The sequence below is a fragment of the Zonotrichia leucophrys genome, chromosome 20 (genome assembly GCF_028769735.1).
Source record: "Zonotrichia leucophrys gambelii isolate GWCS_2022_RI chromosome 20, RI_Zleu_2.0, whole genome shotgun sequence".
Lineage (NCBI taxonomy): Eukaryota > Metazoa > Chordata > Aves > Passeriformes > Passerellidae > Zonotrichia > Zonotrichia leucophrys.
The window spans coordinates 5,102,142-5,163,683 of record NC_088189.1 but is presented as its reverse complement, the minus strand read 5'-3'; the positions used below and the strand labels follow the sequence as shown (position 1 = coordinate 5,163,683).

The 61,542-nt window shown below is 46.5% G+C and overlaps 1 protein-coding gene across 3 annotated transcripts; it reads right to left on the bottom strand.

Moving 5' to 3' along the window:
- Window positions 1–16,334: 16,334 nt before the first annotated feature.
- On the bottom strand, window positions 16,335–43,160 carry SLCO4A1 (solute carrier organic anion transporter family member 4A1). 3 transcript variants are annotated; one of them, XM_064730159.1, is made up of 14 exons: window positions 43,108–43,142; window positions 32,186–32,241; window positions 32,017–32,060; window positions 31,063–31,510; window positions 28,971–29,061; window positions 27,979–28,100; window positions 27,491–27,602; window positions 23,088–23,242; window positions 22,232–22,427; window positions 21,513–21,678; window positions 20,748–20,920; window positions 20,279–20,343; window positions 19,646–19,794; window positions 16,335–18,862 (listed from the first exon to the last, which is right to left on the bottom strand). In XM_064730159.1, the coding sequence occupies exons 4-14, from the start codon at window positions 31,505–31,507 to the stop codon at window positions 18,713–18,715; spliced, it is 1,824 nt and encodes a 607-aa protein (XP_064586229.1). In that variant the 5' UTR covers window positions 31,508–31,510; window positions 32,017–32,060; window positions 32,186–32,241; window positions 43,108–43,142; the 3' UTR covers window positions 16,335–18,712. The 3 variants fall into 3 exon arrangements, with proteins under 3 accessions (XP_064586229.1, XP_064586228.1, XP_064586227.1); XM_064730158.1 differs by having other exon boundaries at window positions 31,063–32,060; XM_064730157.1 differs by lacking the exon at window positions 32,186–32,241 and having other exon boundaries at window positions 31,063–32,060; window positions 43,108–43,160.
- Between the last annotated feature and the right edge of the window lie 18,382 nt (window positions 43,161–61,542).

Sequence of the window (61,542 nt, the reverse complement as noted above, 5' to 3'; positions counted from 1 at the left end):
TCTTAGTTAAGGATTAAAATTTTCCAAAGTACTTTGCTATAATTGCATGCTTTTCCTTAAATTAAATGCTTGAATAATTCTAGAAATTAGCTTGAACTAGAAAATGCTTCACCTCTAACTATAATTTGCTAGGAAACAGGTAAAAAAAGGAAGAGCTCAAGCAAGAATAAGTAGCAGAAGTATAAAGAGGTTTGGGAGAGAGGAATTAAGTGTGAATATGAATCAGCAATAACTTACATTTATGTTGCTGTCACAGAACCCTGAAAATAAAATCCAAGTACAAACAGGGATAAATATTAAACCAGCATTTATGTTCACTTTCATTTCAACAGTGCAAATACTTCAACACATTAAAAAAGATTTAGATTTTCTCCAAAAGCTCAGAGGTTTTGTAAGCACTGTCAAATTTTATTTAAGTCGATGAAGTCTGAATACTCTGCATAAACGTGCAGCTTTGTAAGCCTTGTGCCCAGCCCAAAATGTAAGATATTTTTAAGCAGCAGACTAGAAATGGGATCCATACAGCCTCCTCATGATTGCTCTGGAAATCTGGCCACAAAAGGGAAGGTGCATGGGAGTGTGTAGGGGGCTATAGGCTATGCTGAAGCAGAGGTGGGAGAACACAGCTCTCCCCATAAGAAAAAACACATTTTCCTTGCAGGATGCTGCAGAAGAGGAGCCAGGGACCAGCCAGGACCAAGCACAGCCCTCCCTGCAATCTGACACATCTCTGTGTGGGACCATTTGACAGCTCAGGTGTGACCTGGGGCTGGAGGCTCAGCAGCTGCTAAAAGATTTGTGGTGTTGGGGCTGCCCAGCTGGACAGGGCTGGGGGCCCATGGGGGTCTCCTGAGCTGAGCACTCCAGCCCTCAGGAGCTGCTCAGCTCTGTCCTGCCCTCCCCATGGCTGAAAGAGAGGAAACCTCACGGGGGAGAAAGCCAGGGCAGAGCAGGCCTCACCTCCTCCCTGAGGCAGCGAGGGCTGCTTGGAGCCATGGGCTGCTTACAGTTTAAAAACGAGATAAATTTAACCAATACAGGATTTTGTAGAATAAAAGGAGTCCTAAGGAGGCTGGAAGGTGCTTGGGTAGCCTCATCACAGGGAAAAATCCACATCCACTGAGGCTTTGGCCCCTGATTCTGGAGCTGGGAAGAAATGACAGCATCAGGATTGATCAGGGTGATGATTGACCATGGATGTTGATGCTCTTTAATTCTCAGACTTGTTAACGTGGTTGCAAACTTGGAACTTTGTTTGACTCACGACTAACAGGAACATATGATTAGTACAGCATTTGGGCCCAAGAATCAGTAAAAAACAAAAGCAGCATATGAGGCAACATATGGTAAATATGTATTTAGAAGCACAGAAAGTAGACAAACTCATCTGGGTCAAGATTTAATCAGATAATGTTTGGTTTAGACTCAGCACTAATGCTGCTTTGGAAGCATATTACATTTGGAGTCAGTATTTAAAACTGTTACAGGCAGATGAAAATAAAAACTAAGGAAAAAAAAAAGAGTGGCAAATTCATGGCAAATTTAAATTTCTTTGGCAACCAGAAGATCAAGTCTAATTAATCCATACCCACCCACTTTTCTTATATTTCTGGTACAAAGGGCTAGCCTGGGTATGTAATGCAGTTAATAACTCATTTCCTTTTGGTCTATTAAATAAATAATCTTTATTTATTTATTCCCAAATTCCAGCTAGACCTACAAATACCATCTTAGACTCTGAAGAAGCTCCTGAAAGAAGAAAAAGGAAAGCTCTGATAATGCTGGAACTCCTTTTTGTTTTTAATAAAAGTCCTTTTGATTCAAGAAGTCCTGCAGGTTTTTAGGCAAAATATTTTCCCACAAAGCCAATGAGTCACAAAACACAGTCAGGGCTGCCATGGCTTGGGGTGGTCTTTTAAGAGCTCTGTGGCCCTGTGGATGTGATATCATCTAATGTTTTTCCAGTACCTTTATAATTTCCCAATTCCATCATTATGTGACCTTTGGCAAGCTCCATAATTTTATGTTGTTCCAGCATGCAAAATTCACTGTTCACATTCAGATCTCTCTTACTCAGGTGGAGACAGTGGAGTAACACCATTATCTGCAGGCTGGGAAAAAGATCAGGATCCATCCAGAGTCTTTTCCTCACCCAAACAGTTACAGCTTCAGACCATGAATAGCACCAGATATTGGGGAAACCAACATGAGCATGCATGAGACTGGTAGCACATGGAATTGCCTCTGAATCCTGATGGATGGAGTGGTCCAGCTCTGTTCTCCAGCACTCATTTCTGCACAGACCATTGCAATGCACAAAGGCCCTCGAGGATTCCCTGTGCCAAGCCAAATCCAGCCACCAGTAGAGCCTCTAGCACCTGCTTTCCATCACCTGCTGCTTGAGCACTGCACGCCTTGGCACTTTCCATTGTTCTTCCATTTGATTAAATATTCACAAAACCTCTCCCCCATTTGGTACAGGGTTCCCAATTTGCACTGACAGGTATGAATTTATTCATTAAGTGAAAACTCAGGTGGGGACACAATAAAGATCAGGGGAGAGAGCAGGCACTGCACAATAGTCAAAGTCCAGGATTTCTGAGCAGGCTTGCCTTTCTTTGAGAGTCAGGTTGAAGTCAGGATCAGGCATTTGATGTGGTCGCTGAATTTCCTGCATATTTATGACTCTACACATGAGAGAAGTTGTCAGCTTAGCAATGAGATGAGAACAGTTTGCTGCTCCCTCCCCATTTAACAAAGGCACCAGGTGGCTGGCAGAGACGCTGGATTACTTCATTAGCAGCAAGCAGAGCAGAAGGCTGGCTGTGAACAAGCAGTGCTGAAGGAAGCCAAGCAGATGAAGCTGCAGGATGGAACCCCTCCAAGTGCTGATAGGAGAAGGGAAGATGGGCCAAGCCAGTGAGAAAACCCTGTCACCTCTTCCAGGAGCTCACAGGGCGCTCCAACATCCCTTTCCTGCATCTGTGAAACCATCTCCTGTTGAGCTCTGCTTCAGCCTCTGTGCTGCCTTTCCCAACAAGGGATGCTGTCCACAGGGCAGTGATTGCAGCAGCCCCCCTGGGAGCCATAAACCACTCAAACATATGGCCCTGCTCCTCCACATCTGCTGGGATGGCTGCTGCCTCCCCTCCCACCCGAGGTACCCAGCAAAAACGGAGATGTGCACTTGTGGTCCATGTGTACCTATGGCTGTGGAGGGAACCATTCCACTCTCCTGGTTTTTGGGCCATCTCTCCTAATTCCATCAGATTATGGCATTAGTGAGGGTAGGAGAGGCAATAAGCTAATGCATCAGCCTTTCAGGCTCGGGGGGATTTGCTACCCTCCTTTTCCTTGTCTCACAGAGATGCAGCGTGGTTTGACAGGGATACTGGGAGCCAGCCCTGAGACTGTGGCTGGGAAGCAAGGAGCTTCTCCTGGATCCTGGAATTAATTAATCAATGTGTCCCTCCATTTTAAAAATATCAGACTTCTGGGGCACTTGAAAATTCTGTTACCAACAGGTATGAAAAAGCACAGGGCTTGCTGCCTGCCAAGGTCATCAGGGAAATGAGAAGGGAGTATCTCCAATTTTAGCTGAAGAGAGGACTCAGATGAAGGATCACAAAGCTCTCTGACAGGGCATGCTGCCCCTCAAGGTGCTGTAAATAGCCACAAGCCAATGATAGCAATTATTGGAATGTTTTCCCTTTCCTTCTTGGTAGGGATTCAACCTGGCGGTATGAGTAACATCGTGCATTGTCATTAACAGCATGGGAAACTCAAACACAGTTCTCAGGGCCTCACCTGTGCTGAACACAAGACAATCTTTCACAAAGCAATTGCAAGCTCCGTGAGATCCAGGGAAAACCCAGAAGCTGACTTTATTCTCTGATTTTTCCTATTTTCTTTCAAGTAAGGATTGCAGCAAGCAAGGTGAGGCTGCCAAGCCTTTCTTTGGGGGCAGCTTGGGTGTCTCCCTCCCTCTGTGCCCCAGCTTGGCAGTGATCTTGTGCTGATCCCCCTGCCCATTCATCTGTGTGCCTTCAGAGCTGGCACTGCAGACAGGGTAATCCTCTTTGGTGCCTCTAACTTTAATTAAAACATCACTTTTCAAACTCCAGTGAGAAGAGCCCAGTGGTCCTTTCTGCTCATCTCACAAACCAAATTAGCCATCAAGTCACAACTGGGAAATTTAGCATCCCTTCACACTGATGGTAATTAATCACTATTGCAGTTTAAAGGATTCTCTGGTTCACCCAGGACAGCAGCACTGAGGGAAAGGAAATACCTGAGGGGCTTTGAATGGGGAACTTAATACAAAGTCATTGTCAAGTGAATGAAGCCTAGAGAACACATTTACAGACTTGATATGCAAATAGAAAAAGATGGAAAAAAGAGGAAAGCCACATCTTCTTCATGGCAGTCAAGTTCTGCTGCTGGTTTGAACTGGCATGATCAAAAGGATGGAAGACTGGTAATATTTTGCATTATAATCCATGTAATTGTGTTTCTGGAGTGGGTCACTTTGAAAGTCATTCTCCATTTAAATGTTCAAGGACAGGATGAGCTGGCTTTGAGTGTGAACACAGTGTAGACAGTACATCCTCCACCAAAAACTCTCTGTAACCCTTCTCCTGCCCATGTGCCACCAACCACAAGGTCTCACCCACCAGGACATGTCCCAGCAGGTGAGCAAGGACCTTCCCAGCTGCCATGGACAGGGGTGACACCAACAGCCTCTGCTTGGTGAGAATAACACAGGAAGAGCAGGGCTGCTGAAAACATGGCAAAATGAGCAGCTAAAGCCACAGGGACCGTTTCATAATTCCTCTGGAAATGTGGAGCTGCTCGCCAGTTTTCCCTCACTGCTATTTCACAATGCTGGCTGATTAAATTTTGCTGTCTGGTATTGAGTCTAAATAACAATGAATAACTTATGAGGAGCTCTTGTAATGAGGCACACTCTGTTCCTGCAGTTCACTCAGTGTTGGGATTGTTGCTCACCAGACCCAGGGGAGCCAGCCAGGTCTCCTGCCCATTTTCCATTAATCTGGATAACAGTTGCTGGGTACCTGTGGCTGCTGCTCCAGTGCCACCCACAGCTGGCTCCCAGCTATGTCAGGCCATGGATTGGGACCCCAACCTTTGCTCCCACATCTCTGGGCATCATGGCCTGCTCAAGAGGTGAGTTGACTGGTGAAGTGTCCAGGGAGATTACAAAACCAAAACCCCATCATTCAGCCTGTCCCACCAGCTCTTTCTTCTTACCCAACTCTTGTTAGGATTTTATTTTCTGCTGAAGGCAAGTCTCCACCAGAATGAAATTCTGGATAAGATACTTTAAAATATTTTGAGTCCTGAAATGGGTTTTAGCTCTCCCAGGCCCCATTCCTAGCGGAGGGAATTTGCACCCAGAAGTGGTGCAAAATGTCCATTTGCTTTGCTTGGTTGAGGCAGCCGAAACTCCACCAGCCCTCACTCTGCTCTGCCCAGGGTAGGGGTGATATCACAGACACATTTTATGAAAAATCCTTTTGCCAGGATTTTTTCTCCTGAGAAGCTGAGAGGCCTCAGAAACAAAATGTAAACAACAATTATTTGCTGCTGTGGAATGCAACAGGTGCATCTTTGATTGGTCTCATGTGGATTGTTTTTACTTGATGACCAATGACAGCCACCTGTGTTGAGGCTGTGAGCAGTCACAAGATTTTATTATCATTCCATTCCTTTCTTTGCTAGCCTTCTGATGAAATCCTTTCTTCTATTCTTTTAGTATAGTTTTAGTACCTAATTTTGTTTTCATATAATATATATCATAAAATAATAAATCAGCCTTCTGAAACATGGAGTCAAGATCCTCAACTCTTCCTTCATCCTGGGACCCCTGCGACCACCACCACAGGGTGATGCTCAAACCAATTCACTTGGATACAAACCAGCAGAACGCTTTCCAAAGGCAGCTCTGAATTCCCCAGGCTGAAATGCACTTAAGCAGCAGCTTTAGCGCAGCTTTAGCTCTGATGATCCACGATCAGACGGGTGGTGCAGAGTGCCTGTCTCTCCTCCAGACTGGGAGGCAGCAATTTCTCAGCCCGAGTGCTGTGAGCGCATCCGAAATGCATGAGGAGCTGTTTAAGCACCAGTTGCCAGAGCCTGCCAAACAAGAAATAGATTTGCCTTCTCCATTGAAGTGAATTTTTATTTTTGTCAGTCCTGCCACTCTTACAACATGTCCCCCTGTGAAATGTGTTGAGCTGAGATAACCGGGCATAACGCATCCGCAGGGATTCGCAGTGGCAAGAAAACAATCTTGATATTCACGATGAAAAATGTCAAGCAGTTTTGTAGTATCAAATGATGATGGTTTTTACATTCTGTCTGTGGAGAGTAAGCTGAGGAAAAAGCCAGACTGAGCGAATTTATGTACTCGTGTGTATTTACTGTAACCACTGATCAGATCAAGAAAGCAATGAGGAATCTCAAATAAACCTCATTGTTTTGCCTACACACCCCAGGACTCCTTTTCTTTCTGTGGGTTTTTTTCCCCTTTGTAATTACAGTGATGCTATTACTCAAATTAGCAGCTGAGAGCACAGCACACAGAAAACCTTTCCAGGGCCAGGTGTGATGGCAGTGACACAAATGCCATTGAGACCTGGGAAGATGCTGTCCCAGGCAGGAGGAGAAAACACACAGGATTTGGGGAGTCCCCTCTGCTCCCTGCAGCTACAGGATCCCCAAAGATATTCTTTGTTTATTTAGCCTTTGTGCACCACAACCTAACTGCAGCTTAGAGTTCAGAGCCCCTCTGAAGAGCCCATGTGTGGGGAAGGCAGGGGGAGGAAGGTTTGCCCTCCACAGGGGATTAATTAGGAGAAAAGCAGCTGGTGGACATGGGATAAATAAGAACTTAAGGGTATAAATGAATAAGCATGAGATAAGAACATTTCTCTCTCAGCTCCTGGTTCCACCATGTGTTTTTGCTATCTGCCATCTTCTCCAGCAGGGATAGTGCTAAAAATCCTGAGTTAGTGAAATGAAGCCTATTCTCCTAACATGTGCTGCTGGCTGGGAGGTATGATGTGTGTTAACTCTGTTTTCCTTGAGTGATTTTCTAAAATGTCAAGTGAAACTTAGTTCTGGGAAGATTTGTGCAGAAATTTCAGTTTAGGAGTGGGCCACCGGTGGGGCTGAGCACCACGACCCTGCAGGGTTTGAAGTCATCTGGATTGCTCAGGTGCTGAGCAAGAAGATGTAAAATCTTATTGGGTTTTAATTTTAGGAGCTTTAGGTCTGAGTTAAGTGTTTGCACCAAAGTTTGCATAATCTTACCTGAATTCAAAATTGAATCTGTCAAGGTTTAGCAGCACTTGGGTCTGGTAAAGAGCTTTAAACTAATCTACCATTGTCATAATGTTTTATTGAGTCAAAAATTAACTTTTTTTGTCTTTTCCAAGATATTTTCCAGTCTGGGTCCATTTAATGTCATTACCCAGGTATGTAATACCTAACTGGGCAGCAGGACTGCAGAAGATGCAGCTCTGGACTCTGTGCATGGTCAGGAGGCTGCACAGGGTGAATTTCCCCACTGCTGCACAGCGTCACTCCTTGCCTGTGTGTGAGAGAAGGGAGAAAGCCCCAGGCAGTGAGGTGGGGAGTGCTGTGGAGCAGAGAGAGGGAAGGGAAGCCCCAAACGTCACAATTGTCAGCCCAAAGGTTACCAGGAACGATCTGTCCCTGGTGCTTCCTTACCCACCTGCCTCCAGTGACAGCCTTCAGTGGCTGCAGGTAGGAAAGGATGGATTTCCACCATTTCCACAGCTGCTGAGGAGTTTTAATTACACCTAGCACACCAAGAGAAGCCTAAATCAAAGCACTTGGCACGGGGGGAGGTTAAATGTTGCTCTTTTCAAGCTACATATTGTTTTTGGTTTTATCTCTATAAACAGAATATTATGGAAGCAAACGTGGCAACGCTCAGTTGGCGCTTCTTCCTTAATCCACCTCAGCATTTGCCTGCTCTCAGTTGGTTTCTGCAGTAATCACATTTCCTTTATCTTTAATTCATAACCTGATCTTTCATTTAAAGCATTTCTTTCTTCCTCCAGCCCTGTGTATGCATATTCCTGCGATACTCAACGTAACCTAATGCCAGAGGGAAAGTGAGGTGAATTTGTGCAGCGCAAAACTTCTGACGGAGGCTGACATTTGAGGAGGGATCCAGGTGCCTGAGCACACGTCATGTGCTGCTTTGGAACCCCCCAGGGCAGCTGAGGCATCCCCAGAAGGGCTGGGAGACGTGACAGGGATCCTTTGGGAGGCCCTGGTCCCCAAGGTTGGCTTAATAGAGCAGGCAGAAAATCACAATGTCACAGTAATTATTCCTGATGCTGAGACAATCCAGGCCCTGATGAACACCTCCTCTCTGGCTTATTTTATTCAGGGATTTTGAGGAAGATGTGGGTGAGAGATTTTAGCCTTTGCAGTGTGCCTGGGGAGGGTTGTCCCCCATTTTGGGCCACAAGGGGACCCTGGTCCCGCAGCCCTGGAGGGTATAAAATGCTCAGATCTGCCTTTAATCTACTGACAGGATTTGTATAAGAATTCTACAAAATCTGGTAACTAAAGCTCTCCAGAGGTAGAGGATTTGCTGTGATCCTGGGTGGAATAAGCTAAGATGTTATTTCTTTCAAAACCTAATCTGGCAGAGATGTGGGTAAAACCCCCCTAAATCCACAGAAGCCCTATTTTAGGCTGAAAACATGCAAAAATATATGTGTTTTAAAAGAACTGGACTCCAGGTATAGGATGGATGCTTTTTCCTGAGCTGCAGAGACATAAAAGGAGTTTATTTCAATAAATGTGGGATCACTTCCTTGCACTGTGGCTATGGAGGGGATGTGGATGGGAGAGACTCCCAGGGCAGCTGTTTGGAGGAGGAGAGTTAATAAATCACCTCCCAAAGCTGCTGCCCCCCTGTCCCATCTCTGCTGCACTAACAGGACTCCTCATTCACATTTCCCTGGCTCTGGCTTCCCTGAGCTGTGTCCCTTTGGACATGGGAAGCCAGAAAAATACAAGAATAAACCTTAATAACCTGCAGCTGCTCCCTGGCACAGGGCAGCATTTGCCATGGGATCTTCCCTGAACATCTTGAGCCTTGGGATGCTTTGTCCTGCTGAAAGGAGAAGTGTGGGCGATGCCAGGCGGGCAGAGAGAGGAAACGAGCAGCATGAAAGGAAAACAATCAACAAATGCCAGCCCAAATTAGCAGCAGCAGTCTGGGAAGTGGGTCCATTGAGCAGTTTATCTGTGAGTCAGATCACAACGGGCCCGGCTCATTCCCACTGCTTTCCCCCAGGAGCCCATGAACACAAAAATAATTCTGTAAATACAATTATTTGCTTCTTGGAAGTGCCTTTTTCTCCCCTGAAACAAACAGAAATAAAATTCCACAATGACTCCATAGGAAGAAAGCATGAAACTCAATTAGTTGCATTAATCTGCTTAGTTTTTTTTTTTTTTTTTTTAATGTGCATTCCTGAAGAATAAACCCATTTTTCCCAGCTGGAGAGGGGCTGTCCTTGAGCAGAAGCCACAGCACACACAGCCTGTGCTGCTCCTTTGTCACTGTCCTGGTGTGACCTGGATTCACAGGGGATTTGTCACCACTCTGGGGAATGAGACCAGACCCAGCAATGCAGAGGCCACTCCACATTTAGGGAGGCTTTGTAGCACTGGCCTCACCCTGGGCTTTTATCTGCCCTGGATGGGCTCAGATGGACCATGTGTAACTTACAGACTGATTTCTGTGCTGAGGAAAACTGGGGCAGGTAAATACAACTGAGAAAAAACCAGAAAAGCAGTTTTCCCTCTAGGAAACAGGGCAAAGCTGTCTGATAAAACAGCCTCTTGGTAAGTTCCCTAAGAAAGTCTGGAGCTCTTATTATTTTTATAACTTCTTTTATCGCTCTGGTAGAACAAGAAAAAGGGAAAATACAACCAGAATTTGCATGTAGTTACTTGCAAAAGGAATAATTTGATGGTCTAAATTTAATTCCTACACCCAGATCAGCTGCTGGAGCCTGGGAAATCCCTCTGGTCAGTGTGTGTCTGGCAAGAGACATAAATCATCTCACATTTATCCTTCCAGAAACTGAAAATTCCTGGTATAAGCAGAAACTAATATGCAGATATTTATGAAATGGAAGAGAAAAAAGAAAGGGAAAAAAAGAAAAGAAAGGAGACCTGCAAAATGAAAATGTTGAGGTCTGATTCATTCTGATGGAAAGGAGTTGCACAGTTCCAGGTTTTCAGCTCGCTGAAGCTCCTTAATAAAAATATTTTTTTTTTATTATGCAGAATGTAAAATCTGCATTTAATAAATGTGGGATCACCTCCTTTCACTGTGGCTATGGAGGGGATGTGGACAGGAGAGATCCATTCACATCCCTTCCATAGCCACAGTGCAAGGAGGGGATTGGGATAGGAAAAAAATGTTTTGGTATAGGAAAAAAATGTTATTGTTATGAGATTGAAAAAAATTAATAATCTTTCAGTTATTGTTATGAGATTGAAAAAAATTAATAATCTTTCAGTTATTGTTATGAGATTGAAAAAAATTAATAATCTTTCTGCCTTTCACTGCTAATGAGGCGCAAAAATATAACAAACCTCCATTGTGCAAAACCCTCCGCTGTTCCATACTCGGGGTTTTCCCCCATCTCCTCCCTTTCCCCCATCACTAACAGCCCTGTAAAAATGCAAAGCACTTCAGCAAGGCGGGGAGGAGATGCTGCCTTCGAGATAACACAACACATTCTCGACTTGGGGCAGGGAGGAATTCGCGGCTCCCAAGCTCCGGTAATGAGAGAAACCTTAATGTTAATCAATTAGGCACACCGAGTATTAATGATGTTCTTCAGCCTAATTAGATTAGCAGAACACGAGCAGGGCCGCTCGGGTTTTCCCCTGCAGCTCGCAGGAAGCAGCATCACCCATCTGGCTGCTCCGGAGGGAGGCGATTCCCTTGTGCCCACCCTGGGCACGAGCAGAGAGCAGACAGGATGGTTTCTAATTGTCCCCACAGTTTTTAAATGTTTGAGGTTGGAGACAGAGGTTTATCAGCTCTCAGTGTGCCCTGGGCTGCCCCCAGTGCCCACAGAGCTGGAGCTGTCCCAGTGGAGCTCAGGGAGCAGCTGATGCTCTCCGGCTTCACAGCATCCTCCAGTGAAGGAGCATTGTGGGGTAGGACGGTGGGGATGGACGGAGACGAGAGATCTTTTAAGTTAGGCCATGGAACTTGTGGTTTATTGCAAAGGGCCTGGGTGCAGGGGCCTTTTGGGATTTGGGGTTTATTGCAGAGGGCCTGGGTGCAGGGCCCTGCTGGGAGCTGCAGCCACAGCTCAGAGCAGGCCCGAGAGAAGAGAGGGAGAGAGAGGATGAGAGGGTAAGAGAGCAAAAGCATAAGAGAGTAGAAGGGGTCAGAGCTAAGAGACAAGAGCTAAGAGAGCGAAGTTCTCGTTACAATACAATAAATCATCTTCTGCGTTGAATATTCTGATTCTCACTAACCAATCTAGTACAATATACAAATCCTATAGCATTTCCATACAGCCTATAAGAATCACTACATTACCACACTGTGCTACATTTTCAACCCTAAAAACTCCTCTTTGGGCCCCTTCTGCCAAGCTGTAGGGTCTGCTCTGACCCTTGGGCCTGTCTGCAAGCAGAGGGTGTTGTTCCATCAAAAGGGGATTTCCTTCAGCCAGCCACACCATTGTTTTCCCATTGTTCAGTAACTAAAGGATCTCACATCTTGCTTTCATTTCAATCTCGTTTATAGTTTCTATATTCTAAAAATCTTTTGCCAGACAATCATATTTATAAGGCTTTCCTGTTTCATCTACCCCAGCACTCCAGGAATCTAAAACCCATTCCCAGGAGCCACCTGGGAGCCGCTGGGATCTCCAGGACAGCAAAATAACAGAACTATGGAAAAATGAGAGGGGCCTTATCTCCCAGAGAAGAGCATAGTGAGATGTAGAGCAAGACAAGAAGCAGATAAGGCACCAGGAACACTCACAAATCCACTGACCTACAAAGTGTGAGATGCCTGAAAAGCACTGATAAATTGGGCCTTCATCAGTTTTCCTCCTGGTTATCTGATTTATGCAGATGCAGGTAACACACTGCTGAGGGCCCAGCTCCCAGCACAGAGAAAATGAAAGACACTGCAGTGCCTTAATGAGGGAATATTCTTAGAGCAGATCCAACTGAAGTGCTAAAAGGATTGCACAAATGATCTTCCCAGATTGCTGGTGGGGAATTGGGAATTATCACATTTAAAAAGAGAAAATTGAAAAAGAAGAGATAAAAATAAGGTTTTAAGATATTATTAAAGAAAGATGAACCACACCTCAGAAGGCCCCTGACTGGGTTTCCTTAGCAGCTTGGGCTGTCTCTCAAGAGAAGCACAGGGAGCAGCAAATTTTTGAGAAGTCAAATGGACAAGCCTAGATGTTTAAAAATCAAAAATCCATCCTTTTTTTTTTGGAGCATCAAGCTTAACCCTACGGATTTTATTTTCCTTACAGAGTAAAACAAAAGTAAGTGTATACATCTCCCAAGAAAAATCCTCTGCCAATCCCTCCTTAGGAATGAAAGCATGCAAAGACAACAAGCACTTTACTTTTTCTATTAAAAATGCTTTCATTGCTGCTCTTTAGGTGGTAAACATACAGTTGGGATTGGCACAGGGTGGCTGTCCCATCCCTGGAAGTGTCCAAGGCCAGGTTGGATGGGGCTGGGAGCAATCTGGGACAGTGGAAGGTGGCCCTGCCCATGGCAGAGGGGTGGAATCAATGATCTTTGAGGTCCCTTCCAACCCAAACCATTCCATGATTCCATGGTTCCATGGTTCCATGATTCCATGAACTACAGAGCAGATTTTATCTGCAATGCCACAGAGGCTTGGGTAGCTCAGGATTTTCAGTCCTTCCCCCTGCTGAGGTGCAAGGCTTCATCTGTGACTTCATCAACTTCCAGAGCATTGCTCCACTTGGAACAGATTTTGTATTTTTAAAGCAGAAAGCCAGAATAGTAAGAGATCACATTTTTCACATTAGTTTGGAGCAGGGCACATTAGTATGTTGAACACTCATGTCTGGAGCTACAGTTTCTATAGTTACTCGTGCATCAGGGTTTCACTGAACTACTGCAATATTCATTCTACAGCAGCTCTGCTCCCCCCTTACTAGAAGGAGAGGTTTGTAAGAGAATTTGTGGTGAGTTCCTCTCTTTGTGTGCACTTTTAGGTTTCTCAGAGCACTCTCTTAACTGACAGAGTGTTACTTGGTAATGAAGCAGGCGAGATGTAACACCTCGGAAAATTCGAATTTAATGTGAGATTCATTCTTCTGTGCCTCTCTAGGAAACTGGATGGAGGGTTCCTGGCTGGAGAAGACATGCAGCACCTCATTAGAAGGAGCAGAATGGTCTCATTTTCCTCTTCTAAAATTGCTGCTTGCAGGTCAATATCAAAACTTGGGGGAAGACAAAATTCTGGCATTTATTCTGTTCTAAAGAAAATTATTTGGCAAGAGAAAATGCCAGCCCATTCTGCTTCCTCAAATTCCCTGGAACTGTGTGAAGGAAACCCAGCTCTGCTCCCTGGCAGAGCCACAGCCACCCCTCACACCTCCTGGCCACCCTCACATCTGCTGGTAAAACACACAGATTTCCCTTAACCAACCACTCCTCATTTTTCTCTTTGATATTAAAGCAAGTTAGATAAATTATTAATTATGAGCCTGACCCAGAGACCACTGGGCTCAGTATAAGGTTTACCATGGAGTTCCAGGCCAGAGCACCTGGAATTATTCCTGTGCCCCAAACCAAAATCCTTTTAACTTCAGGAGAATCCAGGCAGGCTTGTCTCAGAGTGAGGTGAAAGCATCAGGCTAATAGCAACCCCAATTATAACATCTGAAGAAAGAAAATCAAACTATAAAAACTTCCCTTTTTATATGAATGACAGCTCAGAGAAGGGAATGCTTGAAATATGAATTTACCAGCTTTTTGTAGAAATAATACAGCTGCTTTGTTTGAACCCTCACCTGTTGCACAGCTTTCTGCTTACAAATTGGGTATTTCCCATGGAGTAATGTATGACTAGATACATTATTCATAGATAGATACATACATACATACATACAGATTTTACTTTTGGACCTTATTTGGATCTCATGAAAGGTATTGTGGTTTTGCTGCTGCAAAGCTAGAGCGCAGTGCATGGGCTGGATTTCTGTCCTTTCCACAAAGAACACGCTGCCAGCAGCACAGGGATGTGCTGGCCGTGGCACCGAGCTCCATTGCCATCTAGTGGCACCTTCCCAGCCCACCTGGCCCTGCACAAACCCTGAGGGGCTGACCCTCGGAAAAACAGGGGTTCATCCTTTTGCTGAAATCACATCATGCCAATCATATTCTGTTTGGTTGGTGTTTATTTTGTTTTCCTGTGCTATATGAAGCTAAGTATGCAAAGTGAATTGTCGGTGTTTGCTCCCATTCCTGCCTCTGGCACGAAGGCAGAGAGCTGCAGGGATGGGGCAGGGCAGCCAAAGGATGCAGGAGCTGGGACAGGGTGGAATGAGCCACTCCTGCACATCCAGGCGTAGGAGACACTGAGGGTAGGAGGCTCTGCACAACCATCTGTGTGTCACTCACAGCTTTTATTTACTGGCATTTCAAAACCTCCAGGAAGCTTCCAAACAAACTCCTCAGCAGAGAGAAACGGCTCATTGACTGCCTGGGATGCTGCCACGATAAATGCCATGCAGTTCCTGCTGCCTGCCCTGCCCCGGGCTCTCATTTGTGTCACTTCCCCGCGGCTCTGCTCAGCACCGACCCCGTTTGTTTGCAGTCCCCAAGGGTGTGAATGGCACTGAGCCAACCACAGGTGACACTCAGCTGCTGATCTTCACTCACCAGAGCAGGGCAGCCACTCCATGGCTTCAACAGGGCTGGGCTGTGGATGAAGAAGGGAAATGATTCTTCTTCCCCCTCAGGTTTTGTGTTGCTGAAATGGCTCCCGAGATATTAAAAGTAGAAGTCGAGATTCCTCAGCTCTGCTTTTCAAGGTTGTTTATTTTTTATCTATGACATTCTTTCTCTGACCTGCTGAGATCTGTCCGGCAGGTCAGTTCGTGGCACACTGACCGCTCTTGGGGTGGTGTTAGCTTTTTATACTAAAAACTACATGTACTTTATTTACAATAATTTTCCAATACCTATCACCTATGTTAGACAGTCTAAACCAATCCAAAAGTGTCACCATCACAGCAGAAGATGGAGGACAAGAAGAAGGACAGGACACACCCAGATTCCTCCATCTTGCTTCTTGAAGCCCCATTCTAAATCCCCAAAATTCTACTGTTTCCCCCTGTGATAAATTAACTATCATTCTGCTCCAACTCTTGCATCTTGTAAATCCTCACACAAAGTTGGCAATTGTTTCCATGGGTTAAAATCAAAGGCACAGGTGTCTTTGACTCCGTGCCAAGGTCTCTGAGCCCCTCACCAGGGTCTCAAGTCATCCAGGGCAGCCAGAGGAATGTCCTGGGTTGCAACACTTCCCCAGCAGCCACAAACCTCTTTTTGCCTCCAAAAGCAGCAATCCTCTGTGGCAGGAGGAGAGGGTAATCCAGCAGGAGACACCAACTCACAGGGCCTCGATGCCACCTGTAGCCCCCTGTTTCTCTTCACAGAGAAAAGCAAGGCACAAATCTTCCCAAGAATATTTCTGGGTTTCACATTCTCTGAAGCTCAGAGAAAGGAAAAACAATTCTTGTCATTTGCTGTGCCTGTGTTTGTGCCAAAGTAGAATGCAGTATGGAGATTGTTTACCCAAAGTGATGGTGTTTTGTTTCCTTGGCCTATCAGGTGTGTGTGTGTTGGGACTCCTGGGGGACAGTCATGAGATTCTGGGCAATGTGTGCAGAGTTGAGTGCTTGGCAGATTCAGTTTAGATGTAATGTAATATAGTATAGAAGAATATAGTATAATAAGGTAATTAATCAGCCTTCTGGTAAGATGGAGTCAGATGCATCATTCTCTTTCCCATTGTCAGGGGTTCCCTGTGAATTCCACAGTCACCTGGTGCCTGAAGCTCCTGTAGCCATGAGGGGCCTTATTAATGCTACAAATGAAACACAAACCTGAGTTCCAACCTTCCTCCTCAGAGATGCCACAATGGCCTTGCAGCAAATGGCACCATGGATACACCCCTGCCAAGAACTGCAGCTGGGAAAGGGTGACAAGAGATGAAAAACACACACACAAGTACCTGTGAAAGAGTGATTATATTTCTATGCTTTTATAGCAATATAATACTTCATATCAGATTGGAAAACATACTTCCAAATATTTTAAATTACCTGTACACCTAAACAGCCTGGTTATGGAACAGGAATGCCATGTTGCTGCTTACTAAAATCCTTGAATTGCCAGTCCCACAACAACATAATAAATGCCCAGAATCCCAGGAGCTTTTGTTTAGCTCTGAAAACAACACACTCAGATAAAGCTCATTTTATAAACACTAAAATTGCATTGCAATATCCATGTATATGTATATATATATATATGTATATGTATATACACACATACATATATATATATATATATATGAAGAAAAAACTTCTAACTTTCATAAATACATCATACATAAAATCAGCTCCCAAAATACATTCATGCATTTGCCCATCTAAGATCCCTGCTTGTACCCAAGGTGTCTAAGCTGGGAAGGGCAAGGCCTGGAGACAGGCTCGTGCTTGCAGGTGGCTCCAAACCCAGGTGAAGGTGTTGGGGTTAAATCCTGCATCAGTGGGTCTAATCCTGCCTCCCTAGAAAAACAGGGCTCTCCTGCATGCCTCATCAAAGCTGCACCAGCTGCCCTTCCACAAGCACCAAAAGCCACCATCCATCTCGCCCTTATCACTTTTAGTTTTTCCAGCAGCTACTAGAGATAAAAACAGAATCATTGAATGGTTTGAGTTAAAGATCATTTTGTTTCAATTCCCTGCTGTGGGCAGAGGCATCTTCAGCTTGATGGTGAAGTTTTGCTCAAAACCCCAGCCAAGCTGGCACTGAGCAATTCCAGGGATGGGGCAGGGGGTGCACAGTGTGTCCCAGCACTCCTCAGGGGCTGGGAAACAAGGGTTTGGAAGCAGAGAGCTCACCCTGTGGCTTTGCTGGAAGGGGATCTGTGAATGGAAGAAGCTGCTCTCCTCCACTGACCTGAATATCAACTCCACTCCCAGCAGCACCATCCCTGCCTGCAACAGGAACACTCTGAGAGTCAGTCCTCTGCTAATGAAGGAAGCAAATGCCCATCCTGTGTCCCTCTGTGGAAGCATAAATACACAGAATATACAAAAACATCTACAGAGCAATTCTGAGTGGGAGCTGGCAGGAAGGAAGTGCAGTTGTGCAGCTCAGGGCTGCAGGTGCTGTCCTGTGACCACGGTGACACCAGACAGGATTCCAGGGGCTCCCTGTGCCCCCCTGGGCATGCACCTGCACCCTGTGGCTGTGCAGACACTGCACACCAAGCACCGGCCTGGCCTGATCTCCACTCAGAGGGCAGCCAGACTCACATGTACCCCAGTTCTGCCCCTCAGAAAGGTCCTGATCCATATTGCAAGAGCACATTCAAAGGTCGTTTTGGGAACGCTGCCCTCTCTCCCTGCAAGAGTTACAGACCAGCATCCCCCTTCCACAAGGCAGACCCACCCCTCAGGCTACTGGTCTAGAGACAAACTAAATTCACTCCAACCTTCCTGTTTACCCAAACCCACTGTCTTTACAGAACAACCCAAGATAAACATTGCATAGATCTGTATCTCACGCCTTCCCACGCCCAGCAAACAGCAAGAAGTTCAAGTTTTGCACAGTACATTACAAAAGGCATCACTTTTAAACAACACAAATAAAAAAACTGAAGTGTCACCACGGTGTAAACCCTGCCATGAGTGAGGCAGTGAGTGTACAGTGCTTGGCAGCTCTGGGAATGGCTGCCTGTAGTGTACTGATGGATTTGCTAATCAAATCTCCTCTCCCAGTAATAGGAACTTGCATAATGAGAGGAGCTGCTCCTGAACAGAGTGATTCTGTGTGCCGTGGGAAGGAGGAGGACACTGCCAGGGCTGTCTGCTTTGCATGCAACAGTTCAAGGGCCAGTGACCCCTTTGCAGTGCAGACTGCAGAACAGCAGTGCTCCTCCCCAGCTTGGAAGTCCCAACAGTTGTTTTGCTACAGTTGGCTTTACAATTGAGATATTCAATACAGTTGGCCCAGATCCTCTGGTGATTTAAACCCCACATGCTCCATTGGAGTTACCAGTGATTACTTCCACAAGTGGAGAACGTGGTCCTGGCTTGTCACAGACACAGAATAAAGCTACAGTAGCCCTTTCTTTAAATAAAATTAAATAACTGCACGTGGCACCAGCGCACAACTTTAAATGTGCTTCTGCTGTTAAGAAAATAGCAAAGCACACCAGTGGTCACTTAAATTATTTATCTTCAACTAAAAAAAGAATAAAAATTTAAAATATTACTGTTGATTTAAAAACCCCTTGGGAAACTGCATAATGTCTTCTCGTGGTATTTCTCAGTTTGAAAAAGTCTCTTGCATGTGGACAGCACTATATATCCTCTGCAGCTGGCAGTGAAGGCTTGTGCTCCTGGAGGTCTCTGCTGCCACGTTCAGATGCATCCAAGCTGCCTGGAGGTGACTCTGAAGGTGGGGGTTTGTAGAGTAAACAGGCCACTATAAAGAAGGTTGTCCCGAGCACCTGCAGCCATGGAGACACCTCATTACTCTCTGCTCTCCCCCAAAACCATCCCACATCTGCAATGAGCTTTGCTGACCAAGCTTTGGGGAGAAGATGTTGGCCAGCCTGGCAAGCAGAGCAGCACTGAGAGCCAGAGTGGGTAAAAATCTGAATTTAGCCAGCCCCATAGCAATGGGAATTTGGAAAAGTTCAGCCCCACACAGACACCTGGAGCACAGTGCTGCATGAGCCAACACTGCCTCAGCCTTTTGCTGGAAGGCTTTTGAAAACCCCTTTATCACAGCAGCTGCTAAACACTACTATCTAGGGCAAGTGCTTGTTTGGGAGCAGTTAAAATGATGGTTTTCTGCTAATAAATAAAGCCCACAGCTCTAAGCTCTCTTATTTTCTAGCAGTGACTGGGGAATGGTTATTTACAGCCTGCCCACAATGCCATCCCTCACTCTCACTAATACACTGCACTTGGATATTTTACTCCATTTCTAGCAAAAATCACTTTGTTTGCTGTTGGAAGGAGGTATTTCATATAGTGCAATAGAAGCTGTAATCCTAGAAAATAATGGGAATTTAACAGAATGATGGTGTCTGGAGCACCATTACCTGATGAGAAGCTACCAGGGCTTTTGCCTTCCCTGAGAAATTTCTTGTGTGAAAATTTAATTTTGTCTGGGAGTGGGCCAGATCAGGGCAACCCAATTTTGTACAATTCTTTCCTAGAGCAAAACCTTATGTCCTAAAAACCTGTCTGCTTCACCAGGGAGTGGAGATAAGCAGCAGCATCACCTTGTAGACCAGTCCAGCGATGAGGGTGTAGCGGCTCATGGCTGAGTTCTGGTAAACGTAGCAGGAGCCCTGCTCCCCACACTGGTCCTGCCACAGCAGGCAGGATTTATCAATCATGGAGCCAAAGGCAATGGGGCCAGGGATGCCTCCTGTGGGCAGAGAGAGAGGGCACCTTCAGTTTGGGCAGCACTTTGCAGAAAAGCACCAAGCTCTGATGATACCATGATTAAGAGAACTCATCCTGCAGCATCCAGAGCTACCAGGGATCAAAAATATGCTGGATTTCAAGATCTGAGAGTCCAGCAGGTCTTTTGGCTGTCCTGACCTACAAACTGCACAACAGCCAAAAGACACTCACAGGAGCTTCAACACCTCTGCTCCTTCTCCTTAAAATTAGAGCACATTGGCAGAATATTGAATCTGTCACCTGTGATGTGTTACAGAACCCTTCAATCAGTTTGCAAATCACATGCAAAGGGATTTAGGTTGTCCCGGATGAGAGCAAAAGGAAGAAAGCATCCTCCATTTCAGCAGTGTGTGTCCTACTCCCTTCTTTTCCAACCCAGTGTGTTTTATTCCTGGGTGACAGAACCACCAGACCTTTTTGGTGTTCAGATTCCCTCTGCTCCATACCTAAGGTTCGTACCACAATCCACTGGATCCCGAGTGCAAAGGACCTTTGTCTGTCAGAGACACACCTGGGGAGAAAAAGGGGTTTGTTTAAAAATGCTGCCAGGCTGCATCACCTCCCTGCTTCACAACTCCAGGTCCTTGAGTCCAGCACACCTGGGACCTCCAGCACACCTGGGACCTGCGGCTCACCTGGGACCTCCATCCCTCTGGAGATTTAGGGTCACCCCAGTGCGGTGTCCCTCCACCCCTGCTGTCAGTGTGTGTATCCCATGTCAGAGGACAAAGCTCCCAATGCTGAAATTTCCTTTCCTAGCTAGACTGGGACAGGAATTAGTCCTGATGTCTCCAGGCTGCCAACTCAGTGGTTCCCATCACACCTTTCCCATGCTTGATCCAGCAGGAAAAAGCAGAGAGGAGGATATTGAGGCTTCCTGCAGTGCTGGCAGAGGACAAGGCCATCCCTGCTTACCTCAGAGTGGCAGTCAGGGCAGGAATGCTGCTCAGGAAGGTGAAGAGGATGACCACAAATATGAAGCACAGGAGCAAGGGCTTTTTGGCACAGGAGGAGGTGCATTTCCCTGCCTCTGCTTTGCCAGAGCCAGGCAGGAGGGCTTTGTCAACACAGCTGCACTCTTGGTAGACCTGGGAAAGAAAGGCTGGTGGGGGCTCTGCTGAGGAGAGCAAGGTGACAGTCAAAGCTTTAAAAATAAGAAATTCAGGGAGGGCAGAAAGCAGCTGGTTAGACTCCCAGAATGAAGTGGAAATCAAGCTGCATTTTTGACACACCTCTGTTTCCAAACAGGAAAATCAAGCAAGGGAAATTAACTCTGCCAGGCAGCTGAGTATCACCTCTACCCTCCCTAAGCCTTTGCCTGACTCCATGAGCAACATGCTGGAAGGATGAGGAGGTGCATCATGTTCATTCAAGACCCTAAAGGAGCACTAGGACAGAAATCAGGGGCTTACCAAGCTCCCTGCCTGCCTGGGTGATTTTCCATGGATTTCAGCAGAGTTTGACCCAGAATGAGGCAAAGATGATTGGACACAATGAGAGAAGCAAAGCAGGGTGACCTCAGAGTACCTCCTGCCTTCATCTCACGTGGTACCTGAGAGCATCCACCCTGCCCTGCCTGATTTTGCACTGATTTGCAGCAAAGCTCAAACCCTTTTGAGCCAGCCAAATCACTCAGAGATGTGCCACCACCCTGCTCATGCACAGTGCTTCCAGACCTACCTTCTTGCCATTCCTGAGGTTTACAGACACACTTTTGCAGCCAGCGTGGCAGGGGGAGTAGTACATGATGCCATCAGTGCCGCAGACAGGGCTGTAGGTGCCCTGCAGGCAGCCACACTGGGCATTGCAGGCTGCTGTCAGATTGAGGTGTCCACCTGGCAAAGCACTGAGGGAAACACAGGAGCAGTCAGTGAGCAGCTCTTTACAGGAGGAAATGCAGAGAGGAAGGGACAGTGGGAGTTGTGATGGATCCCCAGGTTTGGAAAGGCTTTCATCCCACCAAATTTTAACCATGCCCTGGAGCTGTCTCTCCCACAGTCACCAAGGGAGTTTAAGTGACCAGCTCTTAGGGTGACACTTCCATTCAGAGAGGAGATTCCCACTTTTGGTCCAGTTTACCCCACTGGATAGAGATGGGGGCTGCTGCAAAGGCAGCTGAAGAGTGGAGTATCCCCCACTTTGGTGCTGCTGATCTTCCCTCCCTTACTAACTAGGGAGCCTCTTCCATAAACTCCATCTCACTGCAAAACTCGGAACATCTATTTTCTGTGTCTCACACAGAAAATCTATTTTCTGTCTCACACTCTGGTGTGAGACACCAACTTTCACCCCCAACACACCCACACATAACTGCCACCAGCACTGTGTGTTTGAGTTACCCTGTTCTGATCAGATCCCCTCAGGACAGACACACAGACAGACAGGGTGGTTGTTGTTACCTTCCATCGTACATCTGGGTTACTCCTGCCATGGGCATGTTAGGGCAGTGGATAAAAAAAATGAAGATGGCCAGCAAACTTGACACTGTGCAAAGCAAACACAGCTTGATGATTCCTGAGCAGCGCAGTTTGAGTTTATTCACGAGGAATCCTCCCAGGAATGTGCCTCCCCCTCCGGCTGGCACCACCAGATAACCTGAAAAGGAAGAGGAAAAAAACCGCACAAGTGAGTTTGGAAATGTCAGCAAGGAGTTTTCAGGTTTGAATACATTAATTGCAGTGTATTTTGCATATAAATGACTCCTTGCTTTCTGTGTGGCTTCTTGGTGGGAGTTCAGTGGATGTTGCTGTAGTGGGTGGTCCTGTGTAACAGCTCAGGTAATTTGGCATGAACCTGTTAAGGCAGCTTTTCCTACCCAGAGATCTTAAAACTGGCTCTTTGAGGAGTGCTGATGCTTGTTGGACACCATTCCTGGGTCTATGTTACAGCACTTAGGTGAGGATCGCCCAGTTTTTGGATGCTATCCCCCCCAGCTCTGACATCTCTCCTCAGAGGAAATGTTTAGCCAATGTTTCCTGGTGATGCACTAGGAGGAATTACAATTATTTTGCCTTCCTCTAGAGGGTAACAGATGGCTACAGAAGTGACACATTTCCTCCTGATGTCAGTAGATGCAGCTCTGGAAGTGCACTGGGTGTAGGTGTGCTGATAGGAAATGATCCCATCCAACAGCTGAAGGGGATAACCAGTCCATAATTAAACTGCAAAGCATCTGTCTCCATTCTAAACGAGCTAAAAGTGCTCTTCTATTTGTTGGCAAAATGGGAAAACACAGCAAAAACATGTTTTCCTTACCAAAAAAGGTGGCAGCTTCAGAGGCACTTAAACTGAACTGAGACTCCAGGAATTTGGGTCCGAAGGTGGACATCCCAGCAATCAGGGTTGCTTCAGTTGCTCCTGCTAAGCAGAGGAAGATGAAGGTGGGGTTCTTCAGAAGTAGCAGCACTGACCTGAGAAGGACAAATATATTGGAATTGAATCACAGATTTCAGGCACATTTTGATTTCAGGTCTTCCAAGTCAGAAGGATCACACACAGCATCCCATCATCCTGCAACTCTTTGAAAGGAAAAACACCAAAAGCAAGATAATTGAGGCCTGAAGGAGCTTTTCCAGTCAGGGACACAGAGTACATGTGTGTAGCTCACACTAAGGGCACCCACAACTTCTACATGGATGAATGATTTCAGCAGGAATTTTCCAACATTTGGGGTCAGGCTGAGTACTTTGTCTGTTTCAATGGGGCAATACTGAGAGGACATTACTCCTCACCAAATCTCCATCATTTCAAGGCTTTATTAGGGCCTGTTGGCAGATATCTTGGGACTCCTGACTCAACCAAGAGCAAAATTTGTGCTACATCCTCACATACACACGTTACTTGTTCACCCACACTCTCAGAACAATAACAACCTCTGATAACCAGAGATGTTTTGTAACTCAGGGGAAATACCAAGCAAGCCTTTCTATATGGAGGAAACACCTCCAAGACACCTGAAAAACAGAAAGCAATCCTTCTGCCACAATCTAAACCCAGTTTTACTCGAAGCTTAACTGTAAATTGAGTAACTCAATTTTACTTTGACCCACTGGGATTTAGGAGAGAGCCACAGATATGCCTGAGAAATTGCCATGTGTCATTTATATGCAGATCCAGCAGAAAGGCCCTCAGGCACAGGGAATGGTCTCAATTATCTCTCACTATCTCGGATATTGGACTAAGAGGACTGACATTGATTCTCAGGGGATGTTTTGTAACCAGTTTCAAATTCTGCCCCATGACTTCCTCCTAGCCAAGCCCAGGCCAGTGCCATGGGTTATCCCATTTCTGGGATGGGCACAAATCCTGCAAGAGCCATGCCATGGGATGCTCACAGAGCAGAAAGGCACAGTCACCACCTCCTGCTCTGGTGGAAATGTGAGATCAGAGAAAACCTGCCTTGGTACGAGCAAGGGAGAGACGTGCTGAGGCTCAGAGTCAGATTTATGCAACTTCACTCACATGGAGAATTTCATTAAATCAAAAGAACAAAGAAGCTGAAAGACAGAAATGCCACACATTCCTACACTTTGATTACAGGGGGCTTTACACTGCCTAGCTCTTGGGATTAGTTTAATGTACTATTTTATTTTCCAGATTTTTTTGACTGTGCTTTATTTAGAAGCATAAATTTTAATATTTTAGTGAGAAAATCCGTGTAGATCTTGTGGCTGAGGCAGAAAACAGACAGTGCTTTCACCTTTTTACAGAGAAGAGTTGCTCCCTGCACTAGTGTGACTTTCTGCCCACTGCCCAAAAGTTACAGGCTGGACTTGCAAGTAGGAAAATGCAAAGGAACTCCTTTCAGCACTAAGAATAGGATCTACTCAATTTAATCTGTCTGAAGACAGAAGATGTAGTTGTGAGGAGCTATGGCACATAAAACCTTACCAAAGACAGCACAAACTTTTTTATTACATCAGCAGGACTTTCAACACACCCAGGAATCACCTAATTCTTGAATAGCCTTGGCAGTGCTCAGCTCTTGCAGCCAAAGGGATTTAAAGAGGCCCAGCACTGCAGAAAAGAATCCCACCACCAAAAAAGCTGAGCCTCCAAGGCTTTACTGATATGGGCACACACAGGAACTCTTTCTCACATAATGGTTCCCTGAGCAGGTTGGCACCACCTGCATGATCAGAGCCTGCTCCTCTGAGAATGGTATGCTCAGAACACCCCAGATAAATGGATATTATCCAATTTTACAGCATCTGAATGGGGGCTTTTCCAGCAAGAAGTGACACCCACTGTCACCAGCACCAAGGGAACAGAGGGCACCACATGCACTCCACAGGAACACGAACCAACCTCCCTTTGTTCCATTTCATGGCTTTTCTAAGTCCCATCCTGCACCTAATCCAGGAGTGATCAGTGAAATATTGACCACAGCTCCTTGTGCTGAAGATCAGGGCTTGCCGGGCCAGGCAGTGATCCTCACAAACTCCACCCTGCAGCTTGCAGGGACAAAACCTCCTCTTGGTACAGTTCTGCATGCCCTCCCTTTGAGCCCCTCTGCTCTGACAGGAGGGGTTACTCCATGACAGCAATCATATGGAAGCAGAGAAAGGAAAATGCTGTTTTATCAGGCCTTTTCAACCCAAGAGTTAATACAGAAGTGTCTCCAGGGCAGAGGATTAGGCTGTATGGGCTCCATTCCTGTAAGCGCTCAGGCAGCACTGTGAATGCAGCAACGCATGAACCTCACTTAGAAAGGACCTGATGGCATGGAACAATATTACATTTAATCAGTATTTCTGCTTATCTTTGTGAGACTGTTACTGCCTGTACTGTGAGAAAATGTGTGGCACACAGTCCCTGACCAAGACAAAAGGAACAGGGAGTGTCCTTTGGCCTCACCCTCCAGCCTGGTCCACGTGTCCCCAGGAGCTGCCTGCACAGATGGGATCTCCTCCTTAATGCAAGTTTCCAGAGCAGAAAGCCTTGAAGGCACTTCCCTTTCATTAATCAAAACCAGGGACCACAAAAGTCTGTTGGGTTCCTGCTTTGAAAGCACACTGAGGTCTGGACTGGTCTGAATTGATTGATACAAATTCCCACCTTTGGGGATTTATTATTCAGAAACAAGGAGAGAAAGATGCTTCTGGAGGAGGATTGTCTCTGTTCCTGCTGTCAACCAGCAGAAACAGTGGGAGCTTTGCTCCAGACAAGCAAGAAAAGCATCAAGCACTGAATATCATCCTTCTCTGCTGCCCTGTTTGTGTTGGTTTTAGTCACAGACTTATCGTTATTTAAATGCAGGTTTTGAATTCAATTTCCGTGAGGAGAACAAGCCGTGACCTCGGAAAATGGCACCCAGTCAAGAATGCCATTTAATAACAGCACTGAAGTCTGTTCAGTGTAATATTCTTCATACAACTGCCTTAACCCCTGGTAAACTTCCTACAAAGTCTCCAAGCAGTTCAGATGGGTGTGAGTCGTTGTGTTGACACAACACAGCTCGACTGGTGCAGAATATTCCTGTTCTGAGCACCTGTTCTGCCTCCATCCTCCGCTGCCAGCACAACAAAGAGCACAGCTAATGCTCAGAAGTGATTGTTGGCAGCAGCCTGGGGTTTAGCAACATCTTTGCAGGGAGCAGCCATCACACATGGATAAAATCTCCTCCCTAAAAACGGTCCTGGGAGAAATAATGAAAAAAAAAAAAGGAAGATCTCAATGGTGACAGATGCCCCTTATTGACTGCAAACTCCAAAAGGAATCAATATTCAGGTATCTCTGCAACATCCAGAGTCTCCATGCCAGCTAACCCCCTGCAATAAACAAAGCAGCACCTCTCCCCCTGCCCTCCATTTCAATACAACTCAGCACAACAAAAAAAAAAATCATAAAATATTTCAAAAATCCATAACAAAAATATGTTGTTAAAAGATCACATTTTATTTTGGCTCCTGCTTTGTTCCCATCACAGAGCTGAGCAGCAGCTCAAGATTAAGCAAGTTGCTGTGTCACTGCCTTGCTGGAGAGATAAGAAATAGTAATATATAAAAGGTGGCTGGAAGATGTGAAGGCAAAAGAAAAAAAAGGAAACCAAGAATAAAAGAGAAAAGGAACTGAAAGTTACAGTGTGGTATATTTTGTTCCCTGGCTTTGGAAGGGAGCTGTGAGAATCACAGGGCCTGTTTCATCTCGTTTCTTATTAAAAATGACAAAACAGGGATCTAACCCAAGTAAAAATAGAGGAAAGGAATAAAGCCTCGAGGGGCTGGGGAGGAGGAGCTGTTGGAAACACGCAACTGGGCCAGGTGAGGCAGAAATAATGCTGCTGGGGAGAGGGAGGGAGCTGGCAATGCCTGGGCATCTCCCATCACCTAAAGCTGGGCATCAAGCCACTCTCAGTGAAACTCAGTGTGTGGCACAGCACTGCAGGTGGACACGAGCTTGTGAAAACCCAGATGGGACAGGCCACTTGTCCCCTGCTCCCCCATGGGACCCCCAGCACCAGCTCTAGCTCAGCCTCCTGCCAAGAGCTACCTTGACAGGATCAGGTACCCTGACACCTCCTCTGCAAGAAAGTGTCATTGCCTGAGGAAGGGCAACACCTTGGAGCTGGCAGGGCTGGAGGAAGCTCAGTTTGGGCTCATCACTCTCCCTGCCCTTTGCAGGGCTCCCTAAAGCTCTTTGTGGGGTGCTTTTCTCACCGAGGCAGGTCTTTCACTGTTTTCCCAAAGTCTGGATCCAATGCTTTCTTGTGGCTGCCATCCTTCAGCTGATGAGCCTCTGACACCCTCATGACGATGTAGCGCTGGGACCCTACATGAAAAATGAGAGGCAAAGGGACGAGGAGTGTGTCAGACACAGGGTATGGATGCCACTGAAAACATGGATTTACAGGGGGAAAACACAACATGACATCCTCCCTCCACCAACACAACATGACATCCTCCCTCCACCAACAGCTGCAAGGGACAAGCAGTAACAGGCAGATGGGGTGAAATCCATTTAGGAATTCCAACTTAAACAGAGGAAGCTTTGCTCCCATGTCCCTTCTCTAGACACGCGCAGGAGGATGGATGGAAGCCCCAGGGCGAGAGGAGCACTGTGCAGTGCCAGTCCCAAACCCTGAGCCCAGGAAGGAGCACTGTGCAGTCCCAGCCCCAAATCCCAAGCCCAGGAGGATCCCCTGTACCTGGGAGGCGCTGGGGATAGCCCAGGATGGGGATGGAGATGAGGAGGGAGGCAGCTCCAGCTCCCAGGAAGCCAATCCACCAGGCCCCCACCCACAGCGTGTTCTCGGGGGCCATGTCTGTCCTGCAGGAAGAGAAGGCAAAGGGACAAAGGGACAGAGGAGATGGTTGGGGACAGAGCAGGGCAGCCCTATGGGTCTTGCCCTGAGGCTGGCAGGGGCCAAAGGGTCATGGGGGTGACAGCAAAGGACACTGAGTGATCTGATGGGGATGCCATGTCCTCCATCCCTCCTGCCTCAGCACAGCACACCACGAGCCCAGGAAATCACACCATTCTCATAATTCACCTCACTGCTTTTCAGCTATGCTTTGAGGGTTTTCAAGATCATTGCTCCACCCCAAAAACACCCTTTGCAAGAAAATTGGTCGAAATAACTCATTTCTCCCCCAGGAAACCCATTCCCCCTTTTTAATCCATTCATCTGGTCTAGTAAATGGTGTCCCTGCCTAAAGCAGAGGGGTTGGAACTAGATGATCATTAAGGCCCCTTCCAACCCAAAGCATTCTGTGATTCTGTGATCTACCAAAGAGCCTGGAAGGAAAGAAGAATAAATCACAAATATTACAAAGCAAGGAGGGACTAAGCATCCTGGTGGGATGGCTGGGAGGGCAAGCAGCACTGCTGGGAGCACCACCTCATCAGGGAACTCATTCAAAAAATCCACCTGCTGCTCACAGCCTCATTAGCACAGGCAGTGCAGCGTGAGGAAGGATTTAAGCTGACAGGTTTGTCAGCAATTTCCCCTCAGCAGCAGCACTAATGCAAACCACCCTTCCAGCCTCCCTGTCTGCACACACACCACCCAACACCCCAGGCACACGTCCACCCAGCCACCAGATCATTGCTCCAGATCATTGGTATTATTTTTTTTCTACCCCAAAGGAAACATAGAGCAGAAAGGGAAAGGAACAAGATTTTTTTTTAACGACTTACTCTCTGCCAATTTCAGTATAAATATTTAGAAACATTCCTCCTACCAGATAACCCGCTGCAGGCCCAAGGATTGCAGCAGTGTAGAAAACAGCTGAAAGGGAAAACAAGTCATGTTAGACAACGTCAGCCAGGGATCCCCAGTGTGATTCCCTCCTGGATACAGGATGCTCAGCCTCTGGCTGCCTCACACCCTTCCCACTAAACCACCAAGACACAAACCCAGATCGTTCCAACAAGTTTTCCTGTCATGCTTCTGTTCCAGGAAAGCTTTTGCATCCAACCTGTGAAGTTTTATAGTATGGGACAGGTAAAACTGGTTCAGAATTAAACCATATTTAGCAGGGATGCTGCTGATCCCATTGCCACATCCTGACTGCCACAGCAATGAGCAGCAGGATTCTCTCCCCACTGACAACACAAAATGTCTACACTAAACACAGCACCACTGGCACTTATTTCCGTTTGCTGTTTAAACCATGACACATGGAAAGATCAACTTGCTGATGATCTCCTTGTGATCTCCTTCCCACACTACACAGCCTTCTGATACTGCATGGGCAGATTGACACATTTTGAAATTGCTAGAAGATCACCCTTTTGGCACTTTCACCAACAGGCCTGTGAGTGTTTGGCAGCTGCTGAGTGACCAGTGATGCAGAGGAGTGAGCTGAGCCTCTTCTCCTGGCTGTGCTTTGCTCCAGCAGTAGCTGAGCAGCCCAGCGACCATCCCTGCTGTGCTGAGGCCTGAAGGGATGATGATCTAAAGATTTACATCAGATATAAATGATGGTGATAAAACACTGGCACAGGCTGCCCAAACAGGTGGTGGATATTCCATCCCTTGACAAGGTCAGACTGGATGTGTGTCTGAGCTGACTTGGTGTACCTTCTCATTGGACTAGATGACCTTCAAAGGTCCTTTTGCCCAAACCATGCTGTGATTCTATGCCCCCTTGCACGGATATGGGGTATGGCCTCATGGCTGTCTGCCAGTGATGCTAATGCCACATGGGCTGGCCCCATGCCAGGAGCAGGAGGCACTGCCCACCTACAGGGCACAAGCTGTGGGAGGAAAAATACCCAACTGAGCTCACAGTTTTCCTCCTGGTAAATAATCAAAACAGCTGCCACATCCCTCTGAGTTCCACCTTGCCCCTCAACTGGAAAAAAAGGCTGGGCAGTGTTAGGAGAGGTGCTCACAGTGTGGGGTTGGGGTCTCTAGCTGGTCAGAGTGACACCAAGATAAATTAGAAAGTCTCTTTTCCCAGCCTAGCGGTCAAAGAAGGAGTCAGAACTCTTAATTTCTGGGTCTCAAGGTTGTTTATGGTATCTTATCTATAAAATTCTTTCTCCTGACCTGCCAAGGTCCACTCAGCAGGACAGTCAGAGGCACTCTGCCTGCCCTCGGGGCGGTGTTATCTTTTTATACTAAAAACTACGTGTACAATATTTACAATTACTTTCCAATACCTATCACCTATGTTAGACAGTAAGCTTGGCAATTGTTTTTTCCAAGGGCTCAATCAAAGGCACGGGGGTCTTGGGCTCCGTGCCAAGGTCTCTGAGCCCCCTGCCAGGGTCTCAAGCCCTCCAGGGCAGCCAGAGGAATTTCCTGGGTTCCCACAATGATGAAGGACCATGGCCTCTCCCTCCCACCATCCTGCTGCTAAAGGGCTGGAGCTGCCCTTCTGTCACAGCCATCTTTTATGAAAAATCCTTTCCTTAGGATTTTTCCTCCTGAGAAGCTGAGAGGCCTCAGGAACAAAATGTAAACACTGATTATCTGCTGCTGTAGAATGCAACAGGTGGATCTTTGATTGGCCCATGTTTGTTGTTTCTAATTAATGGACAATCACAGTGAGCTGGCTTGGACAGAGAGTCTGAGACAGCTGCCTTTGTTATCATTCTTTCTTTTTCTATTCTTAGCTAGCTTTCTGATGAAATCCTTTTTTCTATTCATTTAGTATAGTTTTAATATAATATACATCACAAAATAATAAATCAAGCCTTCTGAAACATGGAGTCAGATCCTCATCTCTTCCCTCATCCTAAGCCCGCTGTGAACACGGTCACACCCCTCAGCCCCACTCACCAATGTACACAGGGGAGTAGTTGGTCTTGACGTTCTCATCCAAGTAGGTGACGCCGAGCGTGTAGAGCGGCGTGGCTCCCATGCCATGCAGGAACTGCCCCAGCATGAAGACAAACCTGTAGCCAGAGAGGCTGGAGGCGGCCTGGGAGCAGGGCAGGCTCTGGTTTGCCCCGCAGACGCCCACATGGGCCGCCGAGCGCGCCTCGTAGGGGCCCGTGGTGAAGTGTGGCAGGGCGAAGAGCAGGGAGCCCAGCCCCATGAGCAGCACGCCCCAGCCCAGCCAGCGGGGCTTGTGGCCGTTGCCCCCAAAGTAGCTGACGAAGGTGAGGCAGACGCAGGCCGCGATGTCGTAGGAGCTGGCGATCAGCCCGCTCTGGTAGCTGCGCAGGTCGAAGCGGCGCTCGATGGAGGTGATGACGGTGTTGATGAAGCCGTTCACGGTCATGCCCTGCAGGAAGGAGGCCACGCAGAGGAAGAACAAGACCCCTTTGGATGTGTTGCAGGGCTGCAGGCAGCCGGGGGTGAAGGCCCCCCAGCCACAGGCCAGTTCCTCCCCTTGGGCAGACACGTATTTGATCCCTTCCTCGAGCGGCGTCGGGTCCTGCGCCGGGCTGGGTGTGCAGAGGGGCTCAGCAGAGGAGTCTGAGGGGCTGGGGGCCCCTGAGGGGCTGGGGGCCCCCGAGGAGCCCACGCCATTGCTCAGGGGGGTGCTGCAGCCATCGTCCTCCCTCGCTGCGCCCAATGGCCGGCCAGCCCCGCCGCCATGAGGGGATGGACGGGAGAAGTCAAGGGGCTGAGCGAAACAAAAGCCATTTTCTCTGGTGGAGTTCTGGGGCATTGCCATGAACGGGAATGCAGAGTCTGGTGGCACACTGAGGTGGGCTGGTGGCCAGGTTGGCTCTGTGGGGCAGTGAGGAGATGCAATGTCCAGGAGATGCAATTTTCAGCACTTACTTCAGTAGGGAGATGGTGAAAGTCTGAGCCAAGACCATTCTGATCTGCGCAAAGAGAATTTTTACATGCCTTTATACAAAATCGTGATCAAACCCCTCAAATATTCTTCTTTTTTTCTTTTTTTTTTTTCTAATTTTAAAAAGTATAAGCATTTCACTATGCAGTTTACCTGGTCACATGCCTTCCACCATGGGATGTGCTGGTACTTCAGGTGTCAGGGCATCACTAACATTACAGAAGAGAACAAAACATTCAAGAGCCTTAAAAGAAAAGCACCCCTAATGCAGTGTCCCCACCGACTGAAGCCCCTTATCCCTCCTCTGATAAAGACCTGCATCCCCCTTCTTCCCCCTGCAGAGAACAGCCCACACAGCTACAAGTTTCCCACTGCTAGAAGTCCTTTGGTCTCTCTTTCACACTCTGCCAATAACAGTTTATAATTATCCTGAAAAGTTTCCACAGTCAGACTGATTTTATTCCAAGCCCTCAGATCTGTTTACAACTATTCAGTAAAATCCTTTCTATAACTAATTAGACTACATGCCATTTCAGAGCAGGCTGGAGGGCAGAGGCAGCTGACTCTAACCTGATTACCAATGCAGACTGCCTTCTTTCACCCTGTTCCTGTGCATTGCACCACCTGACCCTGCCAGCAACCAAGAGTATTTTTCCTTAAATGCCTTGGCTGAACTATAAATGATGAAAATAATAAGGTTCTCCCTTGAATACTGGTCTTAAATATGCAACAAATGCTAAGCAAGAACTGTTTAATAAGAGAGCATCCTCAAAGCATTATTTCTCAATAATTTTGCCAATATCTGTTTTGAGAGCTTCCATAAAAATGCTCCCCCTGAGATGACAGCCTCATCAGCATGAAAGTGGGAAAAAGGGGCTTTTTTTTCCCCTGATAAAATGAACTATGTTCAGATGGCTGTAACCTGGGAATAATAGCAGCCTTTGGTGAAGACTTTAATACTTATCTGTGTGTTGCTGTAAAAAAATGATTGACATTTGCTAAATAGATGTGTTTCTCTGCACCAGTTGGTCTTGCAGGCCCTGGGGAAGGAGGACTTGGCAGAAAGTGATGCTCAGATCACCACCAAGGTGCTGCTCCTACCCCAGAAGGGCAAGGGACAGACTACACGTGCTACCAAATCTTAAACATTCATGTTAGGAGTGCTACAACACGTGTTTACAACATGTCTGGTCCAAGTATTGGGCCTTATAAACAAATGAGGTCGAACTTTCACTTGCAAATAACTTTATCTCATTTACCCTGTCTGGGGAGCAGTGTTCATGGACTATTTCCTATTTCAAGCTCCAGATTCCAGCAGAGATTTGATGACAGTGCAGGGCAGGTGAGCCTGGCATCACTTTGCAGCTCCACGCTGGACTCCTCCAGGTAACTCCTACCTTAGTTGGCTGAGTACAACCAAGTACCTTTGATCTGTAAAGCGTAAATGCAAAAACTGACTGCAGGGGTGGAAATTTTGCTGCAGAGATAGACTGTTGTAATGTGCTGGCACAAAAAAATGATGCCTTGCTGCAAGGCTCTATTTTTTCCACTTTTTCTGCCTCTCCAGTGTTCTTATGACTCTTACAGCTCTAAATCTGTTTCTCATCTTTGGATGCAATATTGGAAGCAATAAATAAGCCTGCTTTAGCACTCTGTTAAAGTCAGGAGTGATTATTAGGTGCTGAATCAGGCTCAAGGGGCGGAATGGTTCATACTCATGTAAATCAAACGCCTCCTTGCACAGCAGCCAGGGCTGCAGCTGCACCCTCCTCCTATCAAACTTGTATCAGACTCATGTCTGATGTTACACTTGACTGCACTTGTAAAGAAGGTTTCTTGGCTGGGGATTGATTTTGCTCTCACTGATTTCAGCAGATAGAAGCAGCACATCTCTGTTATTACTTGATATGCAAGCAGGAGCCCTGAGCTCTCCAACCAGTCCAGCTTCACCCTGGAGGAAAAACTCCTTTAAACACTGGGATCTCTCCTTTGATACCTCATGAATTTATATTGATATTTCGGTATTTCATGAGTCAGGAGAGAGATTACAGCTCTTCATCAAAGGTTTTATTTCCTTGGTGGCAGCAGTCTGGGCCACCGGACCCAGGTGACCACATCATCCCCTCTTCAACTCCTGCCACTGTTAACAGCAAACAGGGTGAAACATTTCCAAGAAAGCAGCCAGCCTTTTCTCCAGGCAGCAGATGTTTTCCCCCCACCCAGAAGCTTTCTCAGCCCCAACAGCCCCTCCTGTACCCATCCCAGTGGACCTGGGCTAATGACTCGTGCCCAGGTGCCGTGGGCAGGGAGCCCACTCCCGCTCTGTGCCGCCCCCAGAGCTGCTTGGCACCTCTTGAAGTATTTATAAACTGGCTGTGACACCTTCACTGTGGGTATCAGCTTTCACAGGAGCCATATGCCACTTCAGAGGACAAAATATAATCTTCAGGGGAAAAAATCCAAGCAACTTCATGCACTTCCTAATCATTCATATTCTTCCAAGTCATCCATTTATTGCCTCCCATTCATCTCTGTTTTTAATGACTCAGCGGGTGATTTCTTGCTTACACTGAATCAGTCCCAATGCTATTATCTCTCTGCCATAGATTTCCTCATTTTGCTGCAAAATTTCTACTTTTTTTTCCACTGTACAGCTGGCTCCAGAGTGCCAACATTATCGAGTCAACACAGCAGAAGTAGCAAGGCAATGAAAGCATATGATTTGTATTTCCTGATGAAATCTGTAAAGACTTCCCCCCCCATAATATTTAGCATTAAATCAATAGTAAAACTTACAAGCTTTTCATCAGGTGATCATTTAAAAAGTCACAGGACCAATTAAAAACATTTTGTATTTCTGCCAAGGACTGCTATGAGATTAATGTTGCAAATTAACTCATAACTGACATGCAAAATAATCCCATTTGCTGAAACATGCCCAATAATAGTTAATCTTCCCTTCCACATTATGGTTTTTTGACTTTTATATGGTATTATTGTGGCAAATAACATCTATACATAACTTCTGCTCTCCACAGCTGAGCACAGTTTATGAGTAGACTTAGCCTTTTTTTCAATTCTATTGCATACATGGAGATATTTCCTAATGAACAGGGGTAAGGGATTAAAAATGATCAGGAAGTGTACTGCAAACAGGAGAGGAGCAGCCCCAGGCAATGCTTGGTGGCTGTGATGGGTCTCCTCTATTTTTATTTTCCTCAATGTGTGAGCAAGCCTGGAATTACTGATCAAGCACTTAGAACCTGGTCCATATCCAAGTCCATATCCAAGTACCAAGCTCATATTAGTGCAGCAAAGGATAAATTAATCTGGGTTTGTCCATTTAACTTCTCTTGGTAACACACAGTGAATTTTCCTCGGAGAGTTTGGCTTCAGAGGATTAGCAGCACTCCTTCTGTCATGGCTGATAAACACCATATGGATCAAGTGTAATCCACTGGCTGCTTTAGGAGTGGGGAAGCCTCCCAGAAGTGAGATAAATCCATGTCCCAGTCCCGTGAACAGGGCTTGTCCTTAGGGCACTGGCTCAGTGCAAGGGAGATAAAAGCAAGAATGGGATGAGTGAGTTGTTCTGAGTAACACTGAGCTGGCTTCCTGGCAGATGAGGAACTTCACCCAGCTCACACCAAGTGCAAACCTCACATTTTTAGCCCAGTTTTTCAAAGCATCCCTTTGGATCAGCAATACAGAGGATGCTGCTGTTGTGGGATTGGCACAAGGACTGGACTGGAATGTTTGATAAGCAATTCCTGTGGGAACAGCGTGGTCCTGCACACATGGAAAAGTTTCAGGAATGAGAAACACACCCAGAGAGCAGCCAGCTGACCATGAGCTGAATGCTGTGCTCACCATCAGTGCTGCATGCACAGAGGGAGGATGAGGGAGGAACTTCCTAGGAATGGAGGGCAATAGGAATATCCTGACTCATCCCTCATGTCAGAGACCAGCTTTTACATCATTAGACCTACTGGAGTCTGAAACATGGAAGAGAGCAGCAAAAACTGGCTTCGAGTTATCACATGAGCAAGGACATATTTATAATTACATAAATTCCAAATAGCAGAGCTTAGCACTCACAAACCCTTTGTGTGTTTTCCAAGTCCTTTCCATTCACTGGGAAATTATTGCAATATACGCAAGGAATCAGGAAGGTGGCTTGGATAATTTTCAATTAGCTGCTTGAAAATGCTTTGAAGATACATCTAGCCAGATTTTCGGAGGCTATTTACTTGTTCCAGCTTATCTGTGCAAATACAATTGGCTGCAGCTGCCTCAGACCATCTTTAGAAACTTGCAGTGCCAATGTACAGAGCAGATTTAACCCGGCCATTGCTTTTTGCCATAGCACAGATTAACCAGACAAAAGGGTCTTTTATGCTATAATTCCTAACTTCCCCCTCCCTAATGTCACTCTTGCTTTAATGTCTTTTTGCTACCCATACATTTGGCCAATGCTGGCATAACACTGTGCCTTCCATCACTGTCACTGCCCATGGAGCTGGGTGTTTCCAGATACACCACCAGCATTTTCCCAACCCCTGGCCCTGCATGGTGTTATTTTCCATCATTTGGATTCTTACAATCCATTAAAGAATATTCTATATTCAGCACTCTTTCTGCATGGGCAGCTGGTCAGCTCTTCCCAAGGATTACCAGTTAGTTCCTACAGCTGTCCCTTCTCTGTTTCCAAGCAGAAGATGCAGACTCAGGCAAATCCTTTATGATGTAAGAAATTAAACAAAATGAGCAAAACCCAAATAAAGAACACGAAACACGTGATTCTCTGGTGTTTCTAAAGATAGAAGCACTAAAATGCAAAAAATGCAACATCCTGTGTTACACAACTCAAGGATGTTGAGAATAGATGTATTTCAGAATAGATGTGTTTCAATAATAGATGTATTTCAAATAATAGATGTATTTCAATATTATTGAGATACAATAATCTCATGTTGACATTTACCATGGTTTACAGGCACTTACACTTTTTTATACTCATGATTTAATCAATATGAAGGTAAAAACAAAAAGAAAACCAGATGGAATATTAGCATGAAACTACCTAGAACTTCACTTTTTCCTGAGACACAAGTGCCTTCCAGCCCCTCTTCTCTGCACTACAGGAACTTTCTGGGGAAATAATGTACCACAAGGTCATTTTGCTCTACCAGCCAAGGACAGAGCTTGAGATTTATATGACAAGTCCTCCAGCTCAGACATGTGTTGATGGGCTGGATGCCCACTCATTCAAGTCCAACCAAACAACACAGGGCTCAGGGAAGTACATTAGGAGAGCTTAAATCATCACAGAAAAAGAAACTTGCTGCTCATCAGCACCTCCTGCAACACTCACCACAGGACAACATGAGATGGGCAGGTGGAAACACAGAGCCAGGTGAGAGCAGGAGAGACACACACCAAGGATTCGGCTGAGGGAAGGGCATTTCCCCACAAATCCTCCTGTTTTTTAAAGATCAGCAAGTTACAGCTTCCCCAACAGCCCTGGGAGCCCGAGCTCACCGGTGCACACCGCTTAGCCTGGATCTTGTTTTACATCCAGCGATGCTCCCTAATCCTCTTAGGTATTAGTCTTGAGATTCCTGCCAAGCAGGGGAGCAGCAGAGCCTCCCAGACAGCACTTAAATGAACTCACTGCTTGAAATGTGCAATGCTTCGAAATGCAGCAGAACTCCAGCTGTTCTGCTTTGGTTAACCTCAGATTAGCACCTTGGAGGTCACTGCGGCGTGCAAAATGCAAAGTTAAATCACCTCCATTTCTGTGCCTCCATTTCTTGTGCCTCAGGTGACTCCCTAGGAAGCAATTCTGCTCTAGGACTGCAATTTTTTCTCTCATAATGAGTTGTTTAAAGCTAAGTACCTAATCTGAGTTAGACATTCCTATTGTGTCTCTGTTGCCAACTGCAAGGAGATCATCACACTCAGCTTACCCACAGCCCTCAAATCTCAGAACTGCAGAATGATTTGGCTTGGATGGGAGTTCAGAGACCATCCAGTTTGTGTCCATGAGCAGGGACACCTTCCACTATCCCAGGCTGCTCCAAGCCCCATCCAACCTGGCATTGGACACTTCCAGGGATGCAGGGGCAGCCTCAGCTTCCCTGGGTAACCTGTGCCAGGGCCTCACCACCCTCACATGGAATAATTTCTTTCAAAACTGCTTTCTTTCAGTTTGAAGCTACTCCCCACTTGTCTATCACTCTGTGCCCCGGTAAAAATTCCTTCTCCAGCTTCCTTTAGGCACTGGAAGGGGCTCTAAAGTCTCCCCAGAGCCATACCTTCTCCAGGCTGAACAACCCCAGCTGTCAGAGCCTGTATTCCCAGCAGAAGTGTTCCACCCTCAGTCCTCTCCCTGTCTCCACAAGGGTTATTTTGCGTTGCTAAATCACCCATTATTGCAGATATGATCTGGAGAAGGAACAGGTACACAATCATATTTCTGTTGGATTAGCTGAGGATATTACTCCCAGCTTATCCTGGCCTCGTGTTGGCTACCACAACAGAAACAATATTTGATCTAGCACAAAGCCAGATGGTGCAAAATTAACCCATTCAGCACAAATCTGATGTGGCACAGGGAATTTGGTCCAGCATTGGCACAGGCTCCCATGGCTGTAAGACTTCTGACATGGCATCTGCAGCCTTTAGGTTTCCTGATACCAAGTACTCCCCACCCATCCCCTAAAAATGACCTAAACAGGCATCACACTTCATTTTATTTCATGCTTTTAGATAAACAGAATGTCATCTTGCAGATAATTTGCATTTGCTCATGCAATCCCCTAGATCTTGCCAGGCTGTGGTACATTGGGGGATTTCTCTGAAGAGGGCAGATCCCTATTAGTGTCATTGAGAGGAAATGATGAATACTTTCAAATGGATGACTTATCTTCATTCTCTGACTCAAAATCCCACAACCAAGAATCAGAGCAGCTATGAAATGAAGGGCAGGAACTAAAACCAAAGGAGAACTGGGGCAGAGCACAAGATCAGCACAGTGGCCACTGCCACCAAGGATGGGTGGGAAGAAGCCAACCTGGAATGCTCCCTCCCTTAGAAACCTCAGATTCCTTCCAAAGGCAGCTCCTTGTACTGCAAGTTCCAACAGAGGGTGCAGCAACATCTCATGCAGAAAGGCCTGAACATCTCAAGCATGATGCCCACAAAGCATAAGGGGTTGTAAAAGGGCAGGTGCATCCTGGCTGTGCTGTCCGTGGCTGCTAGCTTCTCCCATGGCTGGATGCCTCTAAATAAATAAATAAATAAAAATCTCCTCTGATAAGAAGAGGTGAGAGTCCACCAACTCCTCTGAGAGGTGGAAAAATGCTGAGCCATACCCTTCAGCATTGAGAGGCCCAGCTCAGTATGAAACAGCAATTCTACACACACACATCAACATCCACACCAAGGGACAGAGATAGAGATGTTCAGAAGTGAGTGCACACACCCTGCAAGCACCACAGGCCCCGCAGGCTGCCACATCCTTCATCTGACTGGCTGAGATTCTGTTTCCTACTGGGCTTTTAAAGCAGAATAATATTGAATTATAATTTCAAACCTGATTTATTTGGAATATGGCAAGCTAAAAAGATTGATGCAGTTTTTCAAGGAGAGGCTAGGAGACAAGAAAAGTCTAAAAGAGCTCAAGGCCTTCAGATATTTTGGGGACTTTTTATTTCTGTGTCATGGGTTGCTACCATTTATCAAAACTCTAAAATCTAAATGTTATTTTTTTCCTCTCTTAATCCCATCCCAAAAAATAAATTCCTATCACAGAGGATATCTAAAGCACTTGAACTGACAAATATGAAGCTATAAAAGTGATAAAAAGTATTTTTTTCTTGGATTTTTTGTTCAGCCAGAATATTACAAAATCAAAGTATTTTTTAGGGGAAAAAGTGTTTGATCCTGCTTTCTCAACATAGAAATGACTCCCTAACTCCTTCAAACCACCAGCCACAGTTAGACAAAGCTTGTTAGCATTTCATTTTTCTTTTTGAAGCAACCAAGCCAAGCTCTGGGAGCTCCAGTGACTGAAGATTATAGATGCCATACAGCAATATGCCATTAACAATAGCAATTAAATTCAGTTTTATTGTAACTCTAGAGATGTCAGTGAAGTAGCACAAGTGAATAAAGGGGACGTCACTGCTCCAGGAATTTCAAGAGCTGCTGCTCAGCACTTTCAGGATAAACAGAGTATTTCCCAGTGCTAACATATGCCCACCGCTCAAGCTCATTTACAATCTAGAGGTGGAATTGACACTATTTCTGGCAGCAGCAACATTGCAGAAGCCCAGGTTCAGGGGTACTTCTGCCTGAAGAGAGATTTAAGGTTAGAACAACACTGCTCTGCTAATAATAAACACTTCACTGCCTCATCACACGCTCTCCTCTGCACTCGAGAGAGCTCTGACATAAAATCCACTGAAGTTAGTGGCTCTCCCTGAGCACTTGCCTACAATCACTTATCCCATCTGCTGAAGTGGGGCGGATGGTTTTGTGTGGGATTCACGGAGCAGATAAGTCTGTGGCTCTGTGGGAGCGTGTTCCCCAGACCATGCGTGCAGGAACTCTTTGTTCTCCAGCCCCGCGTCCAGCGGCTCGCACGCCACCGGGTCACTCAGGGCCAAGATGGAACAAAACTAATCCTGTGGTGGGGAGCTCTAGGAATAAATCAGGGTTGAAAAGGGAAAGGAGAGTGGCTGCAGGAGAGGAATCCCACAGGCACACAGGGCTGGGATAGCTGGGCGCAGGTGCAGGGAGAGCCACGCTGCCACTGACTGTGGACAAAGCCCCTGATCCTGCCTGGGCCTTGCTCTGGGCTGCTCCAGCTCCCAAATTCTGCTCCTCTGCACAAGGATAAGCCCCTCACCAGACCAAGACAATGCACTTTTTAACTGTGCTGGGGAAGCACAGCACCCTTCAGGGTGGCCAGAGAAACCCAGGCCAATGCATTTCAGGGCTGCTCACCCCTATAACAGCCTGTGCATGGTTGATAACTCTGTTGCCTTAACACAGTGACTTCAATTCATTAAGCACAAAATCCAAAGGGGGAATCTCTCCCCTGAAATCATACCCAGCATCTCACTAACCCACCAGGAAAAAGCTGCCAACTCTGTTCCGTGGGTGCAGAGTCTTGCAAAACTTTTCCACCATTCACTGTGATTATGCAAGATACAAATGTCCCAGGCTCTGAATAATCAACTTACAGGCAATACCTCAAGGAACACATGAGGAAGACAAAAAACCCAAATGGTAAAGCAGAATGTATGGTGACCACATTAGCACCTTCATGCGTGCAAAGTCAGGATTCCGGGCTTGGCACACCCAATTAAAATAAAGAAAGGTAAAATAAGTCCTCAGTGACGCTTTTTGGGGTGGACTGAGCAAAATGAGCAGCATAAAACAGAGCAATGATTCCCTGCTACTGCAGGGTGTAAAGCCTAAAATGTGAGGGCAGGATCCTCCCCAGCATGTTCCGTGCTGCAAAGTCACACACACACAAAAAGATTAAAACTGCCTGGAGGAGTTTGCAGTCATGAGGCACCGAGCAGCTGGATGCTGATCTCCCTAAGCCGGTGGGTATTTCTTTTGTTAGTGGCTGATCCCATCTTCCCCCGTGCCTGCAAATCTCTAATCTCTGTAAAGACTTCCAGCGAGTGCTTGCTCAGGTAGTTCCTGATGTCGCTGGCCAAGAATGTCCAACCCAAGGAGGAATCGCTGCTTCCCAGGCTCATCTCTCATCCCAGGGTCACACTTCGTGCTCCTGCCACTGTCACCGAGCCGGTTTGCCCCACGGGCAGGAGAACTGAAGGGACTGTCAGAGGAGTGGCCGCTTCCCAGGGCTCCAGGTGGCTCCTGTGACACCGGAGCCCCTCATCACTCACTGCAGGGCTCTGATGGAGCCCTGGCAGGGCAGGTGGCTCTGATCTGTCCCCCCAGCCCGCCCAGGGCACAGAGCTGCTGCTTCAGTTTCCGACCACTTTTGGCAGTTTGCAAGCCAGACGTCTTTGCATATAAATAGTTACATTTTTTTTTTCCCTTTTCATTATTTGACTAACTCGTTCCACCCCCAGCTTCAACCTTTCTCACGTTTACAAGAACTCTGACACACTTTTCTGAAGATCTCCTTTGTGATTATTTCTGCCTCAAATGCTATTTTAGTGTCTGTTTTTACAACCAAGTGGCACTACAGAAAGCAGGAGCCCAGAAATATATATATATAAAAAGAGGTGCCAGGCAGGGATAACTTCAGGTTTGTAGTGTGTTGCTTGGTAAAATCAAACAGACTATAAAATGGTAATAAAATCTTAATGCAACAAACTCATGTGATTAAGGTCCACTTGTGCTTTTTAGGCTCTCAGAGCTGAAAAACATGGTTTTATTACAGCAGCTTTTGATTTGTATATTCTGAACAAATGGGTTATAAAAGTAATATAGGGCAAGTAACTAAAGTGCTCTAATTCCACCCAGCATCCTGCCCGCTACTAACTTCAGTTCGGCGCCTGTGAAACTGATTAGTTTATCCTTAACGTAACATTTTTTTCTTGTAGTAAGGATCCCGCCATGCCACTTTACTACCTTCCTCTACTTTTAAAGGAAATGAGCATCTTTTAAATTTTCTATAGCAAGACACGGTCACGCTACAAAGAAAACCCCAAACCGCAGTGATTCAGTCCGAGCACTGCTCCAGGCAGCAACGCAGCCTTGCAGCATCCTCTCAGACCATCGCAAAGCGGAAAACCTCAATGATTTGGGGCCATTTCGGTCACTCTCCCCTCGTGATATCCACCGGGCTGTTCCCAGCCACCAAAAGCTCCCAGAGCGGGGCTGAGCCCCCCGTGAGCTCCGCATCCCCATCCCCATCCCCGCGCCCTCGGGGCTCCCCCGCAGCCGCGTGGGCACCGCCCGGCAGGTCCTGCCCAGGCTGGGGAGGCTCTGCCGGCCATGCCCCGGTCTCGCATCTCTCCCCGCACCCCGTGCCCGCTGTAGTGCCCGCTGCGATGCCCAGTGCGGTGCCCGGTGCCCGGTACCTGCTGCTGCCGCCGCCGCTGCCCGCGCTTCGCCGCCTCCGCTCGGCACTGAGCGCGGGGCCGGGCCGGGGCGGGCGGAGCCCTGACAGACGGACAGACAGACTGACAGACAGCCGCTCCAATCGCCGGCACTGCCGCCGCCCGCCGGGCCAATGGCGAGAGGGACGGGAGGGATGCGGGGAGAGCGACGGGGATGGGAGCTGTGGAGAGGGTTCTGTGTCTGGGGCAAGGAAAGGAGGAGAGGGATGGGGGAGCGAGAAGGGGGTGAGGAAAGAGCAGGGGCAGGGTTTCGGTATCACATTAACCCTGCTCATTTCCCGGCCCCATGCGCACCTGCAGGCTCGCAGCCCCCAGGCTCGGGCTGCCCATCCTTGTCCGGGGCCATCCCAGCATCCCTGCACCCTCGCAGGGCTCATGGAGAAATTCTGGGATGAATCTGTGCCCCAGAGCGAGGGGAAATCAGTGCTGCACCCGCGTGTTTGGCGGCAGAGAGCAGCGACAGGACTTTGCTCTTTCCTCCGGCTATTGCTGGTGCAGAAGGGAAAGTGGGGGAGCCGATGCAGGGCATTATTGAGCCCGGATAAACACGGCTGTCGTGGCACTGTCTGCATGGCAGGCTGGGCATGGCTGAGTTAATGATTGCAGAGTTAGCCGCTCCAGATTTGAGGGAGCTGAGCAGGAAAGCTGTGGGACACCCCAAATCCCCTGCATTTGCATAAACACGTTTGTTTGGGCGTTTTTCTTTGCTTTTTGGGGACTCGCTGTCACAGTGGTTGGTTTGAGGCACAGAGGTGGCTCTTGAGCAGTTTCACAGAAGTGTCTCTGGATCAGATCCGACACCTGAACCCTCCACACCCTGCAGTGCATAAACCACCTGGGCAGGAAGAGTCCCAGAGATGTGATGTGCACGTGTGAGGCTCTGACCATGCAGCTCCCCATGCCCACCCTGCAGCCTTTGCATCCCTTTTTACATTTCTTCCAAGAGCTGCTCCACATCACTTGGGGATTTGGCTCGTTTCTGCACGCTCACGGATAAATAATTCAGGGCCTGCATGTTTAGCTCCTGGAGTGCAATCAGCGCTCCATTTCCCAGAGTGCACAGGATAGCCTGGTAATGGAAAAGCCCAGCTAATGCTGCATGAGGCAGAGAGGAGGGCAAGGACGTGGGCAGACACCTGACATCAGCTGCCATCCCCTCTGTGTGCAGGGACAGCAGTGTCCAAGGACAGCAAGGAACCCAGAGCTGGGGCACAGGCTGGGGCAAAAGCAGACCCAGCAGCCCATCTAAGCTCATCGTGGGCTGTGGTGATGTGCTGTTCAAATCATTCCTCATCCTCTGTGGCTCCAAGATGGAACTGGAAGGTGCTGCCTCTTTGTGCCATCCTTGCTCCCCTTGGAGCAGGAGGTAGATGGGGTCCTTGTGGGGTTTGGTTGAATTGGGAGCTGTTGAATCTGCTTTTAAAGTAAAATGAAGAGTAAGAGAGCCTGTTGTTTACAGCAGGCTGTGGCCAGGAAAACTGGGAAACATTTGCTCCATGTATGCAAACTGATATTGCTTTATTATATACAAATCATTTCTTGCACAACAAAGCTGGGGTATTGTTTTGGCTGGTGCTGTGCAGTTGCTGATGAATAAGGCCCTGTTTCAAACCCTTTTTATTCTAAATAAGCAGGGTGGAAAGGACAATAAAATGTGCAAAGGTGAAGCAGTGCATCAAAGGCATCTGAGCTGGGCAATGCCCCCACATTTCCTGTTCCACAGTGCAGAGCTGAGTGAATAATTTGCTCTGGCTGCAGAGGGATGCATCTTGCTCCTCAGCTCAGCTCACTTCTCCACATGTATTTTGGTCCATTCTGGCTTGGCTGAAATTGTCCTCAGAGGGGCAGAGTAAATTTTTTACTTAGGTTTTTAGTGATTTTTTTTTTTTGTTCAGCATATTGAAGTAGGTTAGCTGTTGTGAGAGGAAGATGTAAAGATAAGGAGCTTGTGCTGTGGATTTGCGTGAGGTAATAGCAACTGTGATAAGATAACCAAGGGGGATGATGTGGCAAGGCAGGACAGAGGTCTGGTAGAAGTCTGCCTCCTACTAAAATCTTTAAGAGATGCTGGGCAGGCATTGCAAATCAGCTTTGCCATCTCTGCTGATTCACTTGTAAATAAAAAGGAGTCTGTCCCTGGGGCATGTTTGTTTAAACTCCAGTTTCCCCAACCCTGGGGCTCAGCATGAGCCAGTGCACACCTTGCTGTGTGAGTGGCAGAAAGCTCCTTCCCAAAGGCTTATCCCAAAGATCTTGGGATAGGAGAAGCTGGAATTCCTATGGATTTTGGTTTCCCAAAGCACAGAGGTTGTTTCTCAAAGCATGGGACCCTGCCTGCCTCTGTCCATCCTTGGAGCTGAGAATTATCAGGGCAGTGACAATAATAAACAATGACAAGGAGACTGGTAACTCTATTAGGAGTGTTATTACAAACATTATAATTATTATATTATTGTTACTAGATTTGTTTTCTCCTCGGGTTTGGGGCACACTGATAATTTTAGTTAGCCTAAATCCCTGATTTTAATGGGTCATGTTAACACTTGCAGATATGCCTGCACCAGTTTTAATTCAATATTTCACAGCAGGATGGATTTATGATGTGTTATACTCCTGTCAGAAGCTTTGGGAGTGTCAGCAGCTCTGGGCTGCCATTTTTTATAAATCTCCATAAATCATTAAAACTCTGGGTTTAATGAATGCAAATTCAGGGCCACGGAAGGGAAGTGACTGGCTGCAGGCGCTCCTGGAGCTGGAATTGCTCTGTCATGAGCAGATGTTGAAGGAGATTTCTTCAAGTTCAATCCTGTGAGCCACGTGGGCCCTGAGATGATCGTGACCATCTTTTGGCTAAATCTGTGCAGACATCAACTTTTTCAGTGACCATCAAATCTTGTTTTTTTGAGACAACAGAGCTGACAAGGCAAAAAAGGGGAGTTGTTTATTCATCATGTGAAGTCCAGGTCTGGGAGCATTTACATTTTTAATATAGTTAAGTGTGCATGTATTTACAAGATTAGATTTTCATAGCAATGAACAATTTATTTAAAGCCATAATATCTCATACGGATTTCTGGTGCCTGAATGATCATTTCCTAATACTGCTGTTATTAATACTTCCATAATTCCCATCTCCTGTTGCAGAAAAAGCAGAGAATCTCCAGGAAGGAAAAACAGATCAGGATTTTTTTTTCCAAAAGCAGAATTTTTAGTGTTTCATTGTAAGTCTAATTTGAGCCAGAAATTAGTTACCAGGAAACATATAATAAATAGCAAATTTATTATATGTATAAAGCATATATATTATGTTTTATGCTTATATGATTTGCTTGTAATATATTATTATGCTTATAATATATTATTTATATAATATAAATTTATTCTATTATAAAAACAGTGAGATTAGCACTTCTGAAAACCCCCCCAAGATTTTACCAGATTTTGTCTTATCCCGGTGTGAGACCCTGTTGTCTTTGCAAACTGGACCATCAGAATCTGTCCTGCTCAGGTCCGTGAGCTGCATTATTACAACAGCTGCATTATTGCAATGTTCCTTCATTATTACAAGAGCAAAGGTTCCTGTAAATGTAAGGGTGAGGTAGGAGGTTTGAAGTAGCCACTGATTAAACAATAGCATCTGGTGGCAGAGGCATCACAGAGCTGAAAGTGTGACTGTGTTTAAGGAAGAATTATACAAATTCATGGGTGACACGTGCTTTGGTGGCTGTTAAACCCCATAATCTCTGTGCAAACCTCTAGTTCAGGGTGTCCCTGAGGTGCTGGTTGTCCCTGGCCAGGGGAGTGAGTGTTCTGCTCTCACCCTCTTTGTAAAATAACAGCACTGCCCCACTGGGCCTGGGGGTTATGGGAAGATATATTAGGAACTTTCTTGCTCAACATGTGCAAAGTATGATGTGTTAATTTTAAAAGAGATAAAGGAGAGCTGGAGCTTCTCTTTGAAAGATTTCTGAAGGGTCTGAGCTCTTTTTCCTCAGGTCCTTCCCTTCAAGCAATGTGCAGACACTGCAGCCTTCCTTTCCTAAGAGAGAAACAGACGTGCGTTCTCACACTCTGGCTGAGTTTTATTGGAAGGAAATATGACATTAAACTGTCAAGAGTGATAGCAGAGTCCAAAGTCCATCATCTGAGGGGAGCACACATTAAAGCTGAGTGCAGCAGAGTCTGAGCAGAGCATGGCACCTGGCAGCCCTACGTCCCCACCAAGGACATTTCTGCCTCAGCAGTTGAAAGGGAGATTTTCTCTATGCTGGTGATGAACACAATGCTTTAGGAACTTGTCTTTTGGCAGAAAGCAGCCCAGATCAGCAAAGCCACACCTCTGGTGTGTTCTAGGTGCTGTTGCCATCATCACCCCTGGCCCCTCTCAGGTCTGGGCCTGCTGTCAGCAGCTCCAGGGCTCCTTCCTCTGTCCCAGTGTGCACAGGAGCTCCTCAGCTGCACGTGGGAGTGCTACAGAAGTGCAAACAGAAATTAATAATAACAATATTTACAATCCACATCATTGCATGAGTCGTATTCCCCTCCAAAATTTAAATTCTTTGAGCATAACCAACCTCCCAAGTTCTTATTTAGGAAGGACTATAAATCATGGCTTGTCTCCTGAGATGAGACAAGGTACATGCTGCACCTTACCTCCATGGGCTGCTAGACACAAAAATACTCTCCAGGATGAGGATCACCCCCATGGGGAGCTGTGGGAATCCAGGATGAGGATCCCCCCCTTGGGGAACTCTGGGAATCCAGGATGGGGATCCCTCCTTGGGGAGCTGTGGGAATCCAGGATGAGGATCACCCCCCTGGGGATGTGTGGGAATCCAGGATGAGGATCTCCCATTTGGGGAGCTGTGGGAATCCAGGATGGGGATCCCCAATTTGGGGAGCTGTGGGAATCCAGGATGAGGATCCCTCCCTGTGGGAATCCAGGATGAGGATCACCCCCTTGGGGAACTATGGGAATCTCCCAGCTTGGGGAGGCAGTGAGGGCAGAGATGTGCCCCAGTCCTGCTTTTCCTCTGTTCAGTTCACTGGAGGGAACCAGCTATGAAGAATAATCAGAGAAAAACACGTAAAATCAGAGCAAGCACTTTGTGGCACTGTGACAGCTCAGAATTCATCACATTCTTGTACCAAGCAGATGGAAGTGTGGGGAAAATCCCCTGCACCAGGTCTGTGCTCCTTATCCTCTCCCTGTGCTGCTGGCACAGTGTCCAGTGGGAATGTTTAATCCTTATTTAGCAGCAGAAGCTCCAGCACACAAGGAGGAGCACACTGAGCTCTCACAGGGCACGAGGGAGGCGGCAGCATCTTGGAGAGGATCCTGGCAATGCCTGCAGTGTGTGGGAAGTGGTGGAGAGCACCAGCACAAGGGTCTGAGCTCTGTTTCCAGCTCATTTGCCACGGTCAACAGAGTGTGTTTGTACAGCAAGAGGAGATCTGTTCATCAGAGCAACACCCTTCCTCTTTACGTGTGTTTCTGAATGTAATCACCATCAAACTGCCCATTTAACTCTGCTTCTCTCTTGCTAGGAAACCAGACAAGGAGGTTATTTTCAGTCACCAAAGGTTCTACTTTTTATTTTAATAAAGCTCGATGAAAAAAGCCAACATTATAACTAAGACATAGACGTGTAATTACTTTATTTCATAATAGTTTTTTTAGATTTCTGTTGAACTAATTCAGTCTTTCAAATTTTTTTGTCATTGGCTTAAAAAGCTGGCCCAAGCATTGCTCCAGCTCTCAGCAATTTTCCCAGCCCAATGCCCCCTGCAGATTTTGGTAAATGCTGCTGCTGCAGTGCAATGAGGTACAGGGGTTTACCGACAGTGATATCATCTGGGATCTCAGAGATGGTCAGGAGCAGCATGTGTTTGGGAAGAATATATTCCAGCATGATCTCCAGCATGCTTAGTTGGCTGTATTGGAAAGATTTCCAGATAGCTATCGATTTTCCAGTCCTGTAATTAGTTCAGAGATTATAAATATAGAAAATATCGCTCCAGAAATTGATTTTTTTAATTGTTCATAGCACCAAAATATGGTGTGACTGCAAATCACATGCTTCCTGCAGAGGAAGACTTTGAACTTTGGAAAAATATTATCCCTGTAAACATGGAGAAGAAATCACGAGGCTAATTCTATCACTATCTGAGATAAGGTCTTGATCACACCAGTTCTGCCTGATTTTAAAAATCCAAGGCTGGAATGTCAATTTTTTTTTTTTTGGTTTTTTTTTTTTTTCACCTCTAATTATCAACTAAAGGAAGATGTCTCCTCTTTTCTCTGGAGGGGATTTTTTGGTTTTCCCTTGGGAGGTGAATGAGCTGGTCACTCCTTCATGGTGACTCAGTGGCCTCGTTGCACATCCAGGGTGGGGTGGCTGTAGCTTATGGAAAATAAGAGTAGATCGATCCAGTAAAAATCCAGAGTTTTTCTTCTACAGAAGCTGTTATTTCTGTCTGGCAGGATAATGTCAGATATTTCCTGTGCTGGCAAAGCCAGGAGACCCCAACGGAGGCAACAAGGGTACTGCAGTTAGGGAAGTAATTAGAATTATTTCATCCCATTGCCCAACTATGCCAGGCATTAAACAAATAAAGATGAGTCACTTCTTTAGAGAACTTGCAAATTAAGAAGGTTGGGTGGAGGGCAAAACCCTCCAAAAAGATTATTTCCCCTTTACAGGAATTGCATCTTCTGATGTAGTCACACAAGCAGTTGGAAAAATTGTCTACTGTGAGGTTTCTTGCAAAATCTGTGAAAATCCCAGGAAGCAAGATGTTCCTTTTTAAAGCCCCAAACCTAACAATAATAAAAATAGCCCAACTGGACAATCTGATTGGGTTGAGAAACTGCTTCTGCAGCTATATAATTCCTAAATAAGCCCAGTCTCAGCAGAACCTTGGGAAGTCTCAGGAGCTGGGAAGTGCTGCAGTTAAAGTAAATTTACCAAGACATTAATGAACCAGGGACTGCCCCTCCCTCGCCCACAGCAGCTCCCGAGGTGAGTGGTGTCAGACCAAGGCATGAATTCTCCTCCTGCACATGCAATCATTGCAACAGCTCAGTTTTATTTTCTGCAGGAAAATGGTATCACTGGGAAGATCCTTACTCAAGAATCCTATAGGAGAAAGAAAATCCTGTAGAAGGAAAAGAGGAGAAAATGCTGCTTTATTTATATTTACCTGTTGGGTGTTGGACAGATGAGCTCCAAAGGACAATTCCAGCCCCAACCATTCTGTGGTTGTTTGACTTTTTAACCTCTCCAAACAATTTTGGGGTCACCTGGATTCCTGGGAAGCAGGATTTGGGGTACAGATGAGAGGGACGAATTGCAAGTGCTTCCCTTATCTCCCTTTGCTCTAGGACAGGTGGATTTGAGGAAAAATATGAAGTGTTTCACTTCAAGAATTATATCCAGACTTTGTGTAAGTGAATCCCCCTTCCATGAAGGCAACCACGGGGTTCCTGGTATTTTGGAAAGCACCAGGCAAGCCTTAGTGCCCTCTAACAGTGCACTTCTGGGGTTAAGCAACAGCTGCCCATTTTGGGAGTTACCCGAGGCTGAGGTGGGAGGATTTGCTGGATGACCTTCAGGCATCTCTCGGTTCTCTTCTCCCCTCGGAATTCCTGCCGGGATAAGGAGGGGAGCAGCTGAGTTAGCCCAGTCTCACTCTCCCATCTAGTGGTAAAACAAGGAAAAGTGGTCCAGGCAGAAAAAAATAAACTTTTGCTGTTTGGAGCCTTTGGAAGGGTGTCATTGCAGGCTCAGCTAAAGCCATAATCCCCAGCAGGCTGAGGGCTGGGAATGTCACTGAGCTGATCCAGAGGGACACACAGCAAAGTGCAGAGATGGCTCTGAGTCCTTCCCCGGGTCCAGTTGGGTTTGGGGTGCTCCTACTCTGGGAAAGAACCATGAAGCAAAGAGGTTTGCACACTGAGGGATACAGCCCAGGGGGAGCAAAAGTAAAAGCATGAACTTATTGAGCAAAAGAACCTCCTGAACCATTCATGGTGAATGAGAGGTGGAAAATTTTGCAACCGCGAATAACCGGTTGTAGTCAAATAACCACATGCGAGCCCCAGGGCTGCTGCACTGCTTTCTCAGAAAGGCCTCTGTGGTCCCCCAGAAAGCAGGGTGGGGGCACAGCCCACAAAGGCTGGTGCACAGGCAGGGTCAGGGAGCCACAGGCATCCTCTCAGGAAATGTGCTCTCAGAGGTGTGAGCTGGGGCTGCCCTGCTGAGCATGGGGTGCAGAGCCCAAAACCTCTGCAGTGCAAACCTCTCCTAGGAGTGACTGGGGGAGGCTGAGCTATGGGAAGTGGGTTACTCTGGGCTGTAAAGCTGTGCTTCATTTCAGACACATACACCCAGCTGGAGGGGAAGGGTTTCATGTCTCCCACAAAAATTTAAGAGGCTCAAGGTGATTCAGGCAAATTCCCCCCTCCCTTTTTTTCCAGGAGGAACTGGTGCTCAGTAAACACCAACCCCATGGAGATGTTTTTCCCCAGGTTGGGGAGGTGCAGGGGCTCAGGTTCAGCAGCCCTGGATTCAGGAGGTTGAGATTCCCACTCCAGTGTCCACAACTCGGTTCCAGAGACCTGAGATGCAGAATGGATGAACCCTTACAGAAGATTTATGTTCTCATGTCAGATAGAAGATTTGTGGTATTTCCTGGAGGGCTGGATGATGTTTCACTTTCAGCAAATAAGGTCAAAATCACAAAGGGAAAAAAAAGTCATCTCTCATGGATCAGTTGTTTGCCAGCCCCAGAGGTGCAAGAGTTTGTCTCACATCTCTGTTCATATAAAAACACTTTCCTGGAGCAACGTGCTGCTAAACGTGGCTTTGCAGAGGGTGTCACCCACACAGTCTGCAGCACAAACTGACTCAGCTGGGAAAAGATAACTCAGAGGAGTACGGGTTTCACACCTACACTGCCAGATTAGAAAAACGAAACGAAAAGGAAGAAGGTACAGGGCAGGTTTGGAAGGGCTGGGATCGATCAGGTAAAAGGGAAATCAGCAGGAGGTTCCTCAAGCAGCATCCCCGTAATGCCAGAGGGGGATGCAGGTTGGATCCAGCATCAGAGGCAGGCGGTGATGGGGTTGGGCACCTCGGGGGATGCCCGAGGCCGTGCTGGGCTGTGCTGATGGGGCAGGACAGCACTGGGCTGAGAGAAACTGCTTCTGCAGCTATATAATTCCTAAATAAACCCAGGCTCAGCAAAACCTTGGGAAGTCTCAGGAGCTGGGAAGTGCTGCAGTTAAAGTAAATTAACTTTTTTTTAACTTCGGTGCAGGGAGCAGGGTGCTCTGCCCGGGGATGCTGGCCCGGCTCAGCCAGCGCATCCCTCGGATGCCGGCGCGTCGGGAGAGGGCAGCCTTGGCCACAGGCAGGTGAGATCCGCACCCCACCGGCCCGGCCCAGCCCGAGGGAAAGCTTAAAGGAGAGCGTTTGAGCACCCCGTGTGGAAAAGAGACTTGTTCATATGAGACATGAAGCCACTGGTGCTGCCGGAGGTCAAGCGCTGTCCCTTCTGCGAGGATGTCCCAGGATCCACATGTCCGAGCTGGGGGATGGAAGCACACCTGGAGCAAGGCTCACCGTGAGCTGCTGCTCCAAAATCCCCTCTCCACCAGGCTGGTAGACATCAATCAGGCTTCCCTTCTTCACTGCAGACCACCAGGCTCATCCATTTGGCTGCAACAACACCACATGTGCCACAGCCTGGGGACCCACCTGGGACATCCTGGGCTTGCAGCTCCAGTGACTCACCCTCAAACCCTCCCTGGAAAGCGTGTTCCCTGCTGCAGCACAAAATAAAGAAGAAAAAAGTTAATGGAAAGCCAAGCTGGAAAAGTGGAAGCACAGTTAATGCTACTGCTGTGATGCTTCATTTGAGCTGCAAAGAGAAGATAAAGTTCTGCCTCCCACCAGAGATGTCACAGGGGAAAATGATTCCTTCCTTCTCTAAATGGCATCACATTGTTTCTTCTTTGCAGTTTGCTGCCAGCTTGGTGTCACAGCCTGTTTTTCCAGGACAATAATCCAGTTAACCGGCAGTAGTGGTGCCCTCCATCCAATCTCCCCAGACAAGATCACTACAAAAGATATTCAAAAATAGATTCACCTAGGAAAGAAGAATAAACAAGGGTTGCTCCTCGAATGTGAATAGCTAATGAAGACCCACTTAGCAGTCTCGGCAGACTCATCAGCCCTGGCGGCTGAGCCTTGATTGTGTCTGCAGCTCCTGTTCCTCTTCTCTGCTCATTAGAGCCAGGTCAAACGAAACACACACAAACCGTGGCAGAAATGCTAAGAACCAATGGAGATGGGCATAGTGGTGACCCATTCAAGCTGGAAAATTACAGGTTAGGAATTTTTATTGCCTGGTACATGGAGCTGTTTCATCCAGCAGCCAGAGGCAGGTCACTCCTAATCCCCAAGGGTGAGATCCAGCCCATCACTGTCCCACATCTCTCTCTGACCTGGACAGTCCTGCATGGGGAGCACATTTTGGGGTTGTTCAGGATCCAGGGTGCTGGGTGCAAAGGCAGCAGGTGAGGGTTGAAGGGGTGACACATCTGCTTGGCACCCAGCTCCTGGGAGCAGCTCTGTAAGTGACTGCCACCCTCACTGATCACTGCACCATTCTGTGCCCAGAAAGACTCTGTAGAGTCCTGTGAAACTACAGTGAATAACATACATGAATACATTAGGAGTTCTATAAATCCTCTAACAAGATTTTCATCTTAAACACCTTAGGACACTGATTTCTCCTTTTCCTGAAACCAAACCTGGTCAGTCACTCGGGCACTGCAAAGTGAAGTTAGTTTTAATGTTATATTTACTAATAACCTGGGAAAGAAGAAAAGGAACAAAGTAAGAAAGAGCAAGGCAGCCAGCTCCAGCCTCATGCTGTCTTGATTGTCTGTCACTGAATTGTGGCAGTGCATGAGATGGGAGAGGGATGCAGAGGTGTGAAGCACCATTGCCAGAGGATTCTGCTGCAGTCTGGGTTATGTTGGTGTAAAATCTGCTCTGTTCTACTTGTCTGAGACCTCCCTGACAGTGATTACGCACAGAACGTTCCATCTTCACTCCTCTCTGTTCCTAACCTAACAAACCATCCTTTTCTCACCAGTTCTGGGTCAGAGGAAAATGTTGTTATTAGGTTACCTCTATTTTATGGTCTCTTAATTATTTCCACCTCTGTGATTACACTAATTAGCTAACTGGTTTCTAATGGCTGTACAGTAGCTTGCATTACACTTTCATTAATCACAGCCTTAGCCAGCCTAGTTAAGAGTCCCTGATTTCTTGCATTATGATTTGAAACTATTAAATGCAAAAGTAATCTGAAGGGGAGAAAGGAGTCAATAGGAATAGACACCACCTTCCCCAGCAGCTTGGCAAAGAGCCTCCTTGATATATTTAGAAATGTTATGATTCACAAGACCCAACCATTTACTTAGTGACTATAAAAATAAAAAAGAAAAGGTAAGTCTGAAGTTTTCAATCACAACTGTTAAAGGCTCCTTCTCACTTTCTTTGATTCGAGGCAGTTGACTGACACATTCAAATGGGATCAAAAATAAAACAACTGACAACACATCTCCTCCATCCTGATGGCTGTGACCGAGCACTCGCTACAGCTACATCCAGGACAAAACAGAAATGAAAATCAAAGAGGAGGTCGAGTTTTCACTGCTGGAAAAACATTACTCTGACAGCTCTCAAGACCTTCCTATAAATCCTTGCCTAGGGAGATTATTTGATGTGTTGAAGGACTTCTTAAAATAATCAAAATTAAGAACAAAGCATCTCCCACTGGATACCTTTAATACCTGCACAGGGGAATGTTCATCATTGGCTGTGATGGAAAGTCAGAATAACAATAAAATAATAATAAAATAATGTTTTTGTTTTTACCATCATTATTGACACCTATGTAACAGGAGAAGTTCAAAAGGCTGTACAAACACCAATAAATTAATTCTGCCAACCTGCTGCATATCAAGCACCCAGCTCAGTGAGGTGCTTGAGTGCAGCACAGTTTTAGTGAGCACTAAGTAAAATGCTTTAGGAGATGGGAGAAGGGTGACGATGCTCTGTCCTGCCAGGGTGTCTTTGACAAGGAGTGAGAGGCAGAGAACCTTCATTTCCTGGAAATAAGAGGCTGAAGAGGCCCCATGACAAGCAAATCATTAAATAGGGGAAAAAAGTAACAATAATACGGAGCAAAATTTTGCTTCAGGGAAAAATTTCTCCTTGGTTTTAGCACAGATGTTGATATTGCACACTCAGAAATGGCTGTGTGGAAGCACATGATTAGATGGTGCACAAAACCAGAGAGCTGGATTTGCAAGGGAGGAACTAAAGCATTTAAAAATTAAAAGACATTTAAAAATGCCTCCTGAAAGGCAGCTTCTCTCTGAAGGAGAAGTTATGAGTAGAGAGACTGAGCTTCCCCAAATCACAGAGTCTTGAAGCCAGAGCCTGCTGAGCACTTTTCCAACACTTTGCTTCAAGAAAGGGGAGCTCTGGTGGGAACTGCAGATCCCCTGGGGGCTCCTCTGTGCCTGGCTCAGCCCTCAGAGCCAGCCTGGGTGGGAACTCCACCTGCAGTGTGTGTCCATGTGCTCAGGAACACGCCTGGAGCAGGGATCCAGACACCCATCCTGCCTGCTGCCTGCACCTCTGCATGGGAATTCCACACAGCACCCTCAGGAGCTCCCAGGAAGATCCCACAAAGCACAAGGACATGCTTTTCAAATTAAGGAATGTCATTTCAGAGCCCACATCCCTCAGGAGGAGGGAATCCTGACCCTGTGGGCTGAGGGAGTGGCAGGCCAAAGCAAAACCCAGTGTTTTGGGCCTCATGCACGTGAGGGTGGCACAAAGCAAGGCTCACACACAAAGGTGATCACTCTGCACTCTGCATATTCCCTCAGTGCACCGGGCTGGGATTTTTCATTCCATCCATAATTCATGGTTTGCTGCAGAGGCTCCACAGAGCAGCGCAGGACCTCAGCCCCGCTGATAACAAGGGAAAGGCTGAGCTGCTTTTGTTGCCAGACTGCAGACTGTGGAGCTGGGCCCCTCCACTTCATCCCAATTAACCTGTAGGCAGAAGTGTGAAGAAACAGTGGAATAAAAGCTATTTACCCCTATAGATAAGTGGCTGCTAGTAGCACTGCCAGTCCCACGCTGATCCCTCAATGGGCTGTTTGTAGCCAGCAGAGGCTGTGCCCAGCACAGCACAGGGCTGGTGCTGCCCTTTTTTTACACCTGCACATGTGATTGCTAACCCAGCTTGGTGTTTGATGCCCCTGCATTGCTAGATTTTGGGGCCAGGCGGTTTTTTGTTTTTCACCTGGCCCCAGCAGTGCTGAAGGGTGACAGTCCTTGCAGTCACTGTGCCACTCAGAGCAGCCCACGCTTCCTCCCAGGGCTATAAACCTTTCTCCTCTATCCCTGCTGCCTTTCCTCTCCATAACACACAGACCAAAAAACCCAGTTTGTCAGAAAGGAAAGTGTTTGGGGAGATTAAAATGTAAATGTTGCACTTGGCTTTTCAAAGGGGGTTTGATATTTTACTTGTGACTCTGCAAGGAAATAGATTTTTGATAACTCTGTGGAACTGCTGCTGCCCAGCCACTGCTGCAAACAGCCAAGACCTTAATAAATAAATTCTCTGTCAGGCAGCTCTGAAAACCAACTTGCTGGTGGTTTGGAGAAATATTGGGAATTTCAAAGCAGTCTTGCACAAGGAGACCTGTAATTACAGCAGCCTCTCCTACACTGCCTGGGTTTGGGAGGAGAGGGGGAATGCACAGTGTCCTCCTTGACAGTGCTGGCAATAAACACTGTATATTATTTTCCACTATGTTTATTAACTTGAAAATATGGGGAAAGGGCCATGTCAGGTGTCATGCTCTGCACTAGGTATCACCCATGGATGGGACATTAAAAAGGAATGTGAAAATAATTCAGACAGAATTCCTGCCCGGCTTGGCTCTGGCTTGAAATCTCATCTCCTTGGAAAACCTGCAGAAAGATTCTGCCTGAACCAAAACCAGGTCCCTCCCCAGGCAATTTTTCCCCTTAACTTTATGTGATGGATCCAGGTCTGTTTTCTCTGAGTCTGCAGAACCTTGCACCACCCTCAGCACCCAGCACCATGCAAGCTCTGGCTCCGTGCTAACAGACAGACACACGACACCATGGCCTGTGCATTATCCAGGCACTTTGCTGTAAACACTGGGAAAATTCAGGAGAAAAGTAATTAAAAGGAGTTTGCTGACTTTCTCCTGGCTACCAAAGTTCCTGTCCCCCCACCTCTGTGGCCAGAAGTGGGCTGATGGGATTTTTGCCTCCCCAGTTGGGACATATTGAAATAGTTGAACCTCAGTGTAAGAAGTTCTTGGCACAAGGCTCTCAGCAGAAAACTGTGAACACATAAATATTCACTACTTTATTACCAAAAAGCTTGATGAGTTTAAATTAACCTTTCTTCCACAATACATGGAATAACCTGAATATGACCACTGCACAAATAGACCAGCAGTGCTTGGAGATGATCAGCAAGGCAAGAATCACTCACCGGATTAATCTGGAAAATAATTTCAAACAATTGAGATCTATATGAAAATGAACAGACCACACATTAATAGAGCCTGAGCCTGCTCTGTAAACTTAGCTACTCACTTTTTATCCCTTAAGTAAACCAGGAAGAGTAATGTATTTATAGCCTCTTGACGTAAGTAGCCTCAGTGAAATATTGTATGTAATAAATATTCTGCCATCCCCGAGAGCCTACAGGACAAAGCGGTACCAAGGTACTGCAAAGGCAAACTGGATGTGGCTAACGAGTCTTGGTGAGCTGCCAGCCAGCTGAAAACACTGAAATGAGAGAAAGCAATGAAAATATAGACTTTATTAATACAGGAGTGAGTTTTATTAACACAACTGCAATGCAAGGTCAATGGGTAAGGATTTTTCCCTTTCTGCTCTGCAGGGCACCTTTAATCGTTGCTTTCAAGCATCACCTTGGAGTTTGGTGAGCTTTATGCCAATGTTTTGTTGTTTGTCAATCATTTCCTCCACTGTTTTTTCCCCTCTTTCCTTGCTGATGCAAAGACCATAAGATCTTGGCCCTTTTTCCCTACCCCATGTTGCCAGCATTGCTTTTTATCCAATTACAAATTACACAGTGCATCTGCATTAAACCCAAATGTGTTCATCACTAATTTTAAATAAGGATGTCATTTGTAAATGCTTTATTCATAATTAATGGAATTATTACTGGGTGCAGCCACATTCTTCATCCATGTACTGTAAGATATGTTGTAAAGTGCATTAGTAAAAAGCTTTATAGATGAGGATATGACAACCCGACTGTGAAGCACATTACGTGATGTACTGTGGCTATTGTTGTAACAATCTTTATGCAAGATTTTAAGCTATCAGTCAGCCAGGGGCTGATTGATAGTGTAAATGTTAATAATTAATAATAGGATAATGTTGATAGCTGTGATTCTATGATGAGTATGGATTTTTTTAGTTAGTATTATGCTAATATGCATTATTCACTGAATCATAAAATCACATTAGAGATGAGAAGGTCCCTCTGGCTTTCCCCATTCATATCACTGATGAGTCAGTGCTGCTCCTTCCTAACATTTCCAAAGCAGCTTTTTTCTCCTCTTTTTTTTTCCTTTCTGCATGAAATCTCTAGATTAAGAAGTGTATTTTAAAACAAATTTAGAGCCCTGAATATGTGCTCACCAGAGTAATGTGTAAAGGTATGGCCTTCAGGAGAGGAGTACAACAAGCTGCCTGCTGTAGGCATGGGAGACAGAGGACATGAGGGACCTTCCCTATGTTTACAGGGGTTTAAAATGAAGGAATTGCCTTGGGAAATTCCTTTCACTTTGGCACTTGAATCCTCCAGCAAATTAAAACCATCAGGCACACATACCTTGTGCAGTGGCCACAGGATGGTCCTTGGGCTGATGAGCAACAGGCAGCACAGGTGGGATGTGAAGATGGAGACACACAAGAGACAGAAGCAGAGAGCTGTAAAGTGGCTCAATAGTGATGTCATTTTAATTTTTTTTTCAGCTGACATTATCTTTTTTAATATCCACTAGACAGGATGAAAACAGGCATTATGTCATGCGGGGGGAAGTGAATGTCGGTTTGCCGCCGGGCACAGACTCCTCAGAGGATGTGAAATGCCAATAGCAGCCTCCACATCAGGATTTAGAAATGGATATGGTGTAATGGTCCTGGGGCCATGCTGGGTTCCAAGGTTCCCAGCAGGGAAATCTCCCCTTCCCCACCCAGCAGGATTGTCTCCATCGCCTGTCTCACAGCCGCCCTCGCAGGACCAGAGATATAATTCTGCCTTCTCCAGTTTCAAAGCCTGAGATTCAGGAGAGCTCCTTCCTGGTACTCAGCTGGTTGTAGATAACCTAAGCCAAAGGCATCAGATATGCTGAGCTCACTGGCATTTTCCTGCTGGCATGGTGTCCGACGAGGAAGGCTGTGCTCCATGCACCCCCTTAATGACATTTTAATTCCTTAAATTGTGCTAACACCCACCCAGCTCCCTGGCAATGCAGGAACACAGCTTATGGACTAGTGTGAGAGCCATGTTCAGGGAGAGAGGAAGTGCTAGTTAGTGCAGGAATTCTCTTATTAGGGAAATTATTAGTGGTAGCTTTTCTTTAGAGAGATGAGAGTGCTGGGGCTGAGCACTGATTACCTTTCCCACCCCTGCTCCCTCCCCACCTCTCGGACATCGTGTTTGGCTTTTCAACGTTTTAATTTCAGACAAATCCGCAAGCACATTTCCAGGTGGATGTCACCAGGATCCACTTCCTCCCAGCCCACAGACAGTCTGTCTCTTATCTCTCTTACATTAGTATCAATTATTTACAGCAGGAATGCTAAATCATGAAAACCAAGTTGCAAAAAAGCTCTGCCTTGGCTGAGTACCCCACACTGGCTGCAGCTTCCCAAGCCCTTGTGCTGCTGGTACTTGGCCTTGCAGAGCAACATTCATGAATTTCTTTCCTTTTCAGAGCTGCAGAGAAGAGCAGTGTCTGGGCACCCACAGCCCATGTTCTGCATGGACATAAAAATCATGAGGGTGTGCATTGGACAGCATGTCTGTAGGGAAAGCTTCTCCGTGGTCACCAGGTTTTGGAGCAGCACAGTGCTCACCAGAAGGCTTCTTTTGCTTTTTCTTTTCCCTCCTCCCACAGAGGATTTGTGACACTTGAAAGTAACATTTGGGGGAAGGACCATCTCCAGTCTATGGGTGATGGAGCTGACTCCCCAAAGCCAGCCAGCCTGGGGGCTCACCACCCCTTTGTGGCACCACCCAACTGTTATTGCCAATTCCTTTCTTCCCCTGGGTATAATCTCCCTTCTGGGAGCCCATAATGTGGAGACAAGAAACTCTTTTCTCATGAGGTTTGAATGAGTCTTTCACATGCAGTCACTGATGAGTTCCTTAAATGACTGAGTGCATAAAAGCTTTTTAAAATTTTTTTATTAATAGTATTTAAACATGACTAACTAAAATCTCCATTAAATGGGAGTGTTATATGCCTTAGGACAGCATAAATACAAGTGTCTGGGCTCTGTTCCTGTCTTTACTCTTTAGATACAGAGCAGAAATGTTTTACCTCTATTGGTAAGTTCACCTCTAAGTGAGGTGATGCTTCCACCCTTGACCTTGGTTGAGTGCCTACATTTAAATTTCCAGTAATTCTCAGTATTTTTTCAGCTATATCCATCCATGCTTGCTCCAGAGAAGCTGTATTTTCCTAGGTTTGGCTCCTTACCCAGCACATTCCCACTTTGCTCATTACAACTCACAAAAGTGAAAAGAAACCCCTGAGGAAAAAGGGACCCTCCAACCACCAGTGAAAGTGCCAGTTCAGCTCTGGAGTGATGATTCTGGGCACCTTTGAGCCTCCCTGACTATGTGCAGTGGCTGTGGTCCATGATGTGGAGCTGAAGGGCAGGGCTTGCCTTGGTTGGAGTTTTCCATAGCTCAGCAGGTGCTGCTGGCCATTAAAACCCTCAGCCAAAGCAAGTCCAGTGTCCAGCCCCGAATGACCCTTAGCTGGTGCTTTGCTGTCACCCACAGGTGTGATTTTGGGCATTCACAGGGATCACTCCTGGAGGGGAGGATGGAGAAAAGGGAGGGTGCTTTAATTCCAACCTGCTGTAAGTCACTTCATTAGCCCTGACCCTGTTTGACCCTTTTACTGTTATATCAGCCTGACTGTTTATTTTCCTCATAACAGTAAAACCAAATCGATTACCTTTGTCTCAAAGCCCTTTATGTGTGTTG

Coding starts and splice junctions, on each gene's coding strand:
- SLCO4A1 (XM_064730157.1), bottom strand. CDS start 31,906: ATGGCAATGCCCCAGAACTCCACCAGAGAAAATGGCTTTTGTTTCGCT. Junction 23,243..27,490: donor ACAGTGAAAGACCTGCCTCG/GTGAGAAAAGCA, acceptor TGTCCTTCTCAG/GTCAGTGCTGCTACTTCTGA. Junction 19,795..20,278: donor GATTGTGGTACGAACCTTAG/GTATGGAGCAGA, acceptor CTCTGCCCACAG/GAGGCATCCCTGGCCCCATT.